The sequence below is a fragment of the Nelumbo lutea genome, chromosome 6 (assembly GCF_056320005.1).
Source record: "Nelumbo lutea isolate HS-2025 chromosome 6, American lotus-T2T, whole genome shotgun sequence".
In the NCBI taxonomy this organism is placed as follows: Eukaryota; Viridiplantae; Streptophyta; class Magnoliopsida; order Proteales; family Nelumbonaceae; genus Nelumbo; species Nelumbo lutea.
This window is the reverse complement of record NC_142689.1, coordinates 53277110-53349198: the sequence shown is the minus strand read 5'-3', so window position 1 is coordinate 53349198 and position 72089 is coordinate 53277110. Positions and strand designations below refer to the sequence as shown.

The window sequence follows — 72089 nt, the reverse complement described above, 5'->3', positions numbered from 1 at the left end:
TAAGATCACTTGAATCTGATACCATTGATGTAGGGGTCTGTTTCAAGTTTTTGAAACCGGAATCTAACCTATGAAGGTCAGTTCTGGCCTTGGTGTTTCTAGGGTCGGTTCCAAGGTCTACCCATGGAACCTGTACTTTCTTTACTCTCCCCCTTCGGAAAAAAATGTTCTTTAAAAACTTGATTTGTAATCAATATAATATATAGTTTAAAACTTTTCATTGATTAAATTGGATAACTCAATATGTAGATTATCATTATATGGTTAAAAACTTACAAATTAAATTTAAATTTTGTAAATATTACCTTTTACACCACTTATTGTACACATTCAAATATTAAAACTAAAACAAATGATCAAATCACTTGAGTAATTCAATGGTCAAGTGAGACAATGGCTTCTGTAACCATGAATGCATGGATTCAAATCTTTACATCCCCAAAAGTATTATGGGGTTTATTTCAAGGCAAGTTCAGTTCCAAGGCAGGTTTCAACAAGGTCGGTTCCACTAAGGGCAACCAAGGTCAGTTTGGGTAGGATAAACCCCTAGACCCTAGAATTGGTCTGGGTGAGGGTCGATTCCAAGAATTTGGAACCAAACCCTACCCTGTAATAGATTGGGTAGGGTCAGTTAAAGGTCGGTTAAAGGTGGTTCGAGGGTGGTCTTTGTGAAATATTATACTTATTGCCTTGATTATTTGAGAAGATCTCTTACAAAGTTGCCATGCCAGCCCTTTCTCACATTTAATCTCCCTCCAAAAGCGTTTTAAATCTCAGCTATTGATCTCCCCAATCTCAAGTCTCAGCCCTCCATTTTCTTCTAGAATCCTCCCCAAAACTCTTTAAATACCCACCCCTTTTCACACAAAAGCACACGCATTTCTAACCTAGGAAGACTATTCTACACCTTTTAGCCAGGAGTAAATACCCATCCACCCTCAAACCACCCTCACTCTCACTCTTTCTCATTTCCTAACCCCAAACAAAATAACCTCCTCAAATTTATAAAGCCTAGAAGATATATCTGAAACTGAAGATGTCCTCCAAGTTGTTCATGGTATCCTAGCTACAGATTGAAGCTTAAGTTCAAAAGAGTGGAAGAAGATCAATCCAGACGTTCGGCATAGTCCTCTCATTATTTGGGGCACATCCGTAGTATTCATCACTGCTAGACAAACTAAGGAGTGTCAACATCGTGGAAAGGGAGCCCACCGTAACGCTGTCATACGAAGAATTCTCATTGGGTGAAACTGATAATTTCATAGTTAGCTCTTTTCCACGTTGTGACCAAGCATAAAATTTGTTAATTATCTATAGAGAGTTCTCCATTGATCGAGGACATCATAAGGCAAGACATCTATGCATTATCCCTAATTGCATGTTGGTTATTTAATATATCCTTGTTGTTCTTTATTTATTTTTTAGCCATACACCTTTATTAGGTTTTCTCATGCATTTTCTGCATTATTTGTTTCTCGTTGCATGCATCCTCATAACACTAGCAATGCATTCAAGGATAGGCACTTGTTAAAACTTGAACTTTTACTAATAGTGATAGTGATGAGGGGTAATTTGGTCCTCCCAATCACATAGCAATACGTGATTTTCGGGTGACACTTTGGCATTGAGTAAGCACACTAGTTCAGTGAGTAAGTTTGGAGTACCTCGCCTAGGGTGACCTCCACCTCGGCACGGCCGAACTAATGGCTCCCATTAGATTACAGTGACCTGCCCTAGAAACTAGCCAAGCTGCCAGGATCCATGGCGACCTATGAGGAATAGCTCGCTGATCCATCCTAGCAATACGTTACCAAGCCAAGATCCCCAAGGCACTAATACCGCGACCGTTAGACTGGTCTACCGCATAGCACACCGCGGAGTTACTCGGGAGATCGTAACCTCCGTGGGGATCTCGCAACCATTTATCAACGCGCCCGAATAAGGCAGAAATGGCTCCGCAAGGCACTCAGACCCGTTACAAGAGGGCTCTAACTACTGGTACCTATAAAAGGTACTCAATTCCACCTGGAAAGGTAGGGGCAAGCATACATTCTCTAGTTCTTTCAAGCTCTCAAAGATTTTACAAACTTCTCTAACTTAAGCATTGGAGTGCCCTCCCCGAGTAAAAACACCCAGGCACTCTAATTCTCTCTTTTCTTACAGCGTAAATCAGCTCAGCCACCTTCCAGCTTGGCCCTGACCAGGAAATATCCAAGTCAGACCCCGAGTCATCAAACACGAGGGAGCTTCCAAATGGTGCGACATCAAATAACTAGCAAGATATCAGCATTGTTGTTAAGATTTTAAGTAGGGCCCGTGGTAGCTTTGAATTTCAAAATTGGTTAAGCCCAATGTTTCTTGCCTAGTTAATTTTTAGTCTACTTTAGTTATAATAGCATTTGGTCTCTTTTTTAATCTCAAGCTTCATGTTTCGGTCATTCTATTTGCCTTTCCATTTACTTTGGATTTCATTTAGGCCTTGTTCGTTTTTCAGTAAGTTACTTACATGGGTAAATGTACTTACCCGGGTAAATGTTTTCTAGGAAAGATTTACCTAGGTCGGTGCATTTACCCATGTTCTTTTATCAAATGGGACATTTTTGTCCCATACAAGTCCTAGTGGCTTTCCCCCTAAGTGGGAAAGTTATTTACCCACCTAGGAGATGGGTATCACTTACCCAGGTAAGTGGTACCCAAGAAAATAAACTTTCCCTGATCCCAACATAAATATGAAAAATGAACATGTGTTTCTTGGTCAATGGTAGACCTGTTCATGGGCCAAGCCGGGCCGGGCTTTCACTTTGTATTAACAGATTTTTTCTAAGGCCCGAGCCCAAGCCTGGCCCATCCATCGGGCCTACACTTGGGCCCGAGCCCGAAATTTAGCCCATGTTGTTACTACTACTGAAGCGACTGAATAGAGAGAGAGAGAGAAAGAGAAATTATAAAGAACAAATAAAAAATGTATATATTAAACTATAAATATATATTTCAATAAATATTATATTATTTATATATTTTATATAATGTATAAAATACATATTATGTATTTTATAAAATATATAATGCTGATTCGGGCTAAGTCGGGCTCGGGTCAGGCTTTTTTGACAAATCCCAAGCCCGGCCCGAAATACAGTCGGACTTACTGTGTTAGGCCCGAGGTCAGGCCCGTAGGCCTAATTACATGACCAAGCCCGACCGGGGTGTGGGCTGGGTCGGGCCATCGGGCTACCGGCCCACTTTGTGATTGCTTGTTTTTTAGTTTTTATTTTTTGCTTGAACAATTAGAATTGCAACTTTTGTTTCTTCCACTTAAATAAATTGATATGCTAAATGTGTGTCTGTGTGTGTCAATTTGAATTATTTACAAAGTCCAAAATTATTAGAATAATCCTTGAAATTTTGGTGAAGTAAATGTCAGTTTAACCAAACGTGTGTGAGGTGCCTAACACCTTTCCATACTGAACCTTGGTCCTCAAACCTTAAGAATCTCTTATCTATATTGGGTAATGAATCACCAAAAAAGTTTTTCTTGCAAAATCTCAGATTTTTCTAAATTCTCAATTTTCAAAAATTTAAGTGATGACTCCATACTCCATTCCGTATCCCTCTGAATCAGGTAGCCACATGGACTAAAGAAGGTCATCCCTTAAAAGAACTAAATAACATCAATCACCTCAACCTAAATAGTGTCCCAACAGTGCATATAAAATTATCTAGTGAGTTGAAAGAAATTTAGAATTACTCTATTGTTGTCTTTGACTTCCTCAGCCATGGGAACCTCCATCAATATATCATTGTCAGCAATATCAAAGGGATGCAATGTAAGAAATCAATATGAAAGGTACAAGAGTCAACTAAAAGGATAGAGCTAAAAGATTAATGGCTTCCCTTTTAATATCATTTGGATTTGTAATCGTGGTGCCATCATCTAATCGGATTTCATAAATTTTAATTTGGTTATTACATATATACATCACATATCAATATATGTGATACCCACCATCCCGGGGGGCATACCAATACCCAGAGACTCCACACTCCACTTCAACCCGGATGGGAACTGGAATCAAACCCCTATTGGACCAATCAGTTCACCCACACATTACCCCAATAATTCCAAACACCTCAGAGATGAAGGATAGTATGATTCGGAGGCGGAATATCTCAGGACATTATACAGTCTAGTCTGCTTGCCAAGCCTTTGTGAGCACTAACCCGTCATCCTCGAGAACACACATTTTCATTGGAAGACTGTTTGGAAATTGAAAATCCCTTACAGGTGCATGGTCTTTCTTTGGAAGCTTCTATGGGAACATTGGATCACAACCACTCAACTCCTATGTCCCCTTTGTAACACACATGGAGACGAGTTCACAACTTCACATCTTCGCCCCACAACACCACAGCACATTCTCACCGTGTATGGGAAACATCTCCCGATGATGACATCCTCGAGAGTGGTACCATCATTGGAAGATGTTCCTAATACACGGCAGGGATGTACTGTAGGGCGTTGTGAGGTGGTCTTTTCTGGGGCGGAGATGTGATCTCCATGGAAACATCTCAACATCTCTTATATATTTTTATGCCCTTTCTCGAGGGCGGTTTGGTGCCAAGTCCAAGTTGGTCTTAAGCCAGATCGAATACAAGAAGGAAAAAGCATACATAACAATCTCAAGAACCTTTTGTGGTCAAAACTAACAAGATATTACTCAGTGCAAGAATCTCTACAATACTTTGGTAAGGGATGTGTGGTTCTTTACATCCTATGGAGTATGGAGGACTAGAAACAAAAATAGTCTTCAATAATCTTTTAAGCACCCCAATGGAGGTCGTGGCCCGCACTATGAAATATAGCCCTCCGCCCCCTCCCTCTCATTCTCATGTCGTTAACAGCTTAAATTCGAACACCGTCAGTTCTACTAATATGTCAATACTTCAATTGGATTGATCTAAGGTTCTAAATATCGATACGCCCGATATGTCAATAGGGGTATATCGGGCAATAATGGTATTTATATTTTTTCTTTTTTTTTTTAAATCGGTTTAGGGGGACGATTTAAAGCTCCTCCACCCCCTAAATCGGTCAGAACTCCGATACACCCTCTATAGAGGCATATCGGAATATATGATACGTATTAACTGATATAGACCGATAAGTATCGATGCTTTAAACTTTTGATGAATCTTAACACAGGTTGTGCACTTATTGCGAAAAGGAGAACATGGGCCGTCGAGAATTGTGACGCTGAAATTACAGCTTCCAGCTTACGGAACGCAGCCGAAAGCTTGAATAGAAAGACTCCATAGTGCATACATTGATCAACTTCTGTTGCCTTTTGATCAACTAAGTTTTGTACATATTATTAGGACTTTAAACCAAGCTGCTCATGCTCTGGCATATAAGGCTTGCCAAGGCAAAATGTCTATCTATTATGACTTCACCCAGCATAATCATGTACAACTTAAATAATAAGGGAAGCTGCTTTATTTTGCAAAAAAAAAATCAGCAGTCAGATCGATGCAGATTTAGCACGATTGACAATGTCCTGAATATGTTACCTTTACATTATTTTTTTTATATATATAAGAGTTGAAAAGTAATTAAATTAGTTGCAGAAACTAGCACTATAAAATTTAGTGTGACGAATTTAATGTATCGTCACTATAAATATAATATTTAGTGACAGAGAAGTGACGAAGAGATTTTCTGTCATTATAAAAGACTATAGCAACGGATGGTTGAAGTTCTGTCATCAAATCATAATTTATAGTGATGGATAATTAAATGTTTGTCATAGAAGTACAAAATCCATACACATAGTGACAAACAACTATCATCAATCACAATTGATTGACTTATAGTGATGGACAACTAAATCATTGTCACTAAATATTGAGTTGACAAATGAATCATTGTCACTAAATATCAAATTATAGTGATGGGCATAGAAATATCCATCACAAAATTATATAATTTGATTTAAAGTGACAAATATTTTAATATCATTCACAAAATCTTTATTTATAGTGACTGACAATTAAGTATTTATTTCAAAATCTTGATCCTTAGTAGTAAACCATTAAATGTTTTTTCACAAATTAAAATCACAATATATTCATTCTAGGACATTTTTTGTTGTGACATTTTTTCATAATCATTGTTTAAAGTTTATTTCATTGAAAATAATCTAATCAACTAGACATCTGAATTGTTGAATTGATATATCTAAACAATGGACAATAGGTTATACATTTAAAAAGAAATTTTATCAAAATTCCATTTAAGTCCTACCTAAGGATACTCTTAGGTCAAGTTTTTATAGACTGTAAATAGCTTTTAATGTTGCAAGGCTTGATTGCCCATACATTAGGCCTGATATTGTACGTCTAGGGCTTGGCATTTGAGTTAGCTAGCCCATAAATTTATAAAATAAAAATTATTGAAAATATGCAAAATATTCTAAATTTATAAATATTATATATATACATATATATATATATATATATTGTGTGTGTGTGTAGAGAGAGAGAGAGAGAAAAATATATATATTTAATAAAATATTATACCAATATGTATGTATGTATGTATGTAGACATTGTTTTTCAAATCGTCCTTGACCTTGTGAGTCGGACCAAAAAAATGGTGACCTGACCATAATTATAGTTTTGGTCAACATCAAATTCACTATTACCTTAAAAACACAGAGATAGTTTTCAATCCATCATTGACATGGGTGGTCAAATTGTCCACAACATCACCTGGCCTTGATTTCGGGTCTAATTTGCCTAAAACTTTGTTCAAAACTCATTCACTAATAATAATAAATAATATATCATTATATATTGTTATACACATTAATATTATAAGTTCATAAATAGTAATACATATTATTACAAATATTAATATTAATATGTTATTTCTGATTTTATAAATGTTAATATTAGTGCTCCCAAATTGACCACATAAAACCAAACCAAATCAAACTGGTCATGAAATCTTGTTCTATCAATTCAGTTCATTAGTTAGTTAGGTTCTCAATTTTAACTATATCAAGCCTAATCAATTTAGAAGAAGTTATAGTTATATAATTGTCATTAATCACTAACAGAAAATATTAAATAATTAAAAATTAAGAAATATAATTAAATAATTAAAATTCATCAATAAAAATTAAATTTTATTATTAAAATAATTACATTAATAAAATTTTAAATTGATTACTAAAATATTTTCCAAACCCAATTTTCCTAAATTTGGGATTTGACAAAAAATCGTTAACTTAGCAATAACCCATTCGAATTGGGCAGATAAAACATTGATCCACTTGACCTGGTCATTGGGTAACAAATTACAAGTGACAACTTTTGGGGGTCATTACTTTGCACGAGGTTTAGCTAAGTTTGGGAGTAGGTTCAATAAGTTTAACTAGATTGGGTCAGGTTCAACTAGGTTTAGCTATGGTTAGGTTAAGTTGGATTGGGTTCAGGCAAGTTTAAATAGGTTGGATTGGGTTCAGCTAGGCTCAACTAGCTTCAGCTAGGTTAGGTTGGGATCAGCTATGTTTAAGTTAAGTTGGACTAGGTTTAGGCAAGTTTAAATAGGTTGGACTGGGTTTAGGCAAGTATACGCTGGTTGGATTGGACTTATCTAGGTTAAGTTAGGTTGGGCTAAGTTGGATTGGGTTCAAGCAAGTTTAAATAGGTTGGATTGGGTTCAGTTGGGTTCATCTAGGTTCAGATATGTTGGGTTGGGTTCAGGCAAGTTTAAACAAGTTGGACTGGATTTAGACAAGTTTACACTGGTTGGATTTTGGGTTCAGTACATTGATCAACTGAACTTATCCAACTTCAGTTAACTCTCTATGTTCCAATATATAGTTTCCCCCCTTATTTTGGCCTTTCTACATGAGGAAAGTTAATCATAATTTACATAACTAAGACAAGTTAACACTTTGTGTCTCATGTCTATCATTTCTAAGACAAGTTGATTGTTGTAATTATATTAAAGATATTTTCACAAAATCTAGCAAATTTTGTAGTACCTATGAGGAGTTCTTTTGACACTAGAATCTATAATCCACTTCAATTCCACCTTCTTCACAAAATGACTAATGCTAAGGTGTGGCTAGGTTACAAGTTAGAACCAATCTTCAAGAAAACCCAATTCCTAATTAATGATAAGGTGGTTTAAGTTTATTCTTTAAAGCAAGGTTTCTATATCTATATTAATTGTAGTTAATATTGCATCAGGTTTTAGACCAAGGGTATACCCTTGATAAACCATAGGGTGTTACCCCAACATCACTCTTATTACTCTTGATAAACCATTGAGTATCACCAACATTACTCTTATTAAGTTCAGCTGATAGTATAAATACAGTCCCAAATCTGAGCTTAGATCTGCTACCTACAAAGACACTACCCACAAGCTAAATAGCTAATTGACTGCTAGATCCACTAAACCGGTGATCTTTCCAACCTTGCTGTTTGAAGTCCAAGGATGCTTTTGTATTTTTTTCTTTTAAGATGGGGGTTGGAGTTGGGAGGTGGCTACTAGAAATGAAGACATACTTGATATATTTACTTTATAGGGTAAAAGACTTAAACCTCCCTTGAATTTTCACATAAATACTGAAACCTCCCCTCTATCTACAAAATGGACTAAAACCTCTCATGTTAGGTGATGTCATCAAACAAAGACCTCCCTTTTGTTAGTAATGTGTTAAGATTTTTCAAAACAAATATGATGCCTTTATTTTCTAATATTTCTGACAAATCTAATTATTCTCAAGGAAGTGACATAGACAAACTTCCCTTGCAATCACTATTTGAAATGTGAAAAACAAATAAATGAAAAAATGCTTTTATTGAAGCCATTACAGAGTAAAGATAGTTTATTGGATTAAAATGATGAGCATCTTTGGTCCATCTCCATTGATGGTAAAATCCACAATGTCTTAAATTGATCTCAAATTTGTTATCCACAAAGAAAATACCCATAAGCTACCCACCAATATCTTCATCCGAGCTCAGATCTGCTACCCACAAAGACAATCCCCATAAGATAAATAGCTGATTGAGTGCTTGAACCACTGAACTGGTGATCTTTCCAGCCTTGTTGTTTGATGTCCAAGGTTGGTTTTAGAAACATTACTTAAATGCAATCCTCTCATCCTTAGTAGCTCTAGACCTATAGAACACACCACAACTTTAGCTACACTTCCAAGAAGGTGTTGGTATTTGGTTCTATAGATGCTTAATGAATGTATGGGCTTTTTTTTCTCTTCTCAAATGGCTTTTAAATGTTTCAATACATGATTGCATTGCTTGCTTTTGTTGTGAAAGTTAAACCAAAGGCTGACAAATTTGCCACATTGTTGAAACAGGAAAAATCCAATTTGAATTTTTTGTCTTCTTCAAAGTAGACATTTGAACTACCCTCCTACTTGCCACATTATAGGTATGATTCTCTCTTTCTATATTACTGTTTTGAATGGTTTTCTTAAGGCTTCTAACTCCAACATAAGTGTAGGCCTATCATGAGCCTGGCCCTTTGCAACCAAAATTGAAAATGGTTTTAGGTAATATGAGTGCAGACCTAACATGAGCCTTCTAACTTCTACTTGGTGAGTGCAAACCTAACAAGACCTAACATGACCTTGCCCCTTTGCAATTGAAATCCTCATGAGTGTAGAGGTTGCATTGCTTGCATTCTATTCTAAAGATGAAGAGGGCTGACTTTGTCTTCTCAATCACTTGAAACCACTCATTAGTCAAACAGAATTTAGCGTACTCTATCAAAACTACAGAATTAGACATCTACAAGTTCTAGCTTTGTTTCTTCCAAAGAATCACTTGGAACCACTCACTAGAAGTTTTATCAAGTGACGATCCTACTAAAATTGTATGCGGAGAGCCATTAGGAGATGGATGGGTAGAAGTATACATTAAATCTGTACTTAGCCCTTTAACATCATTAATGAAACCATATAGACACATTATAACCCTACAAGATACAGTACAGTTGAAGGTTTTTTGGGTAAAAGATTATGTAAGTATTTTATTGTTGTACAAATATTTATATTTATTTATATGATTTTTAGCTAATGCATATTGTCTTTTTTTTGTAAAATGCCGGTTGAATTTGTATAAAAGTCGACTATTGATAAAGTTGTTGGAGATTAATGTTTATTTTTCTCTTTTTTTTTGTAAAATGCACGAGTTATTGCAGAATTGACATTTAAAATATTTAAAAAAGTTTGACTGTTATTACTTTTTATAATATACTTATAGTGATGGACAACATTGTCACTATATTTAACATTGTTATTACTTTTTATAATATACTTATAGCAATAACATTGTTAATATTTAGGTGAATTATTATTGTGATGGTATTGTTTGTCACTATAGGTACCCTATAGTGACGGACAACACTGTCACTATATTGATTATATAGTGACACAAATGATTGTCACTATTAAATATAGTGACAAATTTTAAAAATTTAGTCACTATACATTTATTTATAGTGATGGACAATCCGTCACAATTTTGTTTGCTATATAATAATAGTGACAAAAGTGGCATTTCACTATTAGATGTAATAGTGATGGATTATAAAAACTTCATCACTAAACATTTATCTATTGTGACAAAATATTCATCACTATTTCATATTTTAGTAACGACAAAAATTGTTTGTCACTAAAACATATTACAAAAGTGATCGACATCTGTCACTATATATAAGTTTTAGTGACACACATAAAATATATGTCACTAAAATTAGTCATAATAGAGACAAACTAAGCTGTCACTATAAGGTATCATTAGTGACGGACTCTTAAAATCATCACCATATGTTAAAGTGACGCCGCCTATAATGACAGACGCAATTCCGATGATTGTCCATCGCTATAGACTTTTTAGTGACGGGTATATGATCTATAGTGACGATTTTTTTCCGTCACTAAAAACCAATTTTCTTGTAGTGTAGGGTTTCAAGAGAGAGGAAGAAGAAGAAGAAGAAGAAGAAAAAGAAGAGAGCAAGTGTCGAGAGGTGTGTTATTCATGGATGGTGAACACCTTTAGTGAGGCAATCAGCTAGTTGGTCTTCTGACCTTACAAAAGGAAGGCAAATCTCTCCACTAGCAATTCTTTCTCTAATAAAGTGCTTATCCACCTCAATATGCTTTGTATGATCATGTTGGATAAGATTGTGAGCAATATTTATGGCTGCTTGATTGTCACAATATAGTCTCATTGGAACATCTGCTTGGATTCCCATCTTAGTCAATAAGGTCTTCAACTAGAGTAGTTCAAACACTCCATGAGCCATTTCCCTGTACTCTACCTCAGCACTAGAACGAGCAACCACAAATTGTTTATCACTACTCCAAGAAACCACATTGCCTCCAAGTGAAGCACAATAACCGAATATAGATCTTCTATCATCGACGGACCCTGCCCAATCAGTATCTATGTAAGTCTCAATCTTTAGATGGTTGTGATTGGAATACAACATTCCTTTGCCAGGGCATCCTTTCAGGTAGGCTAAAATTCTATTAACTTCCTACATATGAGATGTCTTGGGCTCATGCATATATTGGCTAAACACTCCAACAACATAGGAAATGTCAGGTCTAGTCAAGCAAAGATACAGAAGACATCCCACCAATCTCTTATATACCCCCTATCTGGAAGAACTTCTCCTTTAGTAGAGTTTAAGTTATGGTTGGGATCAATTGGAGTTTCTACAGGCTTGCACCCTAATTTCCCAACCTCATGAAGCAAATCAAGTACATATTTCCTTTGTGACAAAAAAAAAATCCCCTTCTTGGATCTTGCAACTTCAATGCCAAGAAAGTATTGGAGATCACCAAGGTTCTTAATCTCAAATTCAAAAGCAAGGAATGACTTTAACTGAGAGATACTTGTGATATCATCACCTATCACAACAATGTCATCAACATTTAATATCAACTCTTCTAATAAATAAGGTGTGGTCAGCTTGAGATTAAGAAAAATCAATCTTTAAGATGTCATTCCTGAACCTATCAAACAACGCTCTTGGAGATTGTTTTAGCCCATACAAAGACTTCTTCAAACGCACACTTTTCCATCACTATTGTTAGGAAAACTTACCCCAAGTGGTAAGTCCATATAAGCTTCCTCTTGTAAGTCCCCATTAAGGAAGATATCATTTATATCCATTTGATATAAAGGCCATGAGTAATGGGCACCAAGAGACATGATCACATGAATAGAGTTCATTTTAGCAATTAGAACAAAGGTTTCCAGATAATCAATGCCATAAGTCTAAGTGTATCCTTTGGCTACAAGCTGAGCTTTGTATCTTTCAATTGAGACATCTACCTTGTGCTTAATAGTATAAACCTACTTACACCCAATAGGAATCTTATCTTTGGGGTAAGGAACAACCTCCCAGGTCTAGTTCGTTATTAGGGCCTCCATTTCATTGTTCATAGCTTACTTCCAGTGGGGGCACTACATTACCTCTGTAGCACTACGAGGGATGGAAACAAAAGAGATAGCAAAAATATAGGCACAATAGGAAGGTGAAAGAGCACCATAAGACACATAGTGATAGGATACTTGCTACATGTCCTCTTCCCATTTCAAACGGAAACAGGAAGATCAAGGTCAAAATCAATAATAAGATTGTTAGGAGGTTCAAAATTACCTGAGTCTAGGGAATCAGATTGTGATGGGCATTTTGCTTCAAGAGCCACCCTCTTATTGTGCTTGATGAAAAACTGCTGCCAAGACCAAGGCCGATACGCAGGAGGAGGAGGAGGAGGAGGAGGAAAAGAATAGAGAGAGGAATAAAGGCAGGAATAGGAAGGCAGAAGGGAATCTGATCTTCACTTGCATTCTCCCCCTAAAGATAAGGACGGGACGATTGGAAAAAGAAAGAGGATTCCAAAAAGGTAACATCCTTAGAGACATATCTCTTACTAAAGAAAGTATCAAAACAGTTATAGCCTTTTTGAAGTAGAGAGTAACCAAGGAATACACACTTAACTCATTTAGGATCAAACTTGCACCGATAAGGACTCGTATCATGAACAAAACAAACACAGCCAAAGACCTTAAAGGGTACATTAAAAGGAGGTTCATCAAGGAAGAGTAGTTGATGAGGAGAATGAAGGCTATCTCAATAGCATCACCCCATAAATGAGTTAGAACATGAGTTTGGAACAATAAGCCTCGAGCAACTTCAACCACATGCCTATTTTTTCTTTCAGTCATCCCATTTTGTTGTGGAGTATAACTACATGAACTTTGGTGAATAGTGCCCCTGTCTTCATGAAATCTATGAAAGTGATGTTCAAAGTATTCCTTCGCATTATCAGATCTTATTATCTTAACTCTTTTCTCAAATTGTGTCTCGACAATATTCATGAAGTTTTGAACAATCATAGGATCTTCATCTCTACTTTTCATCAAATAAATCCATGTATACTGACTATAATTATCAATGAAGAGAATGGAATATCTGTACCTCACATATAAGAGATAGCATATGGGTCCCAAATATTAGTATAGATTAGGTGGAAAGCAACATTTCTTCTTTTACAACTTGCAAAATATGTGTTTCTACATTGTTTGAATAAATGACAAACTTTACATTTAAAATTCAATTTGGACATAGAATCAAACAAGTTTGGAAACAAAAACTTGACAGAATTGATAGACATATGAACAAGGCAATAATGTCATAATTTCAAAAGACTCATTTTCTCATTGGAACAAGACTCAATTTGGGTTGACAATCCATGCTATGATGATCCATCCAGGAGGTAGACTCCATCCACTTCATTAAAGAATGGTAGGATTCATCTAATCGACGCCAAGAAAGGTGCGGAATGGGGGACGAATTTCAAAAAAAAAATTCCTACCTTCTTCCAACTGGGAATCATATTCCCTAAATTTAGAATACATTATTCAATGATCCTAATTGAACCATAAACAAACCAGATCTGAACAAAAAGGAAACAGGAAGGATTATACCTGATCTGGAGAAATAATATCTCTCAAAGTTGGTGTTCACACCCAAAAAAGTAACCAAGATCCGCTCCTGCTGAAGATGACACAGCTGTGGATGGAACGGAACCAGCAGGGTGCGTCCTACACACTGGATTCTTCACAACAACCCTTTGAAAACCTTGAACACCGAATCCTAATGTCTTTCTTGCAAGACTATTGTCAAGAACTGCTTTCTTGACTTTTTGTTGCTACAAAGATCCAATCTTCCAACAGGTAGTGGCGGCGGCTGAAGGAGGAGAAGTCCAGGGATGAAGAGGGCAGAATTGTCTCTTCTCTCTGGAGTCTGTGAGAGATCAAATCTCAGATTGCAGGATGTGTTTCTTGCTTACTCAAACCCCCTAGTTCGAAATCTGATATTTCTACTAGGGTTTTCTCCTCTTTCTTCTTGATTAAGAAACCTCCCAATATTTTGAGAGTTATTCCAATCCAAATCAGTATTTGGATAGAGGTTAATCTTAATCCTATCTGCAAATCAAGTTAGTTAACTCCTGATCTTATTAGAAGGTTACCAGATTCAAATCTAATTTGAATTTGGTCTCTTAGAGTGGATATTGTCAAAGACCCAATCCTTTTACTAACACTAATCTCAGATTCGCCCTATGAACTAGTGATCATATCAGCCCAGTTCGAAATGGACCTTTGGCCCATTAAGTGTTCAGTGTTTAACTAGTTTCCAACCTACTGCCCAGTTGGGCTTCTTTGTATGGCATGGGATCCAAGCATTGATCTACACACCAGCCACATGGGTTCGGCCCAGCCTTTATTACAAGGCCCATCCGAATTCACTGAAAGACTCAGTAACCCCCTTGAGCCCATCACATGGACCCTATGGGCCCAACACTTACATTAAGTGGTCCCTAGGCCAAGCCATCTTATAAAAACCCAGGGACTGTGGGCAGGTGCAAGATTAGCCCATCAGGTATTATCCTAAATGGTCTTACACTTAACATCTCAGCCCTTAATGATCAAGCACTGCCCGACAAGAGAAGACATCTCTTTCGGTTGCAAGGAACAGTGCCGCACACTCTACTCACATGGATCCCGGGAATTAAAACCTTTTGCAAATCTTTTGAAACTGTACATATACATATATATATATATATATATATATATATATGTATATATATATATATATATATTATTTTGCAAAACAAAATTCCAACGATTGAAATCAACTGTCGGCAGTTTGGTTTCCATAAGAGAGAATGCATTACCGATCATTACCGTTGTCCGACAAAGGGGTTGATCCTATCACTATGACCACTCACTCAGATGAATTCTCAGACTGCCCCAACATGTCCAGGTTTTGACCCCCACTAAGGATCTCACTGATTGACACATCAAAGACAGCCCGATCTGACACCTAGTGATGTGTCATAATCGAGTCTAGGGGTCAGGTGTAACTTTCCAGTTTTGCCCATCTGTCTCCAAGGTCTAGGGCAATACTAGAAATCCGGTCCGGTTCAAGGGTTCAAGCAATCCCATACTACATGTGCCTTGGGTCTTACCCTGATGGCCGAAACAAGCCATCCCAACACTTGGTGGCACACCAGTATCAGCCTTGGCAGGATAAATCTCCCAAGACTTATCCAATGGCTGTGAACATTTAAAACTAACACAAATTTCTATAAGTGTCCAGTTTTAGGGTCTTACACAGAATTATACCAAACAACATGAATCAAACATGCACTTTAATTTATTTCCACTAAATAACAAAAGTACATCAAATCCAATTGAAGCTAAGGGCATACAAGACTGTCTAACACTTCATGCCCACTTCCAATCGTCTTCCCCATGCTCAGGTCCTGAAAAATACAATGGTTGAAAAAAAAGTCACTAAGCAATTGTGGGATTTTGTTAGAGAACTAATAAACAATAAATATTTTTGTAGCTAGGGCACATATAGAACAAAGTTAAGAGAAAAGTTATTAGTGATTCTAACTTCACCCTGACCCGAGATTGGAGTCTGAGATCCACTAGCAATAGTAATCTTGCCCTTCCCTGTGGTTAACTTAATGAAGTAAAATGTGAAGGCATACCAGTCATATGGAAACTAGCCCCAAAGTCTATAATCCATGGGCTAAAGAAGGTGGAACAAGAAAGTGCAGTAACTGTCTTGGCACATAAATTAGATAAATTACTAAGTCCAAAACCAGATAAGGAGGATGTACTGAAGGGATGGGAGATCCATCATATGGATGGCCAAACCCTGCAGGAAGGTTGGGCAAAATTTCAAAAATTTCATTACTCCCATCCAGGAATCCAATTCCCAATTTAAAAAACTGTATTTTCAAGATTCATTATTGTAACCAAATCATACCAAATCAAGGGAGGGATATACCTGCTACGGAATCCACGCAAGAATGCTCCTCCCAACGTAAGTGTTCACGCCCAAAGAGAGTACCAAATCCTCCCTCCATTGAAGATGACATAGCTTGGGATAAAGCAAGATCAGTAGGTAGTTATTCACCAAGAACTAGTGATTCTTCAGCAAGAATCAAATGGGATAGTGAGCACATCTTTTAAATTGTTTCTTCTGGAAAGAAACAATATCAAGATCGAATATTGATCCAATCCAAGAACTAGAGATCGAAAGGGTACAACGGCAAGAGCAGGAAGAAAAAGAGCAGAAGGCAAGAGCAATCTAACAATGCTGTCTTCTCTCTGTATTTAGTGAATGTGTTTTGAATGTTCACTCTGCTCTCTTATTTATAGCCTTAAAGAGACAATTTCCTAATCTCATTAGGAATTTCCTAATCCCAATCTTCTATTTGGATTTGGACTCTTTAAGTGATAAGGATAATTCCTTATCTTATCTACAGATAAAGGCTAGCCTTCCTAATCAAATTAGGAGTTCCTTTAATCTAAATCTTTATTTGGATCTGAATTCTTTAAGTGAAAAAGATAATTCCTTATCTTATCTTTTGATCCAAATCCCAGATCTGCCCCTATTTAATTAATCTAATTAACCTAGTTCAAAATGGGCTTTTAGGCCCATTAAAATTTCAGGCTCACTTACACTTTAATGCTGGCTAGCTTAGCTCTCTTTGTATGAAATGGCACCGTATCACTGATCTACACATCAGCCACATGAGTTCAGCCTAGCCTCTGTTATAAGGCCTGGCCGAATTCACTACTAAATGCAGTGAACCCCTAAGTCCATCACTATGAGCTCTTAATGGGCCCAACATTTACACTAAATGGTCTTTGGGTCCAACCATCTTATGAAGACCCAAGGACTATGGGAAAATGCTAGATTAGCCCATCAGGTATAATCCTCAATGGTCTTACACTTCACCTCTCATCCTATAATGATCAAACACTATCCGACAAGAAATGACTTCTCCCTCGGTTGCACTCTTTACTCACATGGATCCTGGGAATTAAAATCTTTTACAAAACATTTTAAAACCATAATATATATATATATATATATATATATAAATATATTTTGCAAAACAAATTTTAACGGTTGAAATCAACTATCAGTAGTTTAGGTTTCCATTAGAGAGAGTGCATCCCCGACCATTCACTTTGTCCGACAAAGGGGCTGATCCTGTCACTATGGTCACCCACTCAAATGAATTCTTGAACTGTCCCAACATACCCAGGTTTTGACCCCCTCTAAGGATCTCATTCATTGGCATATCAAAGACAGTCTAATCTGACACCTAGTGCAGTATCATAATCAAGTCTAGGGGTCAGGTTTAACATTCCAGTTTTGCCCATCTATCTCCAAGGTCCAATGCAAATTAGAATTTTGGTTAAGTTCGATGTTTCAAGAAAACCTACACTGTATGTACCTCAGGTCTCACCCTGGCAGCTGAGACAAGCTACCACAACTAACTTGGTGGCATATTAGTGTCAGCATTGGTAGAATAAATCTCCCTAGATCTATCCAACGACTGTGAAATTTCTAAACTAACACGAGTCTCATATGTTTCCAGTTTACGGGTATTACATAAAAACACACCATAATAACATGAATCAAATATGTACTTTATTCATTTACAATAAATGTCATAATATACATCATGCTGATTGGAGCTAAGGACATACAATGTCTAACAGCTCCCACTTGTACTTAGGTCCAATCGGGTATAAGCCAGAGTCTCATACTTTTCACGTGTTTCTCAAAAACTTTCTGTGTTAGTGACTTAGTTAATCTGCTACATTTTCCGCTGATGCTACCTTCTAAATCAATATGTCCCTCTTTCAACTATCTCCTATAGTACATGGTACTTCCTCTCGATGTGCTTTGACTTCGAGTGAGCTTGTAGCTCCTTAGCCTGAGCGTTGGCTCCAGTGTTGTCACACAACAGTGGAATGGATGATGTATTGGATGGAACTACTCCTAATTTCTAAATGAACTTCTTCATCCATACGATTTCCTTGGCAGCTTCACTTGCGGTAATGTACTCAGCCTCAATTGTGGAATCTATAGTGGACCCTTGTTTGCTGCTTTTCCAACTAACTATACAGGACCCCATCGTTAAGATGTATCCAGATGTAGACTTTTTATCATTGTGGAATCTATAGTGGACCCTTGTTTCCGTAGTGAACTATCATTGAATACCAGACAAAACTCTTTTGTCCTTCCAAGGTATTTCATTATGTTTTTCATAGCGATCCAATGTTCTTGTCTTGGGACAGATTGGTATCTACTTACCACACTCATGGCCTGAGCAATACCCGTCTTGCTCAAGCCGAGTGCACAGTATGACATACATGATGCTCCCTATGGCAGAGACATAGGAAACTTCCTTCATGCCCTCAATCTCCTTAGGTGTCTTGGGAGACATACCCTTAGAGAGAGTGACTCTACCTGAAAGGAATATTTCCTTTCTTGGAGTTCTCCATACTGTATCTCTTGACTATTTTGTCAATATAGGTGGACGGGATAATCCTATTATCCTCTTCGATCTATCTCTATAGAGTCGAAGTCCCAAGATATAAGAGGCTTCTCCAAGATCTTTCATAGAGAATTGCTATGAAAGCCATACTTTCACTATAGTCAACATCCGTACATCATTCACAATGAGTAGAATATCATCTACATACAGAACAAAGAACGTAACCTTATCCCCACTAGTCTTCCTGTAAACGTATGTCTCATCTAGATTCTGCTCAAAGTCAAACTGTTTGACAATAGTCAAACCGGATGTTCTAGCTCCTAGAAGTTTTCTTATGTCCATATATGGATAGATTAAGTTTACATACCATGTGTTCCTGACCTGCAGTTATAAAACCTTGCGGTTGCTCTTCAGTAAGATCTCCATTCAAGAACGCGATTCTGACATCCATTTTCCATATCTCGTAGTCAATGTATGCTGCTACAACTAGCAGGAAACTAATGGATTTAAGCAAGGCCATGGGCAAAAAGGATTCCTCATAATTGATTATTTCTTTCTAAGTATACCCTTTCTCCACAAGACGAGCCTTATAGGTCTCAAGCTTACCATCAAGACCCTTCTTCCTCTTATAGATCCATTTGCAACCAATTACTTTTACCCCAGGGGCGGATCTACCAGAGTCCAGGTTCCATTGGTCTCCATTGAGTCCATCTCAGCTCTTATGGCATCTACCCACTTCAAGGAATCTATGTCCATTATAGCTTTCGAATAAGTCATGGGATCCTCCTCCCTAGTCGTGGCTTCCACCAAGTAACTTTCTTGGTCATAGCTGTAATAAAATGGAGGCTTAGATTCCTAGGTAGATCTCCTAGGTTGGTTATTAACTAAAGCTTGTGGGACATCTCCCACTACTCCTGAGCTCTCCTCATTAAGAACAACTTCCTGATGATGATTGTTCAGGATGTAATCTTCCTCCAAGAAATGGGCATTTCGACTATAAAACACCTTTTGTTCTCCTGGGTCATAGAATAAATACCCTACAGAGCCTTTTGGATAACCTACAAATAGGCAACGACTGGTTTTAGATTCCAATTTGTCAGCACTTGTTCTTTTAACATATGTCGGACAACCCCAAATCTTCAAATGTCTCATACTTAGTTTCTTTCTGGTCCAAAGCTCATAAGGAGTCTTCGGAACAGATTTGGTTGGAACCTGATTCAGCACATATTTCGTAGTCTCTAATGCGTAACCCCAAAAGGATGTGAGAAATTCCGAGTGTACGAGAAGTGATCGGACCATATACAATAAATTTTGTTTCCTCCTTTCTAACACAGCGTTTAATTGTGGTGTAGTAGGAGGAGCTAATTGTGATACTTTCCCATTTTCCTTTAACTAGTCCCTGAATTCGTTAGAGAGATATTTGCCTCTTCGATCTGATCAAAGGGCCTTAATGTGTCTCCCCAACAGTTACTCGACCTCCTGCCTGAACTCTTTGAACTTTTCAAAGGATTTAGACGTATGTCTCATTAGGTACACATAACCATACCAAGAGTGATCATGTGAATGTTATAAAATAAATGTGATGGTTATGTGTCCCAACATTCAGGGGACCACATACATCAATATGTATAAGGTCAAGTGTGCCTGTTGAACTTTCAAACTTATCGTTAAATGGTCGTTTCGTCATCTTACCTTGAAGGCAAGGTTCACATATTGGAAGATCTTCTACAATTAGAAAATCCAAAGGATCATTCTTTACCAACCATGTGATATGATCTATGTTAATGTGGCCAAGTCAGTAATGCCATAGGCATGTGGGATTAACTGTATCACAGGTTCTTTTTTTGGGGTTATTATCTGACATAGTTTCAGTTATATTTGTTTCCAGATAAGGATGGAGAACATAGAAACCATTCTCAAGTTCTCCATATGCGAGAAATTTGTTATTTCTTTTGATAGTAACCGCATTACTAAAGATAACAGAATAACCATCCGTACACAATTTTGAAACAGAAATTAATTTTTTCTCAAATTGGATACATAAAGACAATCTTTTAATGTAGTTATTCCTTCTCTGAAATATAATTCTATAGTTCCTATGGCTGTAGCTACAACACTTGCAGAAGTCCCCAAGTAAAAAATCACTCCACCGTCATTCATTCTTCTGCTTGTCCTGAACCCCTGCAATGTGTTACATGCATGAGTAGAAGCCCCGGAGTCAATACACCAGGAAGAAATCACCAACATATTGGTTTCTATGACAAAGGATTTGAAATTACCTTATTTCTTTGTCTTCAGGTACTGATGACAGTTCCTCTTCCAGTGGCCGGCCTGTTTGCAGAAGTGATAAGCATCTGATGTCTTGTCCTTCCTCTACTTTTTAGGCTTGCTAGTTTTCTTCTGAAGTTTCTTCTTTGCCTTCCTCTTCTTCTTGCCTGATTTTCCACCTTCAACAAGCATGACAATGGGCTTATCCTTCTTTATCAGTTCTTCAGCTCTCTACAACATATTGTTGAGTTCCTAAAGGCTAACATTTAACTCGTTCATATTGTAATTCATTATGAATGATTGAAGAAATGAGGCAAAGAATTTAGGATGGCATCAACTTTGGTGATATGATCTAGTCCAGATCCAAGAGCCTCCAGTTCATTGATGTACTCCATCATCTCAAGATAATGGTCATGAACTAGTTGGTTCTTGGACATTTGTGCGATCATAAACTGTTTTACGGCCTTCTGACGAGTAGGACGATTATGCTCCTCATACATTGTCCTTAGACTATCCAACATATCTTTGGATACTTCGAACTGATCGAATTGTCGTTGTATCTGATTGTCTAAGGATGCTATGATATAGCACCGGACAAGAGAGTTTTTCTCTTCCCATTCTTGATATTCCCTTCTGCAGGCCTTAGAAGCCCTATCACCCAGACGATCTGGAGTAGGGTTCTTAGCAACCTTGTCCAATTTCTCGAACATCAGGACTAGCATAAGGTTACGATACTAGTCAGCGTAATTTGGGCCCTTTAGCTTATTGTTGTCCAACAGTTTGGCGATTTTTCCGTTTGCCATTTCTGATAAAAGGCAAAGCAAAAATTAATCCACAACCTGATTTGATTCATGTTATCTACATAGATATGGCTTTTAATATACGTTTCATTTTCATTCATTCATCTCTGAGATTTCCCTCCTATCTCAGTGACGGAGACTACGATCTATGTCTTTGGAAATGTGGGAAACCACATAGGGTGCATGGAGCCAATTGTTTCAGCTGCATAACCCCACCACCTTTTGTGAAGGATCACATCCACTCATCTCATGAGTTTTTCCTTTGGCCTCTGTCAAACAATGTTCATTGTCATTTTAGGTTAAACATTTCTGTCCAGTGAGTGCTTACCCATCATATTCGTGAATGTCAAGGTACCATGAGAGAGTCTTCCATTTTAGGATAGGTCCTTCCCACATCGGTCTATAACGCCCTTATCATCTTATGAAACAATCCAACAGATCCAACAGCAAATGGATAACCCAATTTTATGGTGCATTTCCTCATTACTAAAGGACCGACCTTCATGTTAATGATGTAAGGCCTTTAGAGAATTCATCATATAAATCTCCCTATCACATGCACTCATATTTTAGTGAAGGGAACGAAATATTACGCCCTAGTTTTATTTATGTCAAACCAAAGTGACTCCATTGACTTTCTCAAAGCTAGATTTAAATGGACCCTAAATGGCTAGGGTTCTACACAGTTCCTCTTGGGGAGGAAACTTATGTAGGGCCCACGAAATTGAGAGATCATCCAATTATCTTATGGACATCATGGCAATGATGTGCATTCAACCATGGCATGCGTAAGAGCCACTATCAAAATGATCATGGGGCAAGTACTTATGGTCCATGTATGTAGCACATCACACATCCATACATCACATGCATGAAATAAATTGATCCAATCAATTAAAATATCTATAAAATCCTTAATTAATTAGATTAAATCAGTATCAGCCCAACAGAGCCCATAATGTTATCATATAACATTATCTAGGTGCATGGGTTGTACTACAAAAAGCAGTTCGGCCCATGTAGCTAAATTAGGGCTGATTCAGTTTTATCATATTAAATTTAGGTTTTACAGAGGTGGGCCGAATTAAAACTTGAAATGGGCCATCAGCTCTCTGGCCTTAATTGAATTAGGGTTAGAAAAAACCATCCCCGTCGAACCAACAATTCGGTCCAACCATTTTGGACCAAATCTGGTGAAAATCAGCCCAAGTTTTGGCGTCTAGTTCAAGACTTAATTCAAGAATAATGAACTGAAAATAAATTAATTCAAGCTAATCAAATTATCAGGAAACTAAAATCAAAGGGTTGCATTGTGATTTTCTTGGATATCCTGCAAACTTGCAAAGAACAATTAATCGCAGATTGCATAATTGATATCTGCAAAATCGTAGATCGCAGAACTTGTTTCTACAAAAATTTCTTCTCCTCTTTTGTGCGCTCCAGCAATCTCCGAATGTAAATAACATAGAAAAACCTAATATTTCTATTATTACATCACAAATTCCTATACAATTTGTCTAAAAATAAAAAGGAAATATTTACAGACAAAATTTGAATAAAAGATAAATCGTAGGGTGTGTCAATCTTGGCACCATAAAGATTCGATCTCCATCACATGTGTAGCCCAAAAATTCAAGAAAAACTCACAGAACAATTCTATAAATTTTAGAGAATAATAAAGATTTATTTTCCAAATCATCTGCCCATAATCTGGGAACCAATTCCTAGAAAAAACGCTAACTGTGCAAATCAGGTAGAACGTTTTCTACCCATTTGTGCAGATTCAAATCTGTCCAAATTTGGTTCAAGACTTGAACCTGGCTCTGATACCACTGAAAGGAAGGGAGATCAATCATATGGATGGCCGAACCCTAAAGGAAGGTTGGGCGAAATTTCAATAATTTCATTACTCCCATCCAGGAATCCTATTCCCAATTAAGAAAACTGCATTTTCAAGATTCATTCTTGTAACCAAACCAGACCAAATCTGAAACCAAATCAAGGGAGGGATATACTTGATATGGAATCCACACAAGAATGCTCATCCCACGTAGGTGTTCACACCCAAAGAGAGTACCAAATCCTCCATCCACTGAAGATGACACAACTTGGGATGAGGTAGGATCCACAGGTAGTTCTTCAGCAAGAACTAGTGATTCTTCAACAAGAATCGAATGGGGTAGTGAGCACAGCTTCTAAATTATTTCTTCTGGCAAGAAAAAATATCAAGATTGAATCTTGATCCAATCCAAGAACTGGAGATCGAACAGGGTAAGGCGGCAAGAATAGGAAGAAAAAGAGCAGAAGGCAAGAGCAGTCTAACTGTGTTGTCTTCTCTCTGTATTCAGTGAATGTGTTTTGAATGTTCACCCTGCTCTCTTATTTATAACCTTAAAGAGACAATTTCCTAATCTCATTAGGAGTTTCTTGATTCAAATCTTTTATTTGGATCTGGACTCTTTAAGTGATAAGGATAATTCCTTATCTTATCTGTAGATAAAGATCAACCTTCTTAATCAAATTAGGAGTTCCTTTAATCCAAATCCTTATTTTGATCTGGACTCTTTAAGTGGATAAGGATAATCACTTATCTTATATGCTTATCCAAATCCCAGCTCCGCCCCTATTTAACTAATTTAATTAACCCAGTTCAAAATGGGATTTTAGGCCCATTAAGCTTTCAGGCTCACTTCCACTTTAATGTTGGATAGCTTGGCTCTCTTTGTATGGTGTGGGACCCTATCATTGATCTATACATCAGCCACATGGGTTCAGCCTAGCCTTTATTACAAGGGCTGACCGAATTCACTACTGAATGGAGTGAACCCCTGAATCCATCACTATGAGCTCTTAATGGGTCCAACATTTACACTAAATGGTCTTTGGGTCCAACCATCTTATGAAGACTCAAGGACTGTGGGCAGATGGTAGATTAGCCCATCAGGTATAATCCTCAATGGTCTACACTTAACCTCTCAACCCATAATGATCAAACACTGCCCGACAAGAGAGGACCTCTCCCTTTGTAGCAAGGTGCAGTGCTGCACTCCCTACTCACATGGATCCCAGGAATTAAAACCTTTTGTAAAATATTTTGAAACCATAACATAATATATATATATATATATATATATTTTGCAAAACAAATTTCAACGGCTAAAATCAATTGCCTGCATTCATCAAAGAAAGTGCATCCCCGATCATTCAATTTGTCTGACAAAGGGATTGATCCTATCACTATGATCACCCACTCAGATGAATTCTCAAAATATCCCAACATACCTAGGTTTTGACCCCCTCTAAGGATCTCACTGATTGGCATATCAAAGACAACCCAATCCGACACCTAGTGCAGTATCATAATCAAGTCTAGGGGTCAGGTGTAACATTCCAGTTTTGTCCATCTATCTCTAAGGTCCAGGGCAACACTGGAATTTTGGTCTGGTTCAGGGTTTCAAGAAAACCCACACTGCATGTACCTCAAGTCTCACCCTGGCAACTGAGACAAGCTACCCCAAACAACTTGATGACACATCAGTGTTAGGCTTGGAAGGATAAATCTCCCTAGATCTATTCAATGGCTGTGAAGATTCTAACTAACATGAGCCTTATATGTGTCCAATTTAAGGGTATTATACAGAAACACAACATAATAACATGAATCAAATATGTACTTTATTCATTTACAATAAATGCCATAATGTACATCATGTTGATTGGAGCTAAGAGTATACATTGTCTAACATGTACCACCCTTCTTTAATTGCAACAATATATTCCTAAGTTTGTCCATCACATCAGAGTCAAGCACATCTGAGGTATGAGCATCATTACTAACTATAGCCAAGTGAGCATTGCCCTTCTTCCCAGTTTTGTACTTCTCTAGCTTTAAATAAGGATTGAGCTTCCAACACCTTTCTTTAGTGGGTCTTGGCTTTTGCAGTACTCACAAATAACATCATCGACCTTCTCTGCAATGGGATGTTTCCTAGTATTTTGCTTGGGTTGAGATGACATAAAGAACAGAATGATCATTCACAGAGGATTGCATCATGGTAGTTCTTCGGCTTTCTTCCCCTTGTACAAGAGAATAAGCAGTATCAAGAGAGACAATGCCTGAACTAAGAATGTGTTGCCTAGCGAAATCAGACTCTGGGTTTAAGCGTGCCAAAAAATTAAGGACTCTATTCTTCTCTATGTACTTCCGATATTGCACACCATCTTTTAAGTCCTTCCATACTAGAACTTTCAAGTGATCCATTTCTTCCCAAATAGACTATAGAAAAGAGAAATACATAGCAACAGATCTCTCCCCTTGATGCATACTGCAAGCTTCCCTCCGAAGTTGATACACTCTAGTAGTATTGTTAACTTGGGAATAAATAGCAACTACCATATCCCAGATAGCCTTGGTAAATGGAAGAAACATGTAATTTTGGGCAATATGAGATTGCATTGAGCAAATCAGCCATGACATAACAAGGGAGTTGTCATGCTCCCACCTTGCAAATTTCGAGTCTCCAGGACTCGGCTTCACTTCCTTTCTTCTGATGAATCACATTTTATCCCTCCTACTAATGGTAAGTTTAGCAGACTGAGACCACTCTAAAAAATTAGTTCCATCCAATTTAATAGTAGTTATCATACCACTGGAAATATCTACAGTTCTCAGGAGCACACCGGAAATCATATGAAAATCCTTAGATGATTCCATATTCTAACAAGACACTTCACCAACCAAAAAGGACCCCTGACACTTTAACCGAGGTTCCAGACCCAAAAACTAGGTTACCGCATGGTTAAGAACCATATGAAGACCCAAAAAACAAGGTTGGCAGCAAAATAGAGGGAGAAAAAAACACCAAAAAATCACATTGCCCAGAAAATTACGAGACCACTTCCTGTCAATCCCAAATTGAAAAATGATCTGAACGGTCAACGTTTTACAGCAAAAAAATTTCATTAAACCTGTTGAACGTGGTTCGACATCCGATCTGGAATTTCTGCAATTTTTTCTTTGAAAAATCCACCAAAAATCATAGAATCTTCATATGATGACAAGAGTTATACCAGAATTTTTCTAAAATCAGGGCGAATCATGTTGTGTTGGTTTCATAGACTACTGTTGGCACTTGTATGGACCGTTAACGTCATCCAGTGGCGGTCTAACGTCAGCAGTTCACCTCTAGGCAGGAGATAAATAGAGAACAACTCCTAGATACTTCTACCAGCTCTATGGGTGGACACGAGTCGAGCTTCTCATGAGCCATTCGAGCTCAGCTCAGCTTAGCTCAAATCGAGCTTCAAGCTGAATTCAAGCTTTATATTATATTCATATAGTAATCAAGCTGAGCCCGAGGATTCTGAAGTTTGGCTTATTAGGCTCGCAAGACTAACAAGCATAATTATATATAATTTATATTTTCATATATATATATATTATACCTTTCCAAGAAATTTTATTTGTGATACTATTTTATAGTGATAGTCCCTTATACACGGTGCAATTTCAGAAAACAAAAACCCTTCGACCTAACCTAACCCTTCGAAAGTTTAGTCTCCTCTCCTCTCTGTCCTCTCTGCTCTCTCGTCTCTCCTCTCCGAATCTCCTCTCATCTCTCAACTCTCAAGCTCTCAAGTGGTTAGGCCTCAACCTCTCACTAATCACCACCACTACATCTCCGCCTCTCGTCTCTCCTCTCCTCTCCTCTCAAGCTCTCCTCTCTCGTCTCTCCTCTGCTCTCAGCTCTTAATTGTCAAGCTCGCAGTCACTCCAGAGACTCTAGACTCGTAGGTCACAGCCATAGACCGTAGGTCGCAAACTCTCAGCCACAAGCCGCAACCTCTCCAGCCTTTCGTAGTCCAGCCTCTCACCGTCTCACGCACACTCACAGACTCATAGTCAGTCAGTCACGAATCGCAACTCACTATGGACGTCGAAGGCAAGACAAAGACATGGACAAATCTAGGTTTTCTTTCATCTTCTTTTCATTATGTTCTGGGTTTGGGTTTTTTTAGCTTTTTTAGTCTTAGTTTTTATAGTTTATTGGGATTTCAAATTAGCAAATGTTCACATTTTAGTTTCTATTATGGGTGTGAAGTAATTTGATCCTGAAACAAAACGCTACTGGGTTTAGGATGCCATATCTTGAATAGTTTGCTTGAAATGGAGAAAACTATGTTTCGGAGCTCAAATTCGAGCTCGAGTTGAATTGAGCTCAAACACATACATCCTGTAATCGAGCCGAACTCGAGGTTCAATTTCTAATTCGAACCGAGCTCGAGCCTAAGCTCGAGCCTTACATTTTTCTACCGAACCGAGCTTAAATACTATTATTCAGCTCGGCTAGGCTCATGTCCACCCCTAACCCTCTTTGATACCAAGTTGCAGAAACTAGGGTTTCAAGAGAGAGGAAGAAGAGAAGAGGAGAAGAAGAAGAGGAAGAAGAGAGTAAGGGTCGAGAGGTGTGAATTATTCACTATTCACACCCACAAAAGATTACTTTATAGTTTGAGAAAATAATAATTACAAGAAGGCTCCTATCCAGGTGCCCAAATACTAAGAGTATAAGAAAGGAGAAAAAGACCAAAAACACCCATGTCTAATTATTCTCAACAAAATTTTTAAGCTTTCTGATATTTTTAAAAATTAAATCAAAATCAGATTAAATCTAAATCCAATCCAAATCTGTTGAGATTCAAATTCAAATTCAAGATCTTCAAATCTGATCAGATTCAAATGCAAGTTTTCAGTAGTTAGATCGATACGGATTTCGTTGAATCCGATTAGTCAATCCAATTACAGCCCTAGGGGAGTAGCACATTCTCCCCACAAGTCTCAAGAACAAATAAAAACCAAAATCCAAAGAAGCTTACAAAGATTTAGGTTAACAGAGCCTTGAAATGAAGAATCAGCTTCCTTTGCAATATCCATACTTTGAATCATGCCTATTGCAACTCTTCCATTTCCCAACTAGTATATCTAATAATTCTTGATTCACATAAACTAATAAAATTTGTGTTCCATGTGTCATTATACATTCTTTATAAACATTCTTTTGGCACCTCATTTATAATTATTTAAGCCTAAAATTAGTTTTATTGATGCATTTGTCGGCTTTATACGAGTCCCAATTTATTCTTAAGCGTCTTAATTATTCCATTGTACCCATGCATTTTTTTTCAAGCATAACCAGCAACGTATCATAAAAAAATTGCCTTTCCGAAACTGTGATACCAATACCTTGATTCTTAGTTGCCTAACAATAAAGGGTATTTTGTCTCTAATAAAAGGTATTCATCATTGCAACAGTGAATCCGTTTAACTACATGTTCTCCGCGCATACAAAATTATAGTTACCAAATTCAGACGCCCACAACTTGGTGATTAATACAAGCTAAATTGTGCACCTTGTTTAGTTTGGCCTATTGTAACCATACAAATTCATCCCAACTGTGAACCAGGTAAAGTATTGGCCATATAAGCATTCAGATTGAATCTTCATTAGTTTGCACTTAGTTTTTCCCTTGGCATGGTCATGTGGCACATTCAATGGAGAAAATGCATTGCCCAAACTTCATCCCGATCAGATAATTTTGACTATAGGCATCTTGTTGTAGAAAGGGAACAAATTATTTTCCTTGCTCCCATCCACCTAATCTCTCCCCTGGGTCATAGTTAGTGAAGAGACGGAATTCATTTCCAAGCTTGCTAGAGTGCTGAGGCCTAAAGCCACATGGATACAAGTTTAAAAGCTCAGCAGCACTCTCCTTCTGTACCTCCCCTATAAAGACTCATAATACAACCTGTTAGAATGAACCATATATAAAACCTACAGATGGGAGCAATGAAAATAATAAGTTTGATAATGCAGAAGAATTAGACAATTATCATGACCTATTCTTTATTTTTCTTATTTGACTCAGAAATCTCATGGATGAAATGACAGAAGGGTTAGACAACCATAGAAGTATCAAATACATGTTGTATGTGCGTTGATAGAAGAACAATCAACAAAATTACTATCAAGTATAGATTCCCAATTTCTAGGCTTGGTGACATGCTTGATATGATGACTTGAGCAACCATTTTTTTCTAAGATTGATCTAAGGAGTGCCTATCATCAAATACGAGTTAGGCCTGATAATGAGTGGAAGACAGCATTTAAGGCAAAAGATGGCTCATATGAATGGCTAGTTATGCCATTGAGATTAATCAATGTCCCTAGTACTTTCATGAGGATGATGAGCCAGGTACTCCAATCCTTCATTGGTCATTTCCTATTTGTTTATTTTGATGAGATTCTTAATTTCTTATAATATATAATCATAGTTTAGAAGAGTATATTGGTCATCTACGTCAAGTGATGAGAGCTATACACCAAGAGAAACTCTACATCAACTTAAAGAAATGCGCTTTCATGGCACTCAAAGTTATATGCTAGGGGTTTGTTGTTTCTGCTAAAGGCATTAGTGTTGATCCAAAGAAAAGTATAGGTTATCTCAGAATGGTCCCTCCCTATCAATCTTGAAGAGATTAGAAGCATTCATGGCCTAGCAACTTTTATAGGAGATTTATTAAGGGGTTCAACACTATCATGGCTCCAATTACTGATGCAATGAAATGAGGTGAGTTTAATTGGACCAAGACAGCAACAAAAGTGTTTGACTATAAAGAAGAAAATGATAGAGGCACCTATTTTACGACTTCTAAACTTCTCTAGTCTTTGAAGTGGCATGTGATGCATTTGGTGTAGGAACTGATGGGATTCTCATGTAAGAAGGCCATCATCCCATTGCATTTCATAGTGAGAAACTAAATGAAGCCAAGCAAAAGTATTCAACTTACCGCAAGTATATAGCAGTGCATGCTCTATGACATTGGCGACACTACTTGATATTTAAGGAGTCAGTGCTCTATTTTGATCATGAAGCTTTAAAGTACTTGAATTCCAAAAAGAAATTAAACTATAGGCATGGGAAGTGAATCTCAATCCTACAAGAATACACCTTTGTTCTTAAGAACCAAGCTGGAAATGAGAATAAAGTGGTAGATGCGCTAAGTCAGATGGCTTACATACTTCATTCCATGAATGTTTAAGACCTCGAGTCATTGGTTTTGATCAAATAAAGCAAGACTATGCTGGTTGCAAGGATTTCAGCATCATCTATACTGACTTATAAGATGTGAAGCAAGATGAGTATCCTTCCTTTTCACTACATAATGGTTATCCGTTTTATGATACCCGCTTATATCTTCAAAAATACCTCTTTATGGGGCTTTGTTATTTGGGAGTTGCATGCTAGAGGTGTAGGAGGTCATTTTGGTAGAGATAAAACCACTGCTATGGTGGAAGATAGGTTTTATTAGCCTAGTGTGAAGAACGATGTTGCTTGTATAATATAGCAATGCAAAAGATGCCAACTTGCCAAAGGACGAAAGCAGAACTGTGGCAAGATTTGTCCATGGATTTTGTCCTTGAATTGCCCAAGACTGCTAGGGGTCATGATGCACTCTATGTTGTGGTGGATCATTTCTCCAAGATGGCATCTCTTACCTTGCAACAAAACACATGATGATTCACATATTGCTTCTATATTTTTCAAAGTGGTTCAACTTCATGGAGTGCCTTCTACTATTGTATCAGATCGGGACACCAAGTTTATGAATTATTTTTGGAAGACACTTTGGAAACTTACTCAATACTCAGCTGAAATTCACTACATCATTTCACCCCCAAACAGATGGTCAAACCGAGGTAGTGAATAGAAGCTTGGGAGATCTTTTACGGTGTCCAGTTGGTGATCATACTTGTAGATGGGATCTAGTGCTTCCAATAGCTGAGTTTGCTTATAACAACTCAATAAATTGATCCATAGGAAAAGGTCCATTAGAAGTGTTGACTGGTATTCAGCCTAAGTGGCCAATTGACTTGGTTACCTTACCACAAGATACACGTACTAGCATTGAAGCATAAGCATTTGTTAGGCACATAAGAGAGATACATGATGATGTAAAGAGAAAAATTGCATGGAGCAATGATTTATACAAGGCTAGAGTTGATATTCATCGACTGTTAGCAAATTATCAAGAGGGAGACATGGTTATGGTACGTATACGACTAGAACATTTTCCTAAAGGTGTGTACAAGAAGCTCCACTCCAAGAGTGCAAGTCCTTACAAAATCATCAAGAACATAAGTTCTAACGCCTGTGTTCTAGAGTTTCCAGATGACATGAGAATCAGTCCTATCTTCAATGTTGAGGACTTGACTCTTTACCATGACATGTGGATTCTTTTAATACTCCTATACCTAGGTTCCAACTATTGCAGCTCCAAATGACATTCCATAGTATGTTTTAGATGATGAAACAATATCTACTAATACAGGAGGGTATCAGAAATTCCTTGTCAGGTGGAAGGCAAGCTTATGTCTGAATGTTCTTGGATCACTGCTAAAGACTTTCATCGTCTCAACCTAGATCTTTATGAAAGATACCATGCTTTTAATTAACTGGGGTCGAGTTCTTTCAAGCCAGGGAGAGACGATAGGAATTGATCAGTACCCTTGAAGACTTATTCTAGAAAGAAGAATGCCTTATAACAGGTCCTGATATGGCATAGTGATGGTACTTTGGGTTTGGACTGAATTGGACACCAAGGGTATTTTTGTTATTTTATACTTTTTTGCAGGGTACAATTATAGGGTTGATTGTCTATTTATAGTCTGTTTATGTTTAAAATTTCAGTCATTGCACAAGTAGGATTAGAGTTATTGAGTCTAACAGTTTGACTCCTAGGACTATTATGAGTCTAATAGTTTTACTCCTAAGGTTATTATGAGTTTAGAATCTATATATATGTATGGATGTTTTACACAAAGAGTAATGAAGTTTATTGAATTCTCTTCAACTTATGCTAATTATGGGAGTGATTGACATACCCTATAGTGATTCTAAGCACCTCGTGAGTGATCCCAAGTATTTCCTCTCCTCTTTCTACTTGTATTTTCTTTCTTCTTCCTCTAAGAAGCCATTACAACCATCAACAGCCATAAATTTCTAATCAAAGAATAATATTCTACATTCCCTAGGACTAGAATTGAGCTGGTCCTATATCAGATCCACTCTGACCTTAGGGCTAAGTTTGAGAACACTAGGTTGTGGTCTGAGGATGAAGGTGGACTGATAATTGGGGATGGGTTTGAGAGCATTGGAGTTATTTCATTTCAACCTATTGTTATTCAAGGGTGTCGATGTGGTCTAGCTTCTGAAGGCTGACTTGGGTTATGCATAGTCGGTTTTCAATACCTCTGACACAATCGGTAAGCGTGTAAACTTTGCCAATGAGGATCTTGAGCTCACCACCATCCTTAAAGTCAAACTAAATCTCCGTTGTCTCATTCTTCAATGGGTCTTCGCCAAGGTTCTCGAGGATGGTGATCAAATTGATTCTTCTAGCAGCCATCTCCGTGATTAGGATTAAACCAAAGATTCTAATATAAGCAAGGTAAGGTAAAGCAACAGAGGGATCTACCTAAAAGATGGTAGATGGCTATGTGAAAGGAGAAAGGAGGGAGAGGAGTTGCAGAGAATTTGAGGACAAAGCTTACGCAAAGGTTCTGAAAGACTGAGGTGAGGGCCTTGAGCCTCCTCTATTTTGGATTTGAGTGAACTTTCCCAAACAAAAATGTTTGTTATTCTGTTAGATCTAAAACAGATAGGCCGAGTGGGGTTTCGCCACATGTCCATGTGGAGATCCGTATGGCACCAATGTAGCTACTTCCTCCTAGAAACATGCCTGATCATGCCTTTGAAATTTCTTGGAAACACTTAACTGTTGGCATGAATGACATCACGAAAAGAGTATCGGTGAGTTGTGTTGTCATTGTGTTGCAATGTGGAGCGAATGTCGAGTGCCATCACAACACAAGAGGTCACTGCGATGTTGTACTAAATTGCAGGGAAAAACTGTGGTGACAAGGTTCCTAAGTGTTGAGTTGGTCCAAGTTGTTTTTTATTTAGTTAGGAAGTTGTTGGGCTTTAGGCCCATTAGTTTATGTTTTTTTAAGTTGTGACTGTTCAGCTATATTAGTAGCCGCCCTACTAAGGGCATCCTTGTAATATCTCATCCTTTAACTTAAGTATAAATATAATGAGGTAGGCAGCTAGGGTTAATTTTTACAATCCTGGTTGACTTCCTAATCTTTTCTTCTTCTCCTTTCTTCTCTACTGCTGAAATCTTCATCTTCCCCCTCTTTCCTTTCACAAGAAACTCCACTAAATCTGCAATTAGTGATTTCTACTTGGTATCAGAGCGGGCCGAAGGTTCCTTGAAGTGTGCCCTGTAGATGGTCTAGGGTTTCTCATCAAAATCAGGAAAAACTAGAGAAAGAGGAAGAGTCTTGTTTCTGTTGGACTCTTCAATTTTGACCTAGGAAGTGGTGCCCTAATTTTTTAGGGTTCGTGCGATTCAAGTCCTGCCTGATTTGGAGGCTTCTAGAGAGAGCGGATGCCTCTTCTCTCTCTTCTCCCATCCCACAGAAAATGAAACTTATGTGGGAAGAAAGTCTAGGACACTAGAAAGGTGTTGTTGGTTCCAAAAAGTGTTTTGTTTGATCTTGTTGCAAATTTCAGTTATTTTCTTTACATTTTTTGAGAAACATGGAGTGCCACGGAGTTGAAAATAAGCCCAGGAGTGAAATGGGACCAGTGGGAGGAGGTGTTGGAGACCCTTTCGGGGCTGGGACCATTAATACAGTTAGGTTCGAGGGTGCAAATTACTTAGAATAGTCACAATCTGCAAAGATGGCCATTGGTGCTCGTGGGAAATTAGGGTATATCACTAGTGAAGAGGTGAAACCCGAAACTAGCAACCCCCGGTGGGTACAGGAGAATTATATGGTGATGACTTGGTTGTGTAATTCCATGTTGCCTCATATAAGTAAAAATTTTTTATGGGCAAATAAAACTAAGGAAATATGGGATGGGGTTGCAGAAACCTATTCACAGAGGGAGAATGTTGCTAGGGCTTATCAGTTGAGAAATCAGATTATTTCTACAAGGCAGGGAGATAGACCTGTTGCAGCCTATTTTTTAGCCCTTAAAACCCTGTGGCAGGAGATTGACCATTTAGAGACATTTTCTTGGGAAACCACTAAGGATGCAACTACTGATGAGAATGAAAATTATCAATATCTTTATCCCTTAATATTCAGTCTTTTATACTTATTTAGTACCTAATTGGACTCACCATTCTTATATTTCTATTTAGGGCATGAAAAGAGGCATTAGGTGAAAAACAAGGCTAATCGGGTAATTTTGCACAGTTTCGGCACCACGTGGTAATTTGGGCATAACTCTCCCATACGGACTCCGATTGAGATGATTCAAGATGCATTGGAAAGATAAGGAAAAACTCTACAACTTTCATATTTTGAGTTTTGATAGATTCATACTGCATCGAGGTCAAAATCGGGCCCGAAGTCTCTGTAATTCGTAGCAAAGCCCAATTCGCAGAAAGCCCCAGATTGCAGCAAAGCCCAATTCGCAGAGAAGCCCCAGTTCGCTGGAGAAGACCAGCCCAATTTAGCATGCAATAATAGGGCCCACTCATCATTCCTAATAGAATTTGGCTAAGTGTCTTAATCAGATCTGATTTTTATTGTAATCATAAAGAAAGAAGAGAGTTAGAGTCCAACTTAGTTAAGAGTTTCTATTTAGAGATAAGGATAAAATTAGATCTGAATTAGGAAATAGGACTTTCTATTTTTTGAGAAAGAGAACTCCTAAGAGGAGCTGAAAACTGCTCCCTCCTAAGGCTATTGGGGGGCGGACTAGCACCCAGGGATCATCAAATTTTGGAGACAAGAGTTCAGCAAGCAAGGGAGGAAAAAAGCAAAATACGCCCTCCTCATCTGGAAGCTGCGATTTCAACATGAAGTGTGTGTAAGTTTTTGATTTCTGGTTGAAAGGTTAGGGAAGCTTTGATTCTTAAACATTGTGAGATCTAATTGATTTTTATTTCAGTTCATTGTTTATGGGTATTCATATGTTTTTTGCAATTTCCTGTGAGGATTATTTTTATTGATTAAGTAAGAAGGATCCCTTGCTCATTCAATGAGAATAATCTATGGCCGATTAAACCTCCAATTTCGTATATGATTGGTAGGTTTAATCATTGTGGCAACTAACATAAATTGATTATGGACAAGTTTTTTATTTATGTTAGGAAGATATATGATCTGGTTTAAACGGTCCGAGCTTGTGAGATCGCTGACTAGATTTGGGTCTCTCCCCTCTTAATGCTATTAATAGATTAAATCCTAAGAGCTTGTTTAGGACTGTCTATTAATAAGAGAATCAATCAAAGAGCTTGTTTTGGTTGTCGAGAAATATGAGTAGAGGCTGGCTGTTAGAGCTTGTTAATGGCTATAACCAATTTATTCATAAACATATGATCGATGATCAATGATAAGAATCAATGTTGAACATGTCCCTTCAACCAGAAGTTATCTACCATCGATTTAATCCTTGCTTTATTTTATTTTATTTTATTTTCCATGCTTTTATAACAACCCCTCTATTTTCTTTTCTCTTGGAAATAAATCCATCCAATCCCGGTGGCGTCGTTGCCGGGGAATGATGTCCTAAGTAGATTTATTCCCTTCTGCTTGGTTTTTGCCTCGCTCTTCTCGTGTAGGTGAACTCCAGTACGATCCCGAGATCGAAAACACAGTTCGCCATTTAAGAATGGAAGCCAAGCACCGTCGCAACCAATCGGCATCACTCCCATCTCCCGGGGTGAAGTCAGCTGCAGAACTCGTCGAACCATCTAACAACTCTGAAGAACAAGTCATGGCCAACATCGACGAAAGAACTCTTAGAGAGCTAGCTGCACCAGATCTGAATCAACAACCACTCTGCATCGAATATGCACGATCTAACGGTACCTTTTGAATTGAAATTTGGTCCTATTCACTTACTTCCTACTTTTCGTGGACTTTCAAGTGAAGATCCCCACAAACATTTAAAGGAATTTCATGTAGTATGTTTGAGCATGAAACCTCAAGGTGTTACCGAAGAACAGATAAGTTGTGCGCCTTTCCTTTATCACTAGCTAACAAAGCAAAGGTTTGGCTTTACTACTTACCCTCCGGTTCTATCACTACATGGAATGAGATGAAGAAGCTATTTCTTGAGAAGTTCCCTGCCACACGAGCTGCTACATAAGGAAATTTGTGGGATAAGACAATTCAGCGAAGAAACTCTCTCTGAGTACTGGGAGAGATTTAAGCAACTCTGTGCCAGCTGTCTACAACATCATATTCTAGACCAGCTCCTCACCAATATTTCTACGAAGAATTATTGCCGATGGAAAGGAGTATGATTGATGCAGCAAGCGGAGGTGAGTTGGTGAATAAAACTCCTACTCAAGCAAGGGAACTAATTGCAAACATGGCTGCCAATGCACAACAGTTCGGCAATAGACAAGAGTCTATCCCGAGGAGAGTCAATGAGGTAAGTACTTTGGTGGGTGTCGAATCCAACCAAAGATAAATGTCTTGTTCAAATTAAATATTTTTGTAGATAGTGATGAGCAAGGTCGTCTCCACAGGGATTGGGTGGATTTACTTCCAAGAGAAAAGAAAATAGAGGGGTCGTTATAAAAGCAAGGTAAATAAAATAAAATAAAATAAACCAATGATTAAATCGATGGGAGATAGATTCTGGTTGAAGGGACAAGTTCAGCCTTGAATCTTATCATTGATCATCGATGCAAGGATAAATTCATATGTTTATGAATAAATTGGTTGTAGCCATTAACAAGCTCTAACGGTCAGCCTCTACTCGTATTTCTCGGCAACCAAAACAGGCTCTTTGATTGCTTCTCTTATTAATAGACGGTCCTAAACAAGCTCTTAGATTTAATCTATTAATAGCATTAAGAGGGGAGAGACCCAATTCTGGTCAGCGATCTCACAAACTCGGACCGTTTAAACCTGATCATATGTCCTCCTAACATAAATTGAAAACTTGTCCATAATCAATTTATGTTAGTTGCCACCATGATTAAACTGAACAATCATATACGAAATTGATGGTTTAATCGGCCATAGATTATTTTCAATGACTGAGCAAGGGATCCTTCTTGCTTAATCAACAAAAATAATCCTCACAGGAAATCGTAGAAAACATATGAATACCCCATAAACAATGAACTGAAATAAAAATCAATTAGATCTCACAATGTTTAAGAATCAAAGCTTCCCTAACCTTTCAACCAAAAATCAAAAGCTTACACCCACTTCATGGGCAAATCGCAGCTTCCAAATAAGGAGGGTGTATTTTGCTTTCTTCCTCCCTTGCTTGTCAAACTCTTGTCTCCAAGATTTGATGATCCTTGGGTTCTAGTCCACCCCCCTTTATATAGCCTTAGGAGGGAGATATTTTCAGCTCCTCTTAGGATTTTTCTTTATCGAAAAATTGAAAGTCCTATTTCCTAATTCAGATCTAATCTTATCCTTACCTCTAAATAGAAACTCTTAACTAAGCTGGACTCTTAACTCTTTTCTTTCTTTAAGATTACAATAAAAATCAGATCTGATTAAGACACTTAGCCAAATTCTATTAGGAATGATGAGTGGACCCTACTATTGAATGCTGAATTGGGCTGGTCTTCTCCAGCGAACTGGGGCTTCTCTGCGAATTGGGCTTTGCTGCAACCTAGGGCTTTCTGCGAATTGGGCTTCTCTGCAAATTGGGCTTTGCTACAAAATGCAGAGACTTCTGGACCGATTTTAACCTCGGTGCAGTCTGAATCTATCAAAACTCAAAATATGAAAGTTGTAGAGCTTTTCCTTATCTTTCCAATGCATCTTGAATCATCTCAATCGGAGTCCGGGTGGGAGAGTTATGCCCAAATTACCACGCGGCACCGAAACTATGCAAAATTACCCGATTAGCCTTGTTTTACATCTAACGCCTCCTTTAATGCCCTAAATAGAAATATAAGAATGGTGAGTCCAATTAAGTACTAAATAAGTATAAAAGACTGAATATTAAGGGATAAAGATATGATAATTTTCATTCTCATCATTAGTTGCATCCTTAGTGGTTTCCCAAGAAAATGTCTCTAAATGGTCAATCTCCTGCCATAGGTTTTAAGGGCTGAAAAATAAGCTGCAACAGGTCTATCTCCCTGCCTTGTAGAAATAATCTGATTTCTCAACTGATAAGCCCTAGCAACATTCTCTCTCTGTGAATAGGTTTCTGCAACCCCATCCCATATTTCCTTAGTTTTATTTGCCCATAAAAAAATTTTACTTATATGAGGCAACATGGAATTACACAACCAAGTCATCACCATATAATTCTCATGTACCCACCGGGAGTTGCTAGTTTCAGGTTTCACCTCTTCACTAGTGATATACCCTAATTTCCCACGAGCACCAATGGCCAAATTCAAGAAAAATAAGCAAACTATTCTACCAGACTTTAAACTCAATCTTCCTTTATCTTTTTCCACAAATATCCTAGGTCAGTTATTGCAAACTGTTAAGTCAACACAGCCAAATTATACTCAACTCATCTATCAGTCGATCTCTTCTTTACTACTACAAACCAGGTAGTAAACTAGGGAAAAGGACATTAGGAGATATCAGAGACTTGTGGGTCGGCTGCTATACTTGTGTATGACAAGACCATACATTTCCTATGCAATAAGTGTAGTAAGTCAATACATGCATGCTCCACGAGTCCAGCATTGGGAGGCAGTTGACAAGATTCTTGCTTATCTGAAGGGACACCCGGGCAGAGGCATATTGTTTACTAATCATGGACAGTTGAAACTAGAGGCTTATACAGATGCAGGCTGGGCAGGATGCCTTGATGAAAGGAGATCAACTTCAGGAGTATGCATCCTTGTTGGGGGTAATCTTATCTCATGGAAGAGTAAGAAACAAACAGTGGTGGCAAGATCAAGTGCTGAAGCCGAATACAGGGCCATGGCACATGGAGTTTCAGAACTTCTCTGGATCCGTTCTCTATTAGAAGAAATTGGTGTACAGGCAGAAGAACCTATGATGCTATACTGTGCTAACCAGGCAGCAATTAACATTGCCCATAACCCAATCCAGCATGACCGAACTAAGCACATTGAAGTGGATATACATTTTATTAGAGAAACAGTAACTTCTGGAGAAGTCTATCTTCCATACATTGCTTCTGATCTACAGCTCACTGATGTTCTCACAAAAGGTATTGCAAAGGACAAGCTGGAGCATGATCACGCAAGTTGGGAATGTGTGACATTTACTCCCAACTTGAGGGGGAGTGTTGAGTTGGTCCGAGTTGTTTTTTATTTAGTTAGGAAGTTGTTGGACTTTAGGCCCATTAGTTTATGTTTTTTTAAGTTGCGACTGTTCAGCTATATTAGTAGCCGCCCTACTAAGGGCATCCTTGTAATATCTCATCCTTTAAGTTAAGTATAAATATAATGAGAGGTAGGCGGCTAGGGTTAATTTTTACAATCCTGGTTGACTTCCTACTCTTTTGTTCTTCTCCTTTCTTCTCTACTGCTGAAATCTTCATGTTCCCCCTCTTTCCATTCACAAGAAACTCGACTAAATTTGCAATTAGTGATTTCTACTCTAAGTTAAGACCAACACGCTTTGTACTACGATGACAAATTGTTATCTTGTATTGCAGGGTGAAAGCGTTTGTTGCAAATTAGTAGTGATTGTAAGGCAGGACTGCACTGTGATGTGTTTTACCTTATGCTACGATGTGGACACACTGTGGTGATGTGTTTGTATGACCTCCATCAAAAATCCCATGATGCCTAAATCTATGTATTTACACTACCTAAGCAAGGGATTATCAGAAATCAACTGTATTGAGCTTGTTTATAATATGTTCGTTCTTAAACTGAGTAATCATTACCCTACACAAGGATTATTTGTAATGTTTCTAAAACTTTTGAGATTTTTAATAAAATTTCCAATAACTCATATATGTGACGAACATAGATATCGATATTAACCTTCCAAAAAATACAAAAACGACAGTTCAGAAGTAGAAATAAATATCTACCTGTGAGTAAAAGCAAATAAGATTTCCCTGGTTGTGCAAGAAATTCCATTGTCCGAACAACTTTTTCCAAGCACTCCTTGCTCTACATCATAAAGGTAAGTGAATTAAAATCATTAGTTGGGTCACCAAATCACTACATTGTTCACAATTGTTTGATCTATAGTAGCAAGAGTCTTCCATCTCATGCCACACAAACACCAACACAATGAAAATTAGGGAATGGTCCATCTTAGGTTTCTAATTGTACCAAAATTGACCTCGTTGTCATTGAATAATCAAAATCCTAACTAAGGGAAGGAAGATGAAGGCAGCAGAGAATGATTCTCATTAAAAAAAAGAAACTCAACAAGAGGTTGTTCATGCGGCTCAAGAGATCCAGAATAAAGGTATTTTCACAGCGCAGTAGGGAGGATCACCAATCGAAGCCCAACCACTGGAAAATCAAGTCCAAGTTGAGAACATTTCTTCTGGCAGTGATGATATCTTAGTCGGTGCAACTCAAGGAAGTTTGGAAGCTGAGATGGAGGATGCAAAAAGATCACCTCTTGGATCAAAGACCCATGAGATATTTGAACAACTAAATGGTAATGTAAGGTCGGTTCCTCTTCCCTCTTTGTCTGGGCCGACAGTCTCCAATGTTGAGGAGGATATTCGGAGAAGGGGAGTTGAAGGGGCTGGTCAGGGAAACAATTTGAAGAGGAAGTCACATGGGGAGTGTGACAGTCTTGAGCAACAACATAGAGTGTACAACTGAAAGAGAAAATTTTCATTATAGGGAAGTGGAGGGATTGGAGCTGCAAAGGGAGAAGTGGGTGTCAAGGGGAATGTTCTAACAAAGAAAAACTTGCTGAAGGGAGGGTGGAGATTGAACAATTGGTGGAAAGACAGGTCTAGGAAAATCACTTGGACTACTCTTTTTGGGTGGGGAGAAGGTGATCAGAAAAGCAAGTGAACAATTCGAAAGGAATAGAGGGAACAATATATTAAAAAAGAAAGCAGTGAGGGAAGGGGGAGAGGTGTGGGAGGAAGAAGAAGGCAGGAAGAGGACTTTGTCAAGGAAGAGTGAATGGAGTTGCCTGAAAGCTAATAAGGGAGGGTGGGTGTTTGAAGGTGAAAATGAAATTAATTTCTCGGAATGTAAGGGAATTGAGAGGAGAGAGAAGAGTTCTAGTGAGGTTTCTGCTGAGATACATAAGCCAGGCTTTGGTTGTTTCAAAAAACGAAAGTGGAAATTATGACTTTAGCATGAAGATTGAAATCTGGGGTTTTAGAAATGGGGAGTGGGTGGAGGTGAACATGGAGAGCCATAGGGCAGTTGATGGTTACAACAATAAAGCTTGGAAGAAGGAAAGGTTTTGGTGCGGCCATTGGTAAATCTGTGTCAATTTGGGTCCTGTAATGCTAGAATTGAATTAAGTAAATAAGGAGGATCTAGGGGACATCTTTTGGGGAAAGTCTTGGGGTTAAAAATTTGTAACTTGGATGATCTGTTCTAAATTGGTGTTTCTCTTTTTGTTGTTATATTTGTAGGTGTTGCCTTAACACCTACCCTGTTTGTACTTTTTTCTTTTTAATGAAATTTTGTAAGTTTACTAACCAAAAAATAATCAAAATCCTAGGACCTATAAAGAGGATCCTACAAATGTCCCAATGAAGTCCATGAACCATTTTTAACCCATTAAACCATGCTAATATTCAGAGGCATCTTGGAGGACTATATAATGATGGATATCTGTTTGTCTACTAGGCTTCTTCAATTCATGACCAATAGCACTCCTAGGATAATAAAATTCTTTTCTGTGACAACTTCAGCAAGGAGAAGTCGAACCCAACCTCCTCATTGTCACCCAACATGTATTAATATTTTACTGACTGCTGAAATTACAACAATGCCCCTAGATAAGTTAAAACAGGTATAATAGAGAAATAATAACAAGGGAAAAGACATGTATACCCATGTCAACTAATTCTAACAACTTCTTTTGTGCATTTGCAGAAAAATAATAAATATTAAGAAAACCAAAATATGTCATTGGGTTGCTGAATAGTTTCTAAACAAAGGACAATGATAACAACAGTTGAAAAGGAGAACAAAATGTAAATGGATGAACATATAATAATTACTCTACCAGAAGAAAGCCAGGTAGCCTAAAACTGCATTCTCACCAGATAAGGAGGATCTGCAACAACAACTTGGTAAGCATGTTTCATTTCCATTGGCATCTCTTCTGGTTGGTTGTAATCATAAAATGTGAAGTCACTCCCATATTGCTCAAAGCGCTTGTCATACTCAAGTAGTTGCACAGAAAGGCTAGCATCCATTTTCTGAAAATCATAAAGCACATATATTAATCACAGCAAAACAAAAGTAGTCTTTTCACCAGAGAAAAGTAGGTGATGTACAAAAAGAGTTAAGGAATAGAAAAAAACTGGAGTTTTGAGAAAACACCCAAACAAAGACCATAAAGAACATACTACATGAAATTCCAACACCATATCAGCCCTTCAAACAATAGAAAATACCAAAAAAAAAAGAAAACTAAAATATCTTTCATCACAATCAAAATTCAGTTGCAATAACGCCTCATCAAGCAAATCTTCAACATGAAAGAAAAATTAGCAAATTCCCTCCACTTAGGGGCACAACTTGGGTTGGCCTGAGACTCCAACTTCTTCATAAATGTTCTCATAACTATTCTATAATATTTATATACATAACTATTCTATAATATTTATATACATACATACATACATACATATACATCCTTGACCTTGACCTTGACCATGTCAATGCAACTTTCGAGGCCTCCTTTTTCAAGGGAATAATTTCTCCCTTGAGGTACTCAATAACATCCTTTCTAAGAAAAAAAGAAACTCTCTTACTATGAGGAGACATTTGCTCCTGTGGCCAAGATTACTATAGTTCGTGTTCTTTTACCCCTTTCTACAGCACACTCTTGGACTACCTCTCAATTGGCTGTGAAAAATGCTTTTCTACATGGGCATCTCAAAGAGATAGTATGTATGAAAACCCCTCCAGGGTACTGTAGTGAAAAATGCTTTTCTACATGGACATCTCACATGCAGTTCAGGTTGCAAGTCAGTTTGTCTCTGCTCCCCGTCAACCCCATTTAACTGTTGTACATCGGATTATTAGCTATGTTCGTGGCACTTTATGTCTTTATCACAGGGACTATTCTTCTCTTCATCCTCCCCTATCCAATTGAGGGCCTATGCTGATGCAGATTGGGCAGGCTGCCCCAGAGCACATCGTTCCACTACTGGATGGTGTGTCTTCATGGGTGATTCTCTTATCTCATGGAAATGCAAGAAATAATTGTCTCCAAGTCGTCTGCGGAAGCAGAGTATAAAGGGCAATGTCATTTATATGCAGTGAAATTGTTTGGCTTCAATCTCTATTTAGGGAATTGGGTCACTCCTCTACTCCTATCCCTTTATATGTAGACAACACTAGTGCTATAAAGATTGCTTCAAACCCTATCTTTCATGAAAGGACAAAGCATATTGAGGTGGATTGCCACTTTATCCAAGACTTGTTTCTTGCTAGCTCTATCTCTCTCCGTCGTGATGCCTCCAATGTGCAAGTTGTTGATATCTTCACAAAGGCCATGACGAGATCCAAACATTTATTCCTTGTGAGAAAATTGATGCAAATGCCTTTGCATCAATTTGAGGGGGAGTGTGAAGAGTCTCATTGATGGATCATACTCTGTAGTCCCTGTTGTACTGTATTTTCCTTGTTATTTTCTTATTTAGTCTTATGAGGGCTTTTACATAAATATTTATTTTCTTCTTTAGTCCTCTGTAGTCCCTTGTTGGCTCTTGGAGTGGGGTCGATTGATTCAGTTTTACACCCTAGAACTGTGTTCTCTTCTCTTGTACGAACTGGTTGTATGACAAAATGTCCTCCAATTGCTTCCTCAAAGCCCATCTCTCTTCCTTGTCTCTTTCCTCAAATGAACCTTAGCTTTCCTTTGCATCCAAATTCTCTATTCTATTTATTAACTCTTGCTTACTTGCTTCTAATCTTCCAAAATGTTGAATATTCCACTTTTTAATCTTGATTTTTAACTCCTTCAGCCTTTAGTGGAACTTCATCCCTTCCCAATTTGCTCTTAGGTTGCTACCTTCCTACCAATCCTTAACTTTCCCAATAAAACCATTAGATTCCAGCCACATATTCTCAAATGTAAAAAGAGTTGGACCTCCATCCTCCATATCAACCTTAGAGATGGAAATCGACTAGTGGCCCGAAGTCACTCTAAGAAGGGTTTTCAACACCAAGGCTTCCCCAACGCTCCTCCCAATCCATTAAAAATAAGAATCTATCCAATTTGGAACAAATTGGGTTAACCTACATATTGGACCATGTTCAGATTGATTCTATGTCTAGGATTGTTAGTCTCTTCCATAAATCTTATAACATTGAAATCACCTCCCAAACACCAAAGTCCATCCCATAAACCTCTAATATCTTCCAGTTCCTCCCAAAGCTTGTTTCTTTCTCTATAACCACTAGGCATGACCCTCGTATTAATAACGGGACCATGATCTAAATTATTTCAATTTTTTAAAATTGTCTACATTAGAAATTTAGATTAAGTTTTTTATTTCGTTTTTATAGATTTTCTTTTATAGGAAACGGTAACTTTCATTAGATAAAACTAGAGGAACAACTGTCACCTTCTAAAGTAAAAGGTGACCCCTATATAACAAATAAATAACAACATGTTATGGACGCATTCCTCGGGAAGAAGTATCATCGCCACTGACAGCAGCAGCAGTGATTCAATGTTCTCATCCTACCCAGTTCGGCAGCAGCAGACTTATCTAGATTAGATTACTTGTTCTTATCTTATCTTATTAGTTGATTAGATTATCTTATCTTATCAGATTAGGATTAACTTATCTTATCTTATCAAGATAGAGTTGGAAGTCTCCCTATTCAGCAAGGAGACTCCCTAGGACTAGGACTCTTGTAATCTCCTATTTAAGGAGCTGATATTATTCAATAAACATATTGAATTTCAGTCAAGAAAGATCTCTTGGACAAATCACCCTTAGGAAGCCAAGATAGGTTCTGCAAGAAAGGGGAGGAACAAGGGAAAACAGGAGGTTTTCCCCGTGGACCGACCCGTGACGAGATCCTATTCCCGGGCCCATAACATTTTGGTATCAGAGCAAGGCGTCATGGGAGATCTGGAGCAGCTATCATCCAGGGTCCACAAACTAGAGCATAGGCTTGTGGAAACCAGCGTGGAGGTTCGTGAGGTCAAAGACGATGTCCGAGAGCTGCGACGCTTGCTGGAATCGTATTTCTCTAACAAGGAAAGGAACTCCGAGGGAACCGCCACCACCAACAGCCGCTAACCAGACTGGGCAAAGACGTCCGGCGAACAACAGACCGCCGCCCCAGCAGCCGCAGTTGTTCCTAAGTATAGCCAGCTAGTATTTTCATCTTACAACGGCACCGGAGATCCACTAGGATGGTTATATCGTTGCAAACAGTTCTTTCGTAACCAGCGCACGGATGACAGAGACAAGATCAGTCTGGCCGCTTTCCACCTAACGGGAGAGGCACAGCTCTGGTTCTACCGCCTGGAGCAGGAAGAACCCGGGCTTAGTTGGGGACAGTTTAAATCCTACTGCCTCCTCAAGTTTGGACCCCTGTTGACGAGCAACCCGCTAGGCGAATTAATTAACCTCAAGCAAACTGGGTTAGTAGAACCCCTAAGGGTGGACGTGGAGATGCAACACCCTCCCAACCTGGTCACAGCCATGAATATAGCTCGCGCCTTCGAACACAAGGTACAACTCAGCCGCGGAACCTTCAGTATGGGGCGGGCTCCATCAGCATGGGCATCCCCGGAACCACTCGGAATGGCTCCATATTCAGCAACCAACCAAGAACGGAAGCCACAGACGAGCAACAATTCCAAATCAGCATCCAGTGTGGGGAGCAGCATCGTTGCACCCCCTATTAAGCAGTTGTCCAGGGCTGAGATGGCGGAACGTAGGGCGAGGGGACAATGTTTTAATTGCGATGAACTCTACTCAGCAGGGCACAAGTGCAAGAGACTTTTCTGCCTCCTGGTGAAACAAGAGGAAGATGAGGATGAACCCTCTTCATTGGAACCCGATCCGGGAGGGCAAAGTCATTCCACCCATCCAGGATTCCTTGAATTGTGTTTCAAGACACCCATCATGAATTCGAGCTTGAGGACAAGCTCGAAGTCCAAGAGGGGAGTAATGTTATGGACGCATTCCTCGAGAAGAAGTATCATCGCCACCGACAGCAGCAGCAGTGATTCAATGTTCTCATCCGACCCAGTTCGGCAGCAGTAGACTTATCTAGATTTGATTACTTGTTCTTATCTTATTGTTCTTATCTTATCTTATTAGTTGATTAGATTATCTTATCTTACCAGATTAGGATTAACTTATCTTATCTTATCAAGATAGAGTTGGAAGTCTCCCTATTCAGCAAGAAGACTCCCTAGGACTAGGACTCTTGTAATCTCCTATTTAAGGAGCTGATATTATTCAAGAAACATATCGAATTTCAGTCAAGAAAGAGAGTAAAAGGAGAGTTAGGTGATCTCTTGGACAAATCACCCTTAGGAAGCCAAGATAAGTTCTGCAAGAAAGGGGAGGAATAAGGGAAAACAAGAGGTTTTCCCCGTGGACCGACCCATGACGAGATCCTATTCCCGGGCCCATAACACAGCACTGCACACAAAAAAACCTCCCAATTCACCCCTTGTTTTGCTAGGTTGTCAGCTAAAGCATTTGCTGACCTCCTAGACCAATACACTTGTGCACCCAGTTCCCTTGTGAGGCTCAATAATTCCCTTACATGTTGTCTAAGGGACCACGTTCCCAAACTATTTGATTGCAGCCAACCTACTACTAATTTGGAATTCCCCCTCCACTTCTAACTGTTGAAAACCCAATTTCTTGGCCCATCTGAGCCCCTGGAGGAGAGCCAAAACTTCAGCTTTAAGCGAGTCCGCCAAACCTATTGACCAGAATACAAAGCTAGGATTTTTCCTTCCGCATCTCTGAACACACTCCCTATTCCAAAAGGTTTGGGGTTCCCAATAGAGCTGCCATCAAAGTTCAGTTTGGCATTACACTGCATAGGAGGGGACCAAATTGCTTGTATGGTAGGTGATGAAGTAGAAGACCTTGCTAAAATACTCCAGCCTTTAAACAAATCATATATAGAGACATCCTTGAACAGTTCAAGAGTTTTCAGCCAATGTACTGCCTTGATGGTGATCCCTTCAATAACTTCAAGAGCCGATTTTTCTTTCCCTTGGAAAACCCTATTATTTCTCTCTTCCCATACTGCCCACAAGATAGCTGCCCTCGTTGTTCTCCACATCACCCTTTCTTTCTTCTTTGGTTGTCAAAAAAAGCAAGGGTCAAATAAATCCGCTACGCTTGTGGGAGGAGTCCACCTACAATCAAAGAGAGAGGAAAACCAATCCCAAATTAGAGCACTAAAAGGACAAGAAATTAATAGGTGATTCACCATCTCACCATTCCTCAAGCAAAGGCTACAGACATGAGGTGACAAGCACCAATTTGGTCTCGTTCTTTGAAGCACTTCCAAGGTATTGATTTTTTGGAGGACCACTTCCCAACAAAAAACCCTTACTTTTGGGGGGACCAGAGCGCTCCATACTTCTTTAACAGGAAAGGAAGATACCGGGTTAGAAGGAAGGACCAAGCATTGAAAAACGAAGAACAAGAAAAACTACCTGTAGAAGTTTCAATCCAAATTCTACTGTCAGGAGAAGATGATCTAGAAAAACTGAACTTAAAAGAGAAAAATATCAATTGCCGAGTCCACTTCTGAATCCCTTAAACCTCTCCTTAGTCCCAGATCCCAAGAATCCCCAAAAACACGAAAAGAAGAGATAAAACGAAATTTTTTCAAAGAAAGGGAATATAGGTTTGGGAATCTATCCTTAAAGGGAGATTCCCCAATCCACAAATCCTCCCAAAAATGAACCTTATTACCCACACAAGCCTCATACCTGATGAAAGGAGAGAAGATAGGCAAGATACCAACAATATCTTTCCACAGGGAAAAGCACGAAGCCCTTGGGTCGAGTCCAACGTCCCAACCATTTGCTACCATTCCATGAATACTTATCACCTTGTGCCATAGACTCTCGTGCTCCTTAGGAAACCTCCGTAGCCACTTACCTAACAAAGTTGTTTTTCTTATTCTAATATTTCCAATCCTTAAGTCCCCTTTGTCTTTCTTTCTAGACACCACTTCCCATTTTACCCTATGATCCTTTTTAGTATCTCCAGGATCCCACAAAAAATCTCTCATTATTTTTTCAACCTAGTTTGCAATCTTAACAGGCAATTTGAAGGTAGACAAAAAATACACTGGCAAATTTGCTAATTGTTTTCAGCAAGAAGAAGAAAAAGAAGAGTAGAAGAGGAAAAAGAAGGAGAAGAGGAAGAATGACGTGAGAGCCAAAAATCTTAATGCTGGTGGCACCCAGCAATGTTATTTAAATGTTAGTGTGAACAAGACAAAAATAAAAAAAAATGAAAAAGACCAAAATGCCCTTCTACGGCATATATTACATATTTCATCACTCTCCCTCAAATTGGGGCGTAGATGTCAATCATCCCCAACTTGTCACAAAGATCATAATGTCGTAGTGAGCATAATCCTTTAATAAGAACACCTGCAAGTTGTTCATCAGACCTAATGTAGGGAGTGCACACTTGCCCCTTCTCAATTTTCTCTCTAAAGAAATGTTTGTCCACTTCAATATGATTGGTTCTATCATGGAGAACTGGGTTGGCTGCGATGTTGATGGCAGCTTTGTTATCACAATAGAGTGACATAGGATCATCAGGGAAATCCTAACTCACTCAGTAGGTTCTTTATCCATAGTACCTCTACAACTCCATGTGACATAGCCCTATATTTCGCCTCTGCACTTGACTTGGCCACCACACTCTGTTTTTTGCTTCTCCAAGTCACAAGGTTTCCACCAACAAAGGTACAATATCTGCTGGTAGATTTTCTGTCAGTATACACCATGTGACTCAATGTGACTGAGCCGGCCCAATCTACGTCAATATACACCTCTACTCTCATGTGCTCATGTTTCTTAACGAGTAAACCTATCACTGGAAATTTCTTTAGGTACCTAAGAACTCTGTATGTTGCCTCTAGGTGTGCCTCCTTGGGTGCATGCATGAACTGACTGAGGGCACCCACAACATATGCTATGTTAGGCCTGGTCATGGATAGGTAGAGAAGCTTGCCTACAAGTCTTTGGCACTGCCTTGGATCTTTCAAGAATTCACCACTGCAATCCCCAAGTTTGTGATTAACATCTATAGGTGTGTCAGCTGGTTTAGCTCCTAGCTTCCCTGTATCCTTTAGGAGATCTAGGGTGTATTTCCTTTGGGAAGTGAAGATGCCTTGCTGAGAACGAGCAACTTCAATACCAAGGAGTAACGCAAGTGCCCCAGGTCCTTTACCTCAAATTGTATAGCGAGAAATTTTTTTAATCTCTAATCTCTGAGGCCCAGTCTCTAGTGATGACAATATCATCTACATAGACAATCAAGGCTATTGTTTTTCCTTGTTCCCTCTTTAGAAAAAGTGTGTGATCAGATTGGCACTGCTTAAAACCCATCTATTGAACTTCTTGATAAAACCTGCTAAACCAAGCTCTCGAAGATTGCTTTAGACCATACAAAGATTTCTTCAATTTGCAGACTTTTTGTTCACTTCCCTTAGCACAAAACTAGGGGGTTGAGTCATATACACTTCCTCTTCCAAACCACCATTCAGGAAGGCATTCTTTATGTCAAGTTGGTGAAGCTTGTTAGACAGTTTTTGTATGCCCTTAGCTTCAATCTGATTTGATGTACTTTTGTTATTTAGTGGAAATAAATAAAGTGCATGTTTGATTCATGTTGTTTGGTTTAATTATGTAAAACCCTAAACTGGACATTTATAGAGACTCGTGTTAGTTTTAAATGTTCACAGCCGTTGGATAAGTCTGGGGAGATTTATCCTGCCAAGGCTGATACTGGTGTGCCACCAAGTGTTGGGATGGCCTGTCTCAGCCACCAGGGTAAGACCCGAGGCACATGCAGTATGGGATTACTTGAATCCTTGAACCGGACCAGATTTCCAGTATTGCCCTGGCCTTGGAGATAGATGGGCAAAACTGGAAAGTTACACCTGACCCCTAGACTCGATTATGACACTTCACTAGGTGTTGGATCAGGCTGCCTTTGATATGCCATTCAGTGAGATCCTTAGCGGGGATCAAAACCTAGGTATGTTGGGGCAGTTTGAGAATTCATTTGAGTGGGTGATCATAGTGACAGAATCAGCCACTTTGTCGGACAAAGGGTAATGATCGGGAATGCACTCTCTCTCTGTGTTCATTATTCATTCTTTTTATTTTTTGAAGAGTAAAAATAAAATTTTATTAGAACTAAAAAACAAAAGCAGTCCAAATACAAGCATCTCCCGGGTGTTAAGATAACACCCCCCAACATACAGAAGAAACTAAAATAAGAGCTCAAAAAACAAGAGGGTCTAGCAGACAGTCCCAAAAAACAGCAAATTAATAGTCTTCTTCAAGGAAATCATCTTGTCTGCCTTCCTCATTCCATGCATCTCCTCCTTCCCCATCCACGGTCTTCCTTGGCTTTCAACCCTCTTTTCTTTTTCAAAAACTTCGAAAGCCCTTCTAGCGAACTCCTCTCCCAAAAAAAACAGACCTAAGCACTTACCCACCTGAACCTCTCTGTCAACCAGACATTTCATCTCCACTTTTCTCCCCTTCTCACCTATAATGGTTGAAGAAGACGCATGTGAATTTTTCCCACTATCTTGATCGCCCTTTTCCACCTTATCCACTATCTCTGACCCGGGTTCCAAAACCTCCTCAGAAGCTAACGTCCTCTGCAGCTCTACTCCTTCTAGATCATGGCCTTTAACTCCCTGAAGCTCAGAACTCTTTGTCTTCAAAGCTTTACCCTTTGAATCTCTCCGCTTATAGACTTTCTTAAATTTGTTAGTGGGACCAGCACTGACCATCCCATCTTTTAGTCGAGAAAAATCTTTAGAGACATGACCAAGGTGGAAACCTGCTTTCATCTTTTCCTTTCCTTAAAATCTTTGGAGCAACATCGTCTCTAACCTTGACATCAGAAGTTCTTCTTCGGCCTAAATCAACCCCAAGTCTTCCGACTGGGACTTTGAAACTTAAATCCTCTTCAAGATCTTCTGAAGAACCACTTTCTTTTTCTGTGCCTGCATCCTCAATGTGACTTTTTTGTTCTAAGTTCTTAATTTCACCTTCATCAAGATCCTCTCCTTCTCTCCTCCCCTTCTATGTACTTTCTTCCTCCCATACGCCTTCCTCCTCTCCTTCCTTTAAACCAACCTCCTTTCCTCCTCTATCTCCCTCACACCTAACAACTTCCTTATTAGATGAAACCAGTCGCCACTCCTGAGGCGGAGCAACAGGGATCTCAACTTTTTTTTTGATAAATAAACAGGAATCTCAACTTCAAAAGTACCAAAACAGATAGACTTTCCCAACAGAAGATTAAGAATTTTCTGCTCCTCCGAACTCCCAGCACTCTTCTTCCCGTGAGCGAGCTTACCACCAACAACCTCAAGTCAGTGAAGCTCATCCACACTAACTCAGCTCCCTTCTTTCAAGCTCACACTTTGCTTCCATCTCTATTGAATTTGGTGATGACCCAAATCCATTCCTCTGTCTTGCCGAAGCAAAGCTTGTGAGAATTTCTCCTTCTCTTTCTCCTCTTAAACTGCTTAAACTTGGCACCTACACCATTTCTATCCTTTGTTTTGTTTTGTTTGGACCTCCTATTACTGCCACTCTTAAACCTCGATCTTAGAGGGTGGTCCCCACTCCCACAAACCAAGGCTTCGATCAAATACCGGGACCCTTCAGGAGTCTCGCTTAACATCCCACCCTCTAAGTCGCACCTTTCCACATTCTCCTTACCAAAACCATCCATGTGTCACCCTTCCAATGTCTTAGCTCCACATGAAATTACTAGTTTGCGTCTTGACTCCCCCCCATCATCTCCCTCATTCGAACAGCCCTCCACCCCCCCTCTTCACCAAAGCCACCGACCTGCAACTCCAAACCCAACTCAGCCTCCTCACCCTTCCTTCTATTTTCTTTTCAGTATGTGCTCTAAGGAACGTTTTGTCTTCCCCCTCAATGAAAATCTTCAGATCGTACTTCTCACCTGCAAAAGCTAGAGATAAGGAGCTTGGGATAACAAAGGCTGCATCGACCTCCACCAGAATTCTTGCAACATCAATTTTCTCCCAAGTTCTATTCCTTTCATCGACGTTCAAGAACTTACCGCAGGCATCTCCAATCATTTTGAACGATTCGACACTCCACGAGTGCAGGGGGATTTCTAGGACTCCAATCCACATTGTCCTCCTCCTTTTACCTTCTTGAATATGTCCTGCCGCAGGAAACCACCAGCTTAAGCGTAAATCGCAACTCCTCTTCATCTTGCCTCCGTGTTCCAGCACCCACTCCACCTCCTCTCTTCCATGAACATAAATAGAAACTGTCCTCCATTTAACCTTCTAACACCCAAAACTTTCTCTTTACCCCACTCAAAAGTGGACCAGGCTTCAACGTCCTTCTCCAAATCCAATCTGACGAACCTTCTGATTAAGCTTTGCATTCAGAATCTCCAACCTCTTATCAAGCTTTCCAACTTGATTGAAATCGATTTGGATCTCCCTCCTTGGTTCAATCATCGTGCTTCAATCCAGCACTTAAATCTTCATTCTTTATATTTAGTTGCTTTCTTATTCTTCATTAATTCCCTTGAGATAAATGATGTTTTACAAGTTCAACGTACATGTACTGTAACTACAAGTAAAACTCCAAATGGTAAAAAAGACATCAAGACCTTTCCTATCTCCAGATGGATAAAGTGAGATTCTGCTGGAATTCTCTTCATTTCAGCAAACGATCAACACTGATGGACTTGCAATTTACATCATGAAGCAAGAAACCTGAGTTCGTAGGCAAACAAATTCAAAAGAACCAATGGATATCAAAGGTGGACCACATGAGTCTTCATCATCTTGTTGGCCAATTAGTTGAAAGTCATTAAGACATGCAAACACAAAACCAATAGACTTTGACAGCTAAGATGTAAATTGATTGATAATGGAAAAGAAATTTACTACATTCAAGAAATTGCAGAACACAATTATATCTGTCCGCAATTCATCCTTTAGCATTTGAGTCAGTATCCAACCCTTCTAAACCCAAATGGCATTCTATTAAACGATGCCACTTTCTTCTTCATTGAATCATATCTAACCACAGAAAACCCAAGTAGCTGTTAGCCAATTAACTAACCAACTGCTTTCCAAGTCTGAGTTTTATAACTATAAATACGTTTGCAGTCCCTCTCTCCTTCCCTTGTATTTACTTTCAACAATACAGAATTAAAGCATCGGTGCACGTTTGTCTTGAATCTTGATTGGAAAACGAAATGAACAGGAAACAGGAAGCTTCTCCGTTGATGGGCAAAGATGAGATTTGTAAACAAATACATAAAAAAATCTATGTTCAGGAGATTAAGGCTAATCATTTTCCAAAATTTCAGAAGGGTAAGCGAACAAGAAGCATTTTAATCTTCAATACCTTGAGATACGCGTAGAGGGTTGGACAAGCTATGCAAGCCACCGGCGAAGCTGTTGAGATGCTGAGGTTCCAAATCTCCTCGGCGACGGTCTCTGCGGTAACTCTGTCATACCAGAACTGACTTAGCCTCCAATCCTCCGCCACTAGAGCAACTTCGGGGCTTCCGTTTGCTTCGACTCCATCGACAAGGTCCCGATGCTGTTCGTTCAGAAACTCTTTCAGGGCTCCAAGAGCATGAGAGCTCAGCATTGGTGGGTCGTCGTCTTTTTCGACCATGGAGTCCGCTCTCTCGTTCTTTTCAGCTTCCATTAGAAAATGGCTAGGAAAATCTGAAGAGGCGCTTTACTGAATTGAAACGGACGGCTGGTTGGAATTTGGAAAGATGGCCAAGGGACTAAAGACATATTTCAGTACTGTGCATAGAAAGAAAACGAAATTGTAAGAATCATTAATTATCGGTACGAGGCATCTTTTTTTTCAAATTTATTGAAATTTGAGTGATAATTTGGTCTCGAATTTTGAAGTGCGATAATCTATCATCCGAATTTAAAATGCGATGATCTGGTATTCGAATTTTCGAAATGTAACAATTTATTATTAGTCATTAATGAACCCTGAGTTATAAATATCATGTGTGGAATTTATGAATTTTAGAAATGTTAAAATTATTTTGAAAATAAAACATATTAAAATATCTTTTAAGTTTTTTCACAATTCTCTAAAACCTCTTTTGTCATTAACTTTCTGTCACACTCCGTTTACACGTGACTCATATATTTTTTTAAATTCCTAAAATACCCTTTTATGATTCCATTATCCCAGTGTCAATTTCCATCTCAAACTCCGATTCTGGCTTCGTCTCTGTCTCTGTCTCTGTCTTTATCTCCAATTCCAACTCTATCTCTGTCTCTTTCTCCATCTCCAACTTCCATTCCATTTTCCGTCTCCCTCTCCTCCCCCTCTCTATCTCTCTTTCCTTTCATCGTTCTTTGATCCCCAACCAAACGCAGACCCCCTCCCTGTTCTTTGACTTCTTTGTTGGCCAAGTACAACTCACACCTAGAAGCTCATTCCTCTCAAGCGATCCAAAATGAAGAGTGATCGAAATCTTTTAATTTGTTGCATTATCTAAGGCTGAAATCCTGATAGGTAAGCTCCATTACTACTACACCTTCCATTCATCTCACTACAATAGTCATTTCTGTTTGTAATTGGTTAGTTGATGTTTAGAATGAGAATTTTGTTATGTTGATCAAATGGATGTGCAAGTGGTGATTCAAAAACAATTAGGTCGAGATTTCACTGGCATTAAAACAGAGAAAGAAGGGGATGGCGATGAAGACATGAGATTTTTCTAAAACGGTGGCATTGGAGACAACTAACTAGTAACTACTACTGCAATAAATTCGAAACTGTTGTTGGAAAAAGGTTTAGGGGTTGGGCACTAATGGACGCCTATGAAGCCACAAGGATGTTTTCCCAAGAATGCCATGGGACTTCTCATTCAAGATCACGGAGAGGGCATTATCCATCTAACCTTTCTACTTGAGGCCCTATTCCACTATGTGGTCCTCAAGACACGAAAGGAATTGGGACTTTTGTCAAACACCCCATTGATGCCATCATCTTCGTTCTCTCCAGCAACTGCTGCTTTTGCTGTAATGGTGGGGATTGGTGGCTGCTTTGGTTTAATTTCATCAATGATTGTGGAAAAAGAATAGGGGGTGGTGGAGATTAAAAGAGACTATGAGGGAAAATTTTAGTGAAATTTTGAGGCAATTTTTAATGGTTTTTATGCACTAAAATCAGAGATCAAATGAGTTTTATTTTGAAAATTTGAACAATAGTGGAGGATAAATTTGGCATTTTATTGTTCTCCGTTAGTGCTTAAGGACGATGTCAAGTGTCCCTCACCTTGATTGTCAATGGACAATAGCTTCAATGTGCGTGGAAAGCGTCAACCTCATGTAGTGTCTCATCCATTCACGCAAAGTCCAAGTGATCAGTATGTCATATGCAACATTTGCTGCTGCCCCAAAATATTCTCTCCTCTTTTGCAATGTTCAGTTGTAGCAAGCAAGAAGCAACTGTGCTTGATTTCTTCACTGCAATGTATCTCCCTTTGTATCTTTGTGTCTCTATCATTATCTTCCCTTAATTACTCTATTTTGTTCTAAAATGCAAGACCATTTTTTTTATGAATTCAACCATCTCAACTGGGTTCTAAAATGCAAGGAAGAATAAGGGTGGTAAAACTAGTGGGAGTGGTGGTGATGGTAAAATCAAACAACCTTTTGAGAAAAGAAAGAAAAGTAAGAAAAACTTTCAAACCCGATCACAAATCCCAACTACTGTAGCCATAAAAGGTTAACTCTCATCTCAACCTTATCCACAAATCACATCTACAACAACCATGGAAGCTAAACAATCATCTCAACATGTTTTGGTATTATATTATGCTCTTTTTATGCTATGTTGTCATGGTTTTGTTACATTTTAGTTTTTTTTTTTTTTCTTACAATCTTGTTTAATAGGGATTACATGGTATTAATGCAAACATGAACAATTTTCTTAATCTTAATAAACTCTTAACCATATATCCATCACATGCTATAAATACCAACACACCTAATATGGGAATTTCAACTATGACAGGGTTGTTACATGAAAGTTTTGAACAATTTCTATGAAATTTGTTGTATTTCAATCATACTCCATTTGTGATTCAAATTCCATGCTTCATTGCAGGTTTCAATAGTTTCAAGTATAGGAACAATTGACAGTGATAATCAGATGAGTCAGGGATCTAACATGGATGTGCCACACTAGTTTTTTGGCCCATATCAAAATCAATAGTGATCCCAAGATGTAAGAAAAATGAAGAGGAATACCATTTCTTGTTCATCAACCAGTTATATAGGAGGACTAAAATCACTTTGGTTATTTTGAAGTTTTATTAAATTCAGTTTAATTTTTAACTATTTCTAATATAATTATATGCATGTAAATTTACAATTTTTTGGTTGTTTCTTATATGCATACCAACTGTTTTAAGCATTAGTAGTGGAAGGATGTCTTGGTTTACATGGTATATGAAGTCATGCTTGAGAGTTCATTTTTATGACTCCTTTGTTTGTTTTTTTTTTTTTTTTTTTTTTTTTTTTTTTGCAATTCAGGTATCCGAATGGGATTTTGGCGTGTTCTTTGGTCTTAAAGGTGTGGAAAAGCCAAACCCTTCAATCTATGAGAATGTGCACCAGGTGTTCTTTGTAGATAGCTTTGCAAGAGGATTACATGCCAACAAAGAGCATAGGAATGCATGCATTGTTGCTTCCTATAACTGATATTTGTTTTTGTTGTTAGTTAATAATTGCATGTTCTTGGCATTCTCATGAGTTTGCATTCTACCTGTGGCTATGGGGTTATTTAAGAATGCACCACTGAACGAGGAAATTGGTTTGACATGTGATTTAGACGTCATTAGTGATTGTATGGGAGTTTGTTTTATGTTTTAATTGTTGTCATTTGGTTGGCAGGATACATCATTCCCTGCTACCATGAAGTATGAGGTTTGATTATCAAACAATATTTCAACTGTGCGATTCACCATGATGTCACTAGGGACCTATCATAAGGGTGTTGCTGCGTCTTTTGTCATATTTCTAAGTGCTTCTGCCACTGCAGTGCTTCATTGGTTGCAAGCCCTTACATTCACAAATTCAGATGGCAACCTGGTTCCGACAGTTTTGAGGTTGAAATGATGTCGTAGTTGGATATATATATATATACCAAGAGCAATCAAGTTTATTGATGTTAGGCCACCAAAAACCAACAGGCCTTTTGTGACGTTCAAAGCAAACAGAAGTTGACACCCCAAAAAGCAACCCATGAATCAACATTTAAGAATCTATGAGAGTCCATTTTTTGTTGATTTTGCTAAAAGAGTTTGTTGACATTAGTTTTTAAATGAGCTTATTGAGTCTTTTTATTTCAAGTAGGAGCAGTTACAAGATTATAGTGGACCAAATGGTGCCTTGTGGTGTTTATATTTCATCATTTTATATCACAAATGTGACAAATAATTAACAAGGAGCTTTACCCATCACCAAAGAAATCTAACCCATCTCTTGCAAATACAATCAAGTAAACATTTCACAATTCTATTTTGGCACCTGGGGCCTGCCTTTTGCATTTCTATTGATTGACATGAAAAATGGACCGGGTAAGATTCCTACCCTGAAGATAACATGGTTTCCAACTGAAATGTTGATACCTTCATTAAAAAAGAAAAAAAAAATCCAGGGTCGGGATGTTCCAAGTGAAATGTTTTTTGCCATGTTTACTAAAATAACTTTTCTACCAACACTAAGATTGCTAGTAGCGCATATATAACATACATATATAACATATATAACACCAAGACTACCACCATCACATGAGTGTTGATAAGAGGGTATGTTAATGATTAGATAATACAACAACAAAACAACTTCTCTATCAAAATTCATTGATAGATGCGTAAGGACCCCAATTAGAAACTAATTCTTATACATATATACCGAAAGAAACTCTACCATGAATACAATGATTATAACTCGCATGGTCTTCAACTCCTCGACAAGTGATTGTTGAAAGGACCTCAAATCTTCGAATGATAACAAACATCTACCCAAAGCCTCCAATTCCTCCATGCAGGTTTCTATAGTTTGACTATGATTCATTGAAGAAGTAGCTTCATCGGACAAATTTAATTCAGTACATCTAACAGTCTTCTTAATCAATGCACACCTATAATACAAAATTATTATAATACATACAATATTGTCGAGACACAAGTAAAACAGTCTATTTGGGTTGAAAAATGTCTTTAAAACCCGAATCACACATTTTCTTCCACAATAACAATATTTTGCTTCATACTTCAGATTTTTATAAGATGTATACTTAGATGTAGATTGTTGAGTACTCATCCCCGTATCAATAATAAATGGATGGGAGATCCATCATATGGATGGCTGAACCTTGTAGGAATGTTGGGCGAAATTTCAAAAATTTCTTTCTCTCCCATCTAGGAATCGTATTCCCTAATTTAGAAAATTGCATTTTTAAGGTTCGTTATTGAATCAAAACCATACCAGATTTGAAACCAAAAAGGAAGTGAGGGATATTCCTGATACGAAGTAATAGTAACTCCAAATGTAGGTGTTCATGCCCAAGAGAAGACCAAAACCGCCTCCATTGAAGATGACACAGTGTACGGTGAAGCAGGATCAGTAGGATGGTTCTTTAGCAAGAACCTAAATTCTTCAATAAGAATTGAACAAGAGCTGGTGAGCACGACTTCACATTGTTTCTTCTAGTAAGAAACAATATCAAGAACCTTTCTTGATCAGTTCCATAGGTGGAAATCAAACTGGGTATGGGCAGCAAGAACTGGGGAGAATTCTACAAGTTGTTGAGTGTGTATAAACTGAGGAATTCACCCCCTATTTATAGCCTTCTTTGGATCACTCCAAATCCAATTAGGAGAAAGTTTCTTGATCCAAATTTGATATTTGTATCTGGACTCTTAAATGGATAAGACTTATCTTATCCTTCAGCTAATCCTAATCAGGTTATAAATCAGATTTTGCCCCCTTTTAATTAACAGACTTAAGCCCAGTTTGAAATTGTATTTAGGCCTATTAAGTCACATTGCTCACTTACCCTTTAATCTACTGGCTAACTTGGCTCTCTTTGCATGGCGTGGGACCCTAACATGGACATACACATCAGCCACATAGGTTCAGCCCAACCTCTCTTACAAGGCCTGGCTGAATTCATTGTAGGACACAGTGAACCCTTGAGTCCATCACCATGGGCTCTTAATGGGCCCAACATTTACACTAAATGGTCATTGGGTCCAGCCACCTTATGAAAATTCAAGGATTGTGAGCAAATGCAAGATTAGCCCATTAGGTATTACCCTCAATGGTCTTACACTTAACCTCTCAGTCCTTAAGTATATCTTTATATAAATATATTTTGCAAAACAAATTTCAAACACATTTGAAATCAATTTCCGGTAGTTTAGGTTTCCATAAAAGGAAGTGCATTCCCCAATCATTCACTTTGTCCGACAAAAGGGCTAATCCTATTATTATGATCACCTACTCAGATGAATTCTTGGACTGTCCCAACATACCCAGGTTTTGACCCCCTCTAAGGATCTCATTGATTGGCATATCAAAGACAGCCCAATCCGACACATAGTGCAGTACCATAATCGAGTCTAGGGGTCAGGTGTCACATTCAAGTTTTGCCCATCTATATCTAAGGTCTAGGGCAATACTAGAACTTGGTCCGGTTTAAAGTTTCAAGAAAACCCACACTGCATGTACCTCGGGTCTCACCTTGACAACTGAGACAAGTCACCACAACCAACTTGGCGGCACATCAGTGTTAGCCTTGGCAAGATAAATCTCCCTAGATCTATCCAACGGCCGTGAAGATTATAAACTAACACGAGTCTCATAAGTGTCCAATTTAAGGGTATTACATAGAAACACACCAAATCACATGAATCAATTATGCACTTTTGTTCATTTCCAATAAATCACAATAAGTACATCAATCTGATTGGAGCTAAGGGCATACACTGTCTAACAGCTCCCACTTGCACTCAGGTCCAATCGGGTACAAGTCAAAGTCTCATACTTTCCACGTGTTTCTCAAGCACTTTCTGTGTCAGTGGCTTAGTCAATGGGTCTGCCACATTCTTCGCTGGTGTTACCTTTTAATATCGATCTCTCATAGATCCAGTGTTGTTACACAACAGTGGAATAGGTGATGTGCTAAATTCCAAATTCTAGAATGAATACCTTCATTCATTAGGCAGACTCACTTACGGCAATATGCTCAGCTTGGGTTATGGAATCTACTATTCTTACTACACAGGACCCAATCGTGAAGATGAAACTAGATGTAGACATTCTATCATCTAGGTCTGACTGGAATTTGACATCAATATACCCAATGATCTATTGTGAACTACCATCGAATACCAGACAAAACTTTTTGAACTTTGAAAGTATCTTAGTATGTTTTTATAGTTGTCTAGTGCTCCTGACCTAGGTTAGATTGAAACCTACTTACCACACTCACTACCTGAGCAATGTTAGGCCGAGTGCATAGACAAAAGTTTTTGAACTTGGAAAGTATCTTAGTATGTTTTTATAGTTGTCCAGTGCTCCTGACTTGGGTTAGATTGAAACCTACTTACCACACTCACTACTTTAGCAATGTCAGGCCGAATGTATAGCATGGCATACATGATGCTCCTTACGGTTGAGGCATAAGGAACCTCTCTCATGCCCTTAATCTCTTCTGAAGTCTTGAGAGACATACCTTTGGAGAGAGTGACTCTGTGCCTGAAAGGAACATTTCCTTTCTTGGAGTCCTCCATACTTTATCTTTTAGCAATATTGTCAATGTAAGTGGATTGGGATAATCGTATTATCCTCTTCGATCTATTTCCATATTGTCAAAGACCCAAGATGTAAGAGGTTTCTCCAAGATCTTTCATGGAGAATTGGTGCGAAGCCATATTTTCACTGTAGTTAACATTCCTACATCATTTTCAATGAGTAGAATGTCATTTACATACAAAACCAATAACGTAACCTTATCCCCACATTTTCACTGTAGGAATGCGGTTTTGACACCCATTTGCCAAATCTTGTAGTCATGGTATGCTGCTATAGGTAGTAGGATCCTAATGGATTTAAGCATAGCCATGGGCAAAAAGGTTTCCCCATAGTCCATTCCCTCTTTTGGAGTGCACTATTTCCCCACAAGATGAGCCTTGTAGGTTTCAACCTTACCATCGGGGCCCTTCTTCCTCTTATAGATCCATTTGCGACCAATTTTTTTTTTACCTTAGGGGGCGGATCTACTAGAGTCCAGACTCAATTGGTCTCCATTGAGTCAATCTCAGCTCTTATTGCATCTACCCACTTCAAGGAATCTATATCCAACATAACTTCCGTATAAGTCATGGGATCCTCCTCACTGGTCTTGGCTTCCACCAAGTAACTTTCTTGGTCATAGCCATAACGAACTGGAGACCTAGAAACCCGGGTAGATCTTCTAGGTTGGTTATTTTTTGGAGCTCGTGGGACATCTCCCACTACCCTTGGGCTCTCCTCATCAAGAACAACTTGATGAAGATTACTTAGGGTGTAATATTTCTCTAGAAAGTAGTCATTTTGACTGCAAAACACATTTTGCTCTTTTGGATCATAGAATAGGTAACCTATAGAGCCTTTAGGATAACCTACAAATAGGTAACGGTTGGTCTTGGATTCCAATTTGTCAGCACTATTCTTTTAACATGTATTGGACAATCCAAATCTTTAGTTCATAGCTCATATGGAGTCTTAGGAATGGATTTGGTTGGAACCCAATTCAGCACGTAAATCGCAATCTCTAATGTGAAACCCTAAAAGGATATGGGTAACTCTGAATGGACGAGAAGTGAATGGACCACATTTAATAGAGTCTATTTTTTCCTCTCTGACACACTATTTAATTGTGGTGTAGCAGGAGGAGCCAGTTGCGGTACAATCTCATTTTCCTTTAAGTAGTCCATGAATTCGTCGGAGAGATATTCGCCTTGTCGATCTGATCGAAGGGCTTTAATATTTCTCCCCAATAGTTTCTTAACCTCTTGTCTGAATTCTTTGAACTTTTCAAATGATTTAGACTTGTGTCTCATTAGGTACACGTAACCATACCGTGAAAAATCATCGGTAAATGTTATAAAATAAACGTGTTGGCTACATGCCCTAAAATTCACGGGACTACATACATCGGTATGTATATGGTCAAGAGTGCCTGTAGATCTTTCACGCTTTCCCATAAATGGCTTTTTCGTCATCTTACCCTAAAGGTAAGGTTCACAGGTTGGAATATCTTCTATAGTTAGAAAATCCAAATGACCATCCTTTACCAACCTTGTGATATAATCGATATTAATGTAGCCAAGTCGGTAATGCCACAGACACGTAGGACTAATTGTATCACGAGTTCTCTTCTTAGGGATTATTTATGATGTAGTTTCGGTTATGTTTGTTTCTAGAGAATGATAGAGAACATAAAGACCATTTTGAAGTTCTCCGTATGCAAGGAATTTGTTTAATCGCAAGCATAGTTATTATTTTACTTAAAACACTCGATTGTATGCTCATATTCAATAATCGGTTTCAGTTCATTTTCATCATCATTTTAATAGGCCAATTAGCCATCATTCTTTGTCGAAGATCATTCCTAACCCCCTTCATCATGGCATTTGGCATCCCTAATCACTCTTCCCGTCATTTTAAATTAGAACCATAGGTCATTTAGTCCTCGCTCGTTTAATAGGTTTCATTAATTATTTAGTTTTGTCATTTTTCCATCTGTATTCTCGGATTGTTAATTTATCAAGAACTTTTCTTGCATCCATCCTTTTTTTGGCACTGTAGTGGGAATCATTTTTTGGCATTTATTTTTCTACACCCCCATGTCCTATTAGATAACTCATGCATGATGAATTTGATAAGTTTCTTTTGATTCAACTTTCTTAATTTCCTTGCTTTCGGTTCCAATTTTTCTTTACTTAATGCAAGAATATTGTTTGTCTCCTAGATACTTGTTTCATTTCTATTCATTCTTTTATTTAGTGTTTGAAATTATTTATTTTTTATTAGTTTTGAAGTCCCAAAATTATTAAATGTTCCTTGGAAATTGGTGAAGTAGAGGTCGGTTTAACCGGGCGTGTGTGGGGTGCCTAACACCTTCCCACACCATACCTTGGCCCCTGGACCCTAATAAGAAAACAAAACGTTTTTCTTAAAAAATCTTAGGTTTTCATAAATTCCCAATTCCAAAAATTTAGGTGGCGACTCTAAACTCCATACCCTCAACCCGTCCCCCCCTCCAGGTTGGGTAGCCACAGGGAGGAAGCTAAACTACAAAAGCAGTTAAGCCCATATAGCATTTATGTTGAAAAATAGCCTAATGCAATTTTAACTCATCAAAACAAGGTTTTACAGGGTGGGCTGAATTGCATCTTGCAATGGGCCATCAAACCCCTGGCCCATGATCGAATTTTAGGACTGAGAATAGACCCTATTGTACCACAGGTTCGGTCCAACTAGTTTGAACCAATCTGGGTCAAATCGGCCTAGGGTTTGGTGTCCATTTCAAGATCCAATTCAAGAAGATGATCTGAAATTAATTACAACTGATTAAAGACAATTAAGAATTATCAATAACCATCAATAGAGGGTTGTTTGTGTGGTTGCAAACCTACAAGAAAAAAGTTAGTCGTAAATTGCAGTTCGATATCTGCAAATCACAGATAGCAGAATTCGTTTCTACAAAAACTTCTTCTCCTCCACGCGCTTCCAACAGGTCTTCCAATGTAAAAGAAATAGAAAACCTAATTTTCTATTAATTACATCAGAATAAATCCTATACATTTCGTCTAAAAAAAATTATTTACAAACTAAGTTGAATAGAATAGAACAATAGGGTGCGCAAATCTTGGCGCCAATAAAGATTTCGATCTCCACCATACAAACAACCCAAAAATCAAGAAATAAAGATAGAACAATTCTAAAATTATTTCAAACAAATAAAGAATTAATTTGCATATCATACACCCATAATCTGAGAACCAATTTCTCAAAAAAAAGAAACTTGTGCAAATCGGGTAGAACAGTTTCTGCCCATTTGCGTAGGTTCAACTTTGGTCCAAATTTGGTTCAAGACTTGAACTTGGCTCTGATACCACTAAAGGGAAGGGAGATCCATCATATGGATGGCCAAACCATGCATGGTGGCTGGGTGAAATTTCAATTTTTTTTCTCCCTTCTAGGAATCTTATTCCCTAATTTAGAAAAATTGTATTTTTTTAAGGTTCATTCTTGAAACAAATCGGACCAAATCTGTAACAAAGATTAAGGGATATACCTGATACAGAATCAACAGTAGTTCCCAATGTAGGTGTTCACGCCCAAAGAGTTCACCCAATCCATCTTCCACTGAAGATGGCACAATTTAGGGTGAGGCAAGATTAGCAAAAGAGATTCTTCAGTAAGAACCCCAATTCTTCAGCAAGAATCACGTAGGAATGTGAGCACAACTTCAAGATTATTTCTTTCAGCAAGAAACAATATCAAAATTCAATCTTGATCACTTCCAAGAATTGGAGATCGAACAGGGTAGGGGCGGCAAGAGTAGAGGGAGAAAAACTGTAGAAGAAGGATTCAACTACTGTGGAATTCGCCCCCTTATTTATAACCCTTTTAGGATCAGCTTCCTAATCCAATTATGAAGGAGTTTTTTTATCCAAATCTATATTTGGATTTGGACTCTTAAGTGGATAAGACTTATTTTATCCTTTTGCTGATCCTAATCAGATTATAAACCAGATTCGCCCCTTTTTAAATAATCCAATTAAACATAGTTTGAAATGGGCTTTAGGCCCATTAAGTCTTTTGGCTCACTTCCCTTTTAATTTTTGGCTAGCTTGGATCTTTTGTATGGCATGGGACCCTAACATTGATCTTCACAAAAGTCATATGGGCTTAGCCTAGCCTCTGTTATAAGGCCTAGTAGAATTCACTACTAAAGATAGTGAACCCTTGAGCTCATCAGTATGGGCTCTTACTAGGCCGAACATTTACACTAAATGGTCCCTGGGTCCGGCCACCTTATGAAGGCCTAGGGACTATGGACTTAAGTGAGATTAGGCCATAAGGTAAAAGCCCTAAATGGTCTTATACTTAACCTCTCAGCCCATAATGATCAAACACTCCCCGACAAGAGAGGACATTTTCCTCGGCTGCAAGGTGCAGTGTTGCACTCTCTTCTAACATGGATCCCGGGAATTAAAACTTTTTTGTAAACATTTTGTGAAACCATAATATATATGTATACCTCTATATAAATATATTTTGCAAAAATAAATCTCAACAAGTTTAAAATCAACTACCGGTAGTTTAGGTTTCCATCAGAGAGAGTGCATTCCTCGATCATTCATTTTGCCTAACAAAGGGGTTGATTCTGTCACTATGATCACTCAATCAGGTGAAGTCTCAAACTGCCCAACATACCAAGGTTTTGACCCCACTAAGGATCTCACTGATTGGCATATCAAAGACAACAAAATCCAACACCTTGTGCAGTATCATAATTGAGTATAGGGGTTAGGTGTAACTTTCCAATTTTGCCCATCTGTCTCTTGGGTCCAGGGCATAACTAGAAAATGGTCTGGTTCAGGGTTTCAAGCAAACCCACACTACATGTGCTTTAGGTCTCACCCTGGCAGCTGAGATAAACCACCCCAATTGACTTGGCAGCACATTAGTGTCAGCCTTGGTAGGATAAACCTCCTAGGTCTATCCAACAACTGTGAAGATTTTAAACTAGCACGAGTCTCTTAAGTGTCCAGTTGAAGGGTATTACATAGAAACACACCATAATAACACAAATCAAATATGCACTTTATTCATTTACAATAAATGTCAAAAAGTACATCAATTTGATTGGAGCTAAGGGCATACACTATTTAACATTCCTTCATTTATTAACATTTCAATCCTTTCTCTTGAGATGTGACCCAACTGTTTATGCCATAACATCGATGAATTTTCATTAACAATGCAACATTTTACACCAACATTATATGCATACATCGATAAGAGAGATGAAGCATATGTTGTATCAAAATTCAATTTGTATAACCCATCGCATAAGGTTCCGGTACCAACAACATGGGATTGAAAAAAATTAAACTAAAAACACCACTTCCAAAATTAAATTTAAGCCAAGAGCATCCGGTTTTGCAACTAACAAAAGATTTCTCCTCATACTAGGTACATAAATAACATCTTTTAAGTATGTGTTCTCTTACACTACACACATCATCATACTTCGAATTTACTAATTGTGTGATTAAAGCACTACCAATTGCCTTGGCAGAGCCAACAAACTGCTCTTGAACCCTAGTCATATATTTTTTTGCGACTATTTCTTTTGGGATACCACCTCTAATATTCTTTGAAAATTTTCATTTCATTATCATCAAACAAATACAATTGGCTTTCACCCAGTCTTCATGTTTGTCCTTTAACATGACGAAATCAGATCAAGACTATCTCTATTTGTTCTTTCGAGTCAGAGAAGTTTGATCCATTTAAAGTCTCAACACCGGACAAATAGCTAAGATCGTAGTAGTATTCAAGGCTGAAAAGAAAAAGGAAAGCATGCTCACTATATTGCATCTCAATTCGTTATTTATGTTAAAGTCAAAATAATGCCATAAAATGCATAATATCAATCAGACAAAACCAAGAATATACCCTAAACGTTTAATGTCTAGTTTGACAAGAAGAGCTAATGTATCATTGTACTCTCACCTTTGGGCAAAAATATAACATGCAAATGCTCTCTCTTTTCCTTTATGGTGACAAAAATCACCAAACGATTGATCAGTATGAACATCATAAATTTCCAAGAATTTACACATTTGGGTTCAAATCCTTGTTATCTATGTCATTCATATCAATCATCTTGTCCCATTGGATTGCACAAAATAATGACCCACCTTTGAGTGCGATCACCATCTTGATGCAACTTGCCAATATTTAAATGAATGGGTAATTACCAATCACTTGAATGCCATACAAATTTTCAAAATCAAACCACTTTGGCAGTTACAAGATTTTTCCAATTTGAATGGTTTTGAATCAATCTCATGATAACTTAAAATTATAGTGAGGAAAATTGACGTATATCATGCAATCATAACTTGGATTTACATGGATAAATATTAAGGAAAATAGAACAACAATAATGATAGATCAATGAAAATCATGATCAATACATTCTAAATCCACTAAAATTGTATCAAAGTAATTCCAAATTTTGTGAAATTTTACTAGAATGTTGTCAAAACCAATATAAGTTTGTGAGAAAAAATTTGGGTCAAAACGATTTCAGATAGCCCCTAAACTGACCAGTCAAAGTTTTAGGTTTTATAGAACGGGGCTGAACCATAAGGTTTTAATCATAATTAGAGTGTGGGACCCACATTTATGGATTTAGGTGGTAAAAAAACTCTAGGGTAGAAAATTTCATCAAAACCCAATATGTATAGAGACGTAAATCGGCCGACCAAATTTTCCAGTACAAGTGAAGCAGGCTGATCGAACCGGATAGTCAGAACTGATAGGAACTCACTGAATTAGCCCAACAAGTTTACTCGGATAACTCGTCGGGTAAGACTGATGAACTTGTCGGGACAATGCAGAAAAAACGGGTGAGGCTATTCAGGTTGATCCTCGAACCCGTTGTCTTTTTTGCCCATTTTGGAATTAAATAACTCGAATAATAGTGGCATCTGGGCTGCTTGTACTTGCAATTTCAGGCCACCATCTTGGTCGTAAATGCGCGGGAACCAAAGGTCAACCACTCCCTTCCGGTTACTTCGCAAGAATTCGGCCAAATTGCTGAAAAATGTTAAACTGATTTTTTTTTTCAACCCTATAGTTTCTCATGCATAGTGATGAGGGCAGATTTGGCCCTCCAGTGAAATTATGACACGTGGCACATCGTGACAATTAGGTAAATACTCAGGCAACAACTTATCAAGTCGGTGTCCCACCCGGGCATCGGTCTGGTTGGCCTGGCGCGGCCTACGCAGTCTGGCGCTGCCTGCATGGGACCTGGCGCGGCCTGCGCACGGCCAGTGCGCAACCTGGCGCGACCTGGCCGGATCAGCCTGGCACATGATCCGACCTGGCAGACATGGAAACCCACAAGACGCCCACCGATGAACCATAACGGCATACCCCGCGAGCTCGGTAACACACCAAGGAGCTCGGTAGCTCACCAAAGAGCTCGCCATGGAGCTAGGCAGCTCTCCAAGGAGCTCGCCACCAAGGAGCCAGGCAGCTCGGCAAAGCTCGCCACAAGTAGCTCGGCATAGCCCAAGGAGCTCGGCATAGCTCCCCCGGGCAGCTCACCACTTGTAGGGTAGCTTGATACAGAAGAGTAGTTTGGCGTATCATAGGAATATCTCCTGCATGACAACCTGGCCTAGACACCGACCCGCTGACTGACACAGGCGCCGACCTGACAACCTGGCGCAGACACCGACCCGCCAATTGACATAGGCACCGACTTGACAACCTAGCCTAGACACCGACCTGCCGACTGACGCAGGCGCCGCCCCGACAACCTGGCCCAGGGGCCGACCTGGCCGCCTGACACAAACGCCAGCCTGACGACCTCGAGGAGTTCACCACCATACCCTGGTTCTGACAGGATGTGACGAGTCTTACTGTTTGGAGGCTTTTCACCCACTTAACCCGCGAGGACTCCGGTATATAAAGACCTCACCCCCCAAAGGGGAGGGAGAGGGGGGGGGGGAGGATGGAAAAAATAGAGGTAATCCCTGCTCTCTAGCTCTCTTGTTTCTCCAGTATCATTTTCAAAGCTCTCTACAATTAGAGTGCTAACTTAAGCGTCAGAGAGCCCCCGCCGGGAAAATACCCCTGGGTCCTATGATTCAGTTCTCGTAGGTCCCTCAGCTCCCGCCACCTACAAAGAGGAGGAAAAGATAGAGTTCTCGCAGGCCCCTTGGCTCCCACTACCTACAAAGGAAAGAAGACCACCTCAAGCAGAGGGTAGTCGGGTTGCGCTGCACCAGGGAGCTCCACCATTCTCTGAGTTACAAGCCGCCTAATAGGGAGCTCGCCACCAGGTAGTTCTCCACCAGGTAGCTCTCTACCAGGGAGTTCGCCACCAGGTAGTTCGCCACCAGAGAGTTCACCGCCAGGCAGTTCGTCACCAAGGAGTTCGCCACCAAGCAGTTCGCCACCAGGCAGTTTGTCGCCAAGCAGTTCGTCACCAAGCAGTTCGCCACACCAGGCAGTTCGTCACTAGGCAGTTCGTCACTAGGCAGTTTGCCACCAGGTAGTTCGTCACCAGGGAGTTTGCCACCAAGCAGTTCGCCACCAGGCAGTTTGCCACCAGGGAGCTCGCCACCAAGCAGTTCGCCACCAGGCAGTTCGCCACCAGGGAGCTCACCCCCAGGTAGTTCTCCACCACGTAGTTTGCCACCAGGTAGTTCACCACCAAGTAGTTCATCACCAAGGCATGTGACCACCGGGTCAAATAACGAGGTACTTAGCCAAAAAATTTATACATCACAAAAAATGGTACGTGACCAGAAACGGTTACATCAATTGGCACCTTCTGTGGGAACACGCTATAAAAAGCTAAGTTCTCATCCTACAAAAGCTAAGTTCTCATCTTACCAAAGCTAAGTCCTCACTTTTTTGAAATTGAAGCTATCGCTTTATAGTTTACATTTTTTATGAACTCAAAGACTATGCAGGAAGCTAACAAACTAAGTAGCTCTACTAACCTTACTTTCAATTCAGATAATGCCTCATCAGTCCTCTCTGCAAGATCCCCCCTACAAAGATGAGCTCTTCGTGGCTTCCGCGGGAGTTGGCAACCAATAGACTACATAGGCGCCCTTACCGGTCGAGCCTTTCAAGGCTCCCAAATGAATTGGCGAACTAAAGTTAGTAGTGCTGCCCCCGAAGGTCGAGCTCCTAGTAGCTTCTTGTAGGAGTGGGTGACCGGCATTACAAAGCTGATGTAGCACAATCATAGCTCGACACCTCACAGGCAAAGCCTACGGGCCACATTACTGCTTAAGACCCGGTCGCCTCTCTGGCACAGGCAAAGTCAAAAAAGAGTATACTATGAGTCACTCCCAAAGCCTACGGGCCACATTACTGCTTAAGATCCAGTCGTCTCTCTGGCACAAGCAAAAGTCAAAGAAGAGTAGACTACGAATCACTCCCAAAGCCTACGGGCCACACTATTGCTAAATATCTAGTCACTTCCTCAGTAGGAGCAAAATCAACAAAAGTGAACTATAAGTTGCCCCAGAGCCTAAGGGCTACACTACTGAACTGACGGAGACCCCATCACCTTACTGGCAGCTCACCACATACAGGCAGCTCCCAAAGCCTAAGGAATTGGATCAGCACTTACCAGCTCGTCGACTTATGGGCCAAAAGAAATCTACTCCCTTCACTGAGTTACTCTCAGCTCGGGTGTGGAGGGCAATTGATGAGGGCAGATTTGGCCCTCCAGTGAAATTGCGACACGTGGCACCTTGTGACAACTTACCAAGTTGGTGT

General features: G+C 38.8%; 1 protein-coding gene and 1 long non-coding RNA gene across 3 annotated transcripts; one reads left to right on the top strand and one right to left on the bottom strand.

The window, feature by feature from the left end:
- Positions 1-29275: 29275 nt before the first annotated feature.
- On the bottom strand, positions 29276-55497 carry LOC148848922 (nucleic acid binding / methyltransferase). Of its 2 annotated transcripts, none has more exons than XM_088950805.1 (4): positions 54841-55497; positions 43259-43417; positions 41093-41174; positions 29276-29784 (listed from the first exon to the last, which is right to left on the bottom strand). In XM_088950805.1, exons 1-4 carry the CDS (start codon positions 55147-55149, stop codon positions 29633-29635), a joined length of 702 nt encoding a protein of 233 aa, XP_088806931.1. In that variant the 5' UTR covers positions 55150-55497; the 3' UTR covers positions 29276-29632. The 2 variants fall into 2 exon arrangements, with proteins under 2 accessions (XP_088806931.1, XP_088806932.1); XM_088950806.1 differs by having other exon boundaries at positions 29276-29806; positions 54841-55436.
- Positions 55498-55685: 188 nt separating this feature from the next.
- LOC148848921 (uncharacterized) lies at positions 55686-58867 on the top strand. Its single transcript, XR_016100972.1, has 2 exons — positions 55686-55989; positions 58017-58867. It is a non-coding gene; the product is annotated as an uncharacterized LOC148848921 (long non-coding RNA).
- Positions 58868-72089: the final 13222 nt, after the last annotated feature.

Excerpts from the sequence above, each read along its gene's own strand:
- LOC148848922 (XM_088950805.1), bottom strand. The coding sequence starts at position 55,149 with ATGGAAGCTGAAAAGAACGAGAGAGCGGACTCCATGGTCGAAAAAGAC. Across the intron at positions 43,418-54,840 it reads CCCTCTACGCGTATCTCAAG|AAAATGGATGCTAGCCTTTC; the intron begins GTATTGAAGATT and ends TATGATTTTCAG. Across the intron at positions 29,785-41,092 it reads TTATTTGCTTTTACTCACAG|GGGAGGTACAGAAGGAGAGT; the intron begins GTAGATATTTAT and ends GAGTCTTTATAG.